This window comes from Mustela erminea, chromosome 19, assembly GCF_009829155.1.
Source record: "Mustela erminea isolate mMusErm1 chromosome 19, mMusErm1.Pri, whole genome shotgun sequence".
NCBI lineage: Eukaryota > Metazoa > Chordata > Mammalia > Carnivora > Mustelidae > Mustela > Mustela erminea.
The window spans coordinates 50,548,321-50,620,409 of NC_045632.1; the positions used below are offsets into that span (position 1 = coordinate 50,548,321).

The 72,089-nt window shown below is 40.6% G+C and overlaps 1 protein-coding gene across 6 annotated transcripts; it reads left to right on the forward strand.

The window, feature by feature from the left end:
* The first annotated feature begins 16,293 nt into the window (after nt 1-16,293).
* On the forward strand, nt 16,294-54,489 carry LOC116580180 (metalloproteinase inhibitor 1-like). Of its 6 annotated transcripts, XM_032326287.1 has the most exons (9): nt 21,779-21,790; nt 22,133-22,182; nt 24,039-24,162; nt 52,568-52,661; nt 52,865-52,986; nt 53,139-53,212; nt 53,361-53,475; nt 53,701-53,822; nt 54,110-54,489. In XM_032326287.1, the coding sequence occupies exons 5-9, from the start codon at nt 52,872-52,874 to the stop codon at nt 54,344-54,346; spliced, it is 663 nt and encodes a 220-aa protein (XP_032182178.1). In that variant the 5' UTR covers nt 21,779-21,790; nt 22,133-22,182; nt 24,039-24,162; nt 52,568-52,661; nt 52,865-52,871; the 3' UTR covers nt 54,347-54,489. The 6 variants fall into 6 exon arrangements, with proteins under 6 accessions (XP_032182176.1, XP_032182177.1, XP_032182180.1 ...); XM_032326285.1 differs by lacking the exons at nt 21,779-21,790; nt 22,133-22,182 and adding an exon at nt 16,294-16,596; XM_032326286.1 differs by lacking the exon at nt 22,133-22,182 and having other exon boundaries at nt 21,762-21,790.
* The last annotated feature ends 17,600 nt before the right edge of the window (nt 54,490-72,089 follow it).

Here is a 72,089-nt window from a genome sequence, read left to right on the forward strand (position 1 = left end):
TGAATGTCTAGTCCCCCATAGTTCTCAAAGAATTTCAAATTCTTACCCATTAAGATCCCAAGTTTTCTGCAACAGAAAAAAGTCATTGTGTATTACCTGGATGTTTCATGCAAAATCAACTGCTAATATATACCAAGCTCAGATTCACATATCAAGAAAATTACCCAAGTCCTCATGCACCAAGACCCATTATGGGAAAGCTTTGTTCTAAGACACAACGCCAATAACTATACTGCAAAGCACTCCCTGATTAAACCTTTTTTATTCCTGAAGCTTTTGTCCTGCTACAGCAGCATTTCCGGGAAGGAGACTGAAACATGCCCTTGCTTAGTGTTAATGGTTAAGTGGGAAGATGGTAAGGAGCCCATTTGTGTCTGCATCCGAGGCTCAAGCAGTGCTAAGGGAAACTAAATCTCTGATACTTCCGAAGCTTTCACACGTACGTAAAAGCTGGAAAATTTAGTTAATATGATACTTCAGATCCTCTTCAGTTATAACTGAAAATTTTCTCTGGGCACAAAATTTCAGGGTATTCACACTATCCTTCCTGATTTTCTATTTCTAGTGGGTTGAGTAATTTTCAGTCCAAATTACAAGTTATCAAAGACCAAGCAATTGTTCATCCATTTATATATTCAACCTATAGCTAAAGACCAGATACCGATTGTCAGGCATTCTCTTGAAGAAATATGAAAGTGGAAGATACATAATGGATAGTTCTTACTCTTATCTAAATGCCCAGAAGGATGATCTCTTATCTGCCATGAGCTATGTTAGCTGCCTATCCACTATGATCCCTGCTCTCTACAGAATGAATTCACAGAAACCGAGAGCAGAATGGTGGTTGCCAGGATCTCTGGGAGCAGCAGAAGTGGGAGGATGTTGGTTAAAAGATACAAACTTTCAGTTATAAGATGAATTAGTTCTGGAAATGAAACATACAGCAGGGTGGCAATAGTTAATAAAGATGTATGGCATATCTGAAATTTGCTAAAAGCATAGATCTTAAGTCTTCCCAACACATGCTCAGAACACCAGTAGCTAGATAAGGTGATGGATTTGTTAATGAGCTTGATTGTGATGATGATTTTAAAACATATACATATAACAAATTATCACACTGTACACCTTAAATATATACAATTTCTATCTGTCAATCACACCTCAATACAGCTAGAGGGGGGGAAATGGGCAGAAGACTTAACAGGTATCTCAGCAGAGAAGATAGCCAGATGGCAAATAAGCATACAAAAAGATGGTCCTCCACACATCATTTGTCATCAGAGAAATGGAAATGAAAAAAAGATACCACTACAGATCTATCAGGATGGCCAAAATCCAGAACACAAAACCCAGTATTTGTGAGCATGGGAAGCAAAAGGAACTTTCATCTGCTGCTAGCAGGAATTCAAAATGGTACAGACACTTTGAAAGACAGTTTGACAGTTTCCTACAAAACTAAACATACTTTCACCCTACAATCTAGAGATCACACTCCTTGGTGTTTACCCAGAGGAGCTGAAAACGTTTGTTCACACAAAACTCTGTACATGGATGCTTAAGGCAGTTTTATTCATTAATGCCAAAACCTGGAAGCAACCAAGATATCCTTCAGTTAGATGAAGGAGTAAATAAATTGTGGTACATCCAGACAATGGAATGTTATTCAATGTCAAAAGGAAATGAGCTATCAAGCCATAAAAAGACATAGAGGGGGCTCCTGAGTGGCTCAGTCGGATAAGCATCTGCCTTCAGCTCAGGTCATGATCCTGGAGTACTGGGATTGAGTCCTACATCAGGCTCCCTGCTTGGTGGGGAGTCTGCTTCTCCTTCCCCTGCTTGTGCGCGCGCTCTCTCTCTCTCTCTCACTGTCGTTCTATCTCAAATAAATGAAATATTTTTTAAAAAAAATTTTTAAAAGCAAAAGTACTTAAAAAAATAAATACTCGGAAGAAACAAATGCATTTTATTACGTGAAAGAAGACAATGTGAAAAGGATACACACGGTACGAAGCCAACACTGTGACTCTGTCAGGAGTTACAGGGGAGGAAGAGATGAGCAGGTAGGACACAGGAGACCTCCATGGCAGTGAAACTATTCCATATGACACTACCGTGGTAGATACGTGCCATTCCACATATGCCCAAGCCCACAGAATACGTAACACCAGGAGCGAAGCCTAATGTAAACTAGGGACCTCGGGTGACAATGATATGCCAATGCAGGCTCACTCTGGTACAAGGTGTTGAGATTCGGGATGGCTGCAGGGATACATGTAGGGCAACTCTTCATACTTTCTGCTAAATTTTTCCTTGAACCTAAAACTGCTCTTAAAAATAAGACTTATTATTTATAAAACCAGAGTCAAGGACAAATGTTACTAATCATCCTCTCCAGGCAATGAAAACATGGTCAGTTTCTCTTTCCTTTTTCAGACTTTTCTATATTGTCCAAATTAGAATGTCTATATTTAAATGTTTTGATTGTATTTTCCAGTCACAAAAAAAAAAAAAGAATGTATATTTACTGATGATGTGTGAAGAGCCTCCCCTTTCTCTTACTTCCCACTATTGGTACTCTCATTTCCATAACCTCCGGCCCCAACTGCTCCAAGAGTGCCCCTCCCTCCCTCACATCTATGCTCAGCTTCAGTCTATATGTTATTCTTCCTTAAGTACCATTTCACCGTGCAACTACTTCCTCCAGAATCTGAGGTGTCCCACTGTCCTCTTCGGTAATCCCTCCCGTCTCCGCAGGACTGGTGCACCCTCTCTCCCCACATACACACGCTTCTCCATTCACCTTCTTCAAGTGTTCCAATCCGCACTGATTGTTTTTGTTCTGCTACTTTCTATAAAAAGCACAGGCCAAGGCTTTGGGAAACTGACTGTAAGCCAGTATACACAATGTACTGGTTTCATGGTCTGGAGTACACAGTAGTATCTCCAAAACCAGGTTTCAAACCCTGTCCTCTCAGGGACCATGCATTACCTTTGCTTTCCATATTATCCACTCCATTTTAACATGATATATGGAACCCATTTTAAAATACTTCAGTTAAAAAACAAAAAAAACAAACCAAACAAACTTCAGTAAAACTACATGGGGGGTGGGGATAGATTTTTTTTAAAAAGATGAATACAAGGTTAATCTTTGCTAAATACAGACAGTGATTATGTGGAGATTTTTTAAAAATACTGTTTTCCTAGTTGGTGTGATTTTCCATAATGAGTTCTTTTTTGTGATCCGAAGGGGCACGTGCACCCGAATGTTTATAGCAGCAATGTCTACAACAGTCAAACTATGGAAAGAACTTAGATGTCCATCAACAGATGAATGGATAAAGAAGATGTGGTATATATACACAATGGAATACTATGCTGCCATCAAAAGAAATGAAATCTTGCCATTTGCGACGACATGGATGGAACTAGAGGGTATCATGCTTAGCGAAATAAGTCAATCGGAGAAAGACAACTATCATATGATCTCCCTGATATGAGGAAGTGGAGATGGAACATTGGGGGGGGTTAAGGGGGTAGGAGAAGAATAAATGAAACAAGATGGGATTGGGAGGGAGACAAACCATAAGTGACTCTTAATCTCACAAAACAAACTGAGGGTTGCTGGGGGGAGGGGGTTTGGGAGAGGGGGGTGGGGTTACGGACATTGGGGAGGGTATGTGCTACGGTGAGTGCTGTGAAGTGTGTAAACCTGGAGATTCACAGACCTGTACCCCTGGGGATAAAAATACATTATATGTTTATAAAAAATAAATAAAAATTAAAAAAATAAATAAAAATATTAAAATTAAGAACTGTTCATTTTTATCTATGTCTGTCTGGACTACTATTATAATATAGCCCAGACTGGGTGGCTTTAAAAAAAAAAAAAAAGAGTTCTTTTTTATTTTTAAGATATGTAATTATTTATTTATTTGTCAGAAAAAGAGTGTGTGGGAGAGAAAGAGCCAGGCAGAGGGAGATGCAGGCTCCCCGCTGAGCAAGGGGCTGGATGCAGGACTTGATCCCAGGACTCTGGGCCAAAGGCAGACATTAACCAACTGAGCCACCCAGGTGTCCCCATAATAAGAGTTCTGAAAAAGGAACTGTAAAGAGTTAAGACTATTAAATGCCACTTCTGAACTTAAAATTATCAATCAATCCATGTCATGTCTTGAAGTCTCCCAAACTATTTATACAATCAAATCCATTTCTTTTGCACATACATGCCTTCATTTTTAATATAAACCATTTAACTTACAGAAAAATTCTTATTGGTTCTACATCATAAAATATGTTTTCATCTATATCAATAAATTATGCAAAGATTAAATAATCGAAAATTTAATTTGGAAAATGAAGTATCTGACTTGTGACACCATTTTCCCTGTCCAAAGAAAAGGTGAAACTCCCCCTCTTAATTTTGCATCATTTACATATACCAACCTCAATCTGGGTCACAAAAAGGTAATTATTATTGCAGCTAGTATGATTAATTCACTTATTTGTTTATTTAATTTGTAAATCATTTTAATTAAATAGAAATGTCAAGGGACTTGAGCCTTCATATTTAGAGTTTTTAAAAAATGATATAAGGCAGAAAGATCCTTTTAATCATGACAAAAACATGCTAGTTTTGGAAAGCACTTTTTCATATTAAAATCACAATTAAAAAACCCTAACCCCTTCCCCCAAGAAGCCTTCTTCGGTGGCAATAAATGGAAGCTTGCGAAAGTGCCACTGTCCCTATTTAGCAACTAGAAAAATCTAGGTTCATAAGACTCAGCAGAGGCCTCCATGTCTCTGCATTCATCAACCCACAGCAGAGGTTCAAGTAGAAAAATAGCATGCCGGCCCTCACCTAACGAGCCTGCGTGTGCCTTTCAATAGATGGGAATGCCCACCGCCCCCCTGACTTGTCATAACCTCTGTTCCTGTCATGCTTTCCAAACACCTAATAATGTGGTCTCTAGCCTGGACACTGTGCACAAGGGCTTATCTTTCCAAACCTCATTTTCCTCACTTATTATGTTGAGATAATAACGGTATGTACCCCATAGAGCTGTGGTTATTAAGTGAGATAATGTATGGGAAATACTCACAGCGCCTGGCATGAAAAAAGTCTCAGGATGTGAAAATAATAAAACTTCAACGAGTAGTTATGGAACTATTTTTTCTCCTATTTATTTTCAACCCTCAAGGTTTGGGGGATAGTTATAGAAAGAAGACACCATCCCCCAGGTAGAATTCTTGCCTCACATGGCCCCAAACCACTTCTTCTAGTCTGGGCTCCCTCTCCCCGCAGACTTGCTTGAATGAGAATCTGGTAAGAGGCAACTCTAGGAACCAATTGTGGTATCCAATTTAAGAGAAAGAATATAAAATGACAAATACAGAATAATGCCCAAGTGCGTGTGCTTGTTTAGAATGAGAAATCACCAAGAAATTATCGACAAAAATCTGAAAATACTGCTGTTATTACAAAATCCCGACACATAACATTTTTTTATTAACTAGGTGCCTAGTAGGCATCCAAAAAATATTTTTCTGCCTTTTTTTTTTGTAACCTGTATACTCTGATTGCTTTCTTACATGGCAACAATTTTATAATCTCATTTTCTCTAGAAAGAATAGAATGTTAATTTAGTCTTTCCTCTAGCGTGGTTGACTCAATTTTTTTTTCCGTTTTGATAGTCTATACTCATAAAACATGCAACTTCACTTATAGATGTACCTTCTGTTTGCCGTACTACTATCGAAGAGTGCCTTAGAAACACAGACATTCTGATAAATTCTATTTCACAGTTCCCATAAAAAATGTAGAGTACATTTATAATTTTATATGCTGCATTATATTCCTGAGAAAAATGAGAGATTAGAGAAACATGCCTGAGGTTACACAGATGCCAGATTGCTGAGCTGGGATTCCATTTCTGACAGCTGGCATTCGTTATTCCTCACATTTTACCCACCCCTCCACACTAAGCCTTCCAAACTAATACCCTCACCTCTGACATCTTGATCGACTGTGAAGAGGGGAAGGGAGAGGAAGGGAGACAAACTAGCATTTACTCAGTCTTTGCCATGCATCAGCCTCTTGGGTTTGGCACTTTCCTTATCTCATTCACTCCTCAAAGTAACTCTGAAAGGTCAGTGTCATTTCCCCCAAGTCACAAATGAAGAATCTGATCTTGAGAAGTTCAAGGTTACAACACGAATACAGAGGCGACTTTAGGGATCCTAAATCCACACTCTTTCCACCATACGCATCTGATTCCTTTAAGATGTAAGAGGAAAATGTGGAGTGTCTGGGGGAAAACTATAAAATTCAACTCCAAACTAACTTATTTTAGCAAATACTCTTGTTGCTTCCCTGGCCTTTCCTGAGCTGTAAATGGGATAGATCAGGGAAAAGCGCTCAGTGTGTCACTCTAAACATTCCTTGATGATGGCTAACCTCATGCAGACCCATGTTTGCTACTGGATGTGTTGTAAATCCATGTTGGTGAGGAAGGGAAAGAAAGCACTGGAAATACGTAGTTGCAGATTCCAGTATTTACAGTACACACATATTTTGGTTGCATCTGTACAAAGTTTGGTGCCTAAAAAGCACTTCCAGATCCCTCAAAATCATCTGGCTACTTTTTTTTTTTTTCCATTTGGCTACTTTTTAATCCCTAAAAACACTACTACACTATTCTCCATTTGTCCACAATACTAATAAAACCGACTATCCTCTTGTGATTACTTTCTTGTTTTTTGAGGGGCGTTTTGGCTTTTGGAGCAATTGATTATGTCGGGAGAAAGGACTGCCTTCTTTTTATTTCTTAGGTTTTTTTTTTTTAATTGTGGCAAAATATATATAAAATTTACCACTCTAACCATTTTTAAGCATACACCTCAGTAGCATTAAGTACCTTCACGATGTTCTGCAAACATCATCACCTTCCACCTCCACATCGCCTTCATGTTCCCACACTGCAACTGGGTAACCATTCAACAGTAACTCCCCATGTCCCCGACCCCAGCCTCTGGCAACCACCACTCCACTTTCTGTTTCTGGGTCTGACAACTCGCAGTACCTCCTGTAAGCGGAATCATACAATATTTGTCCTTTTGTATCTGGATAATTTCACTCAGCATCATGTTCTCAAGGTTCATCTATGTTACCGCACGTGTCAAACTCTGTTCTCTTTTAAGGCTTAAACAGTATCCCATCATATGTACATACCACATTCTGCTTATCGAGCGGTCTGTCAACAGTCATTACAGGAAAGTTTTCACCTTTTGTGAAGCTCGTTGATGTGAACACTGATGTATAAATACCTGTTCTCTAATTCAAGATGAGGAAGCTGGCACTATAAAAACGGAATTTGAAATCGGCATCACTGGTGACCCTGCGGTCCTCCCCTCTAGCAGCTGGGTCTTAGTGGGGAGCTGGGAGGGAACATCTCTGCCCTGGGTTACTCAGGGTTACCCCACCAGAACCATCAGAGACTTTTATGAATAATTATAAAAGTCTTTGTGTTGAGACACCTGGGTGGCTCAATGGGTTAAAGCCTCTGCCTTAGGCTCAGGTCATGATCTCGGGGTCCTGGGATCCAGCCCTGCATTGGGCTCTCTGCTCAGTAGGGAGCCTGCTTCCCGCTCTTGGCCTGCCTTTCGGCCTACTTGTGATCTCTGTCTGTCAAATAAATAAATAAAAATTAAAAAAAAAAAAGAAGTCTTCGTGTCAACACACATCTTCTCTAGGGTAGATTCCTAGGAGGGGAATGACTGGACCATATTGTAACTCTACGTGCCAAATTTTAAGAGACTGTCAAATGTTTACTAAGTACGTGTAAAGTTAAATTTTTCCATCAAAGGTGGGAAGACACCAGGCATTGTTTATTCAGATGTTTCTGACTCCTTTCTATCCTCTTCTCCTTCTGGAATCCCCATTACGCCTACGGCAGTTGCCTGAGGGTACCTCCCAGGTCTCTGAGGATTTGCTCATTTTTCTTTATTTTTTTCCTTCCTTTATTCAAATTAGAGAAATCTGATTGACTTATCCTCATGTTCTCTTGTTCTTTCTTCTGCCATCTTGTGTCTACTGCTAAGCACCTGTAGGGAATTTTTCCTTTTACTGTCTTCTGCAATTCCAGAATTTCCATTTGATTCTTAAAACTTCTATCTTTTCATTCGGATCACTTATTAGATCAATCAGTGTCCTCATACCTTCCTTTAAGGATTCAGACATGTTTTCTGTTAGCCCTATGAGCTTATTTATAATAGCTACTTTGAAGTCTGTCTTCTAAGTCCAAAATCTGGGATCCCTCAGAAAAAGAGTCTGATTAATTTTTTTCCTTATGAATGGGTTACAGTTTCCTGTTTATTTGTATATGCCATAAATTTTGTTGAGAGCTGTACCTTTCAGATAATATTTTGTAACAAACCTGGGTTATGATGTCTCTGATATGGATTTTTTTTATTTTTCCTCTTTATTTAGTGATATGCTCATATTAACATTACAGAGTGTGTCTGACCTGCACTGTGTGGACAATGAAGTCTCTGCTCACTTTTCTTGTTTTTTTAAGATTTCCATTTATCTGACAGAGAGAGAGAGGGACGGAGCACAAGTAGGGGGAGTGGCAGGCAGAGGGAGAGGGGGAAGGAGGGTTGAGCAGGAGCCCGATGTGGGACTCAATCCCAGGATCCTGAGATGGGGACCTGAGCCGAAGGCGGACACTTAACTGACTGAGTCACCCTGGCACCCCTCTGCTCACTTTTTAAAAATATTGTTTTTAGTTTTTAAGTCTGGCTTCCTCATGTCTCTTCAGGGTTAGCACAGCTTAGGGGTCAGCCGATGATTCATCATAGATTGTGCACAAATACCTCGAGCCCATAAGGCTTCTAAATTTTGCCAATGAATCTGCGAGTGGGATGAGACACGTATTAATAATTCAAGTAATTTATAAGTCGGCTGAGCATAATGATATCACCTCTGCCCATGTGCAAGGCATAAGCTGCAGCCAGACACATGTAAAATGCCAGGGCCCTCTCACCAGCACATGTAGCCTTCTGCAGGTGCACAACTGTATGACTTGCAGGGACACGTGGAACTTATCATTACCTCTGTGGCTCTTTCATTCCTACGTTTCCCACATTTCCCTCTTAAATTCCTGACTGGTCCGCCTTTCATCGCCTTCCCCGTCCAGGATTCCAACATCAGGCTAGCCATTACATTTGTGTTCCTTGTTCATTTGCTACCATTTCCAACAATGCCCAAGGTCACTCCCTTTCTCCTTGCTGCCCTAGGCCAACCAACCTCTCTGATAGCAAGTCCTCTTCAGCTGCCCATAGAATATGACCCCTACCCAGAGAAGTTCACCTTTCCTTCAAAGCAGTTGTTAGCGCTCTCAATTCTGGATTGGTTAGAGAAAAACCGGATTCATTCTTCATGTCTGCTCCATCTTTATAAACTGAAGAACTGCATAACAGAGCAGGCATCTGTTGCCATAGTTCATTAAGTGCTCTCTCTGTGAGCAGCCACTTACAGGCTGGAAAGGAAGGAAGAGCGAAACGCCAGAGAAACATCAATCAAATTTTTTTTCACTCCCCTGCATTTTATTCCTTCACCAGATTTTACCTCAGAACCAAAACAAAACCAAAAATAAGCAAACAAAGAAAAAAAACCTTCCCGCCCCATTACCGTCTTACTGTTTTCTCCAGTTTGGATGCAAATGCGAGATGATCCCTTTGTGGGCCAAAGGCCGAAGGCCTTCAAGAGCAGCACTCTGTTTCACTCATCTCTCTCATTTCCTCTAGCTGCTCAAACATCGTATTAGGAGAGGAAAATAATAGGCGGTTTTTCTTCCAATACCAGATACTCAATCCCCACTAGTCTCCTAGGCTAGTCACTGAACTCTTGAGCGGACGTTCAGAGACTGTTTTCTACAGTGACACCTCCATTCCCAGTCACCTTCTAATTAAAAACTGCAGGGATGCTCAATGATGTTGCTCTCTGAAATGTCTTTGATGTCGCCACTGGGTTTTTATCAATCTCAAGGGTAGACCTTCTCACTGGGAGGTGAGTCTCACTAACCCTCATTTTATAAACAGAAAAAAGGAAGTCCAGAACAAAGAAAATATGTAGGCTCCTCTCCTGAAAATCATGCATCAGCTCAATCAGTTCCCGATTCTTAATTGAAGTCTGTTTCCCCTTTGAATCCGGAAAAAGCTAAGGACAGCTCTTTCTTGTATCTTTCCTTCATACATACCCATGTTGGGCTTCTAAGTGAAGTTGGACGACAAAGGAGTATGGGCCATCAGATAGAGGTACAGAGGAAAGAAAGGGAGAAAAAACAAACTTTAAAGAGGAAAGAGGAGTGTGTGAGGGGAAAAGACCCAGAAACATCTAAATAGTTGTCTAAAACTGTCAGTTTCTCTCCAACAACAGTTTTCTTGAAGGGACCGGGTTCAGGCAGGCATGAATCAAAACCCTAGCTTGGTCAATCACCAGATGTACTTCTTCGTTAATTTCTTTAAATCTTTTAAACTCCAGTTTATAATTCTGTAAAATATAGACATGAATAGTGCCATTCCTCCTTCTCTACCCAGCACCTGGAATGAAATCTGAACATATTTTCCATTATATATATATATATATATTTTTTTTTTTTTAAGATTTTTATTTATTTATTTGACAGACAGAGATCACAAGTAGTCAGAGAGGCAGGCAGAGAGAGAGAGGAGGAAGCAGGCTCCCTGCTAAGCAGAGAGCCCGATGTGGTAGTCGATCCCAGGACCCTGAGATCATGACCTGAGCCGAAGGCAGAGGCTTACCCCCCTGAGCCACCCAGGGCGCCCCGTGATATTTTTGTAGAGAAGGAGGACGGGAGGAACCAAGCGCTCAGCTGCTACTTAATAAATTTGGGTGCATCTCAGTTCGCTTTCTTTAAGTCTTTTCCAGACATTTCTAACCACAGAATCTCTACAAACTGTGCTAAGAATCTTCAACTAAATCGAGTGGAGTGTTTGCGGGTTCTGGTTTTAAAAAGCAGACTGGGAGGAGTGACATCAGCAGGATGGCGGAACAGGATGGCCCACACCCTCCTTCCCCCAGAAACACAGATTTAACAACAAACCGACAAAATACCTTGGTGAGAAATGCAGAAGCTAATTAAAAGGTTCCTGCACCACAGGTGAGCATGAAGCCAACCACATCGAAAACCACCAGGTAATTCACGACACTCTCCTTCTACTCTCTCATTAGGGTCTTACACAAATAAATATACAGACAAATATAGAAGCCTGTGGTATTATAAGGTAGATGAGTAAATCCCTTATCAATATGTACAGAATATTGCTAAAACACAAAAAGTAATTATAAATCTATGCTAATAGATATGCAATATAAAAAGAAATAATTTGTGTCATCAATAACGTAATACACAAAACTACTTCAAAATGGATGAAAGACCCATACGTAAGACCTAAAACTATCAAATTCCTAAAATAAAACATAAGGAAAGAGCCTCAGAACTCTGAATTGGGCAATGACTTCTTGGATATGACACCAAAAGCACAAGCAACAAAGTAAAAACCAGACAAATGGCACTGCACCAAATTCAGAAACTTCTTCACATCAAAAATAACAATAATAATAATAACCAGAGTGAAAAGTGAACCTACAGTATGAGAAAATAAATACAAGTCATATATTGGATAGGGGTTAATATCCTGAATGTGGAAGAAACTTGTACAACTCAACAATAACAGAAGTTAATAACCTGATTAAACAATGTGCAAGGAACTTGAATCGATCTTTCTCCAAAGATACACAAGTGACCAATAAGCATGTGAAAAGATGCCCAATGTCACTAACAGGGAATGTAAATCAAAACCACGAGATGTCACCTTACATCCATCAGGAAGGCCATTATCAAAAGAACCATGAATAAGTATTGGCAGGGATGTGAAGTCGGAACCCTGGCGCACCGTGCGTGGGAATGTGAGATGGTGCGCCATTATGAAAAACAGTATGGAGGTGCCTCAGAAAATTAAAACTACAATGACCATGACCCAGCAATTCCCCCACCCCGGGTATATTCCCAAATGAACTCCAAGCAGGATCTTGAAGAGATATTGCACATCCATGTTCATGAAGGCATTATTCCCAATAGCCAAGAGGTAGAAGTAACCCAAATATTCACTGAGAGATAAACAGATAAAGAACACGTGGTTTTTACATACACTCGGATACTATGCAGGCTTTAAAAAGAAGGAAATCCTATCAGGCTTCAGCATGGATTAACCTTGAAAACATTTATGCTAAGTGTAGTCAGGTGCAAAAGGACAAATACTGTACATTCTGCTCATATGAAGTACATAAAATAGTCAAAATCACAGAAGCAGAAAACAGAAAGGTGGCTATCAAGGGCTGAGGAAAGAGGGAAGGGGAGGTAACGTCCAGTGTACACAGAGTTTCGATATAGAAAAATGAAAAAGTTCTACAGATTGGCTGTGAATATGCAAATATACACAAATATACTTAACATTACGAAACCATACACTTAAAAATGGTTACGATGGTATTAATGTTATGTCTTCACACAATACAAAAAATTTAAAAATTTTTGAAGTTAGATTTGTTAAATTTTCATTTGAAGTAGTTTGTTAGGTTGCTTTCCATTGGGTAATATTTTGGGGGGAAAATACTTCAGTTCAATTAAAAAAAGTACTTAGATTCAATTTACCGTTCAGCAAAATAAACCATTCTAATTCAGGCTCTATTCCTAACTGGGGTCACTCTGACTTGGATGGAAGATAGTCAATCTAACTTAAGCCCGCCTGTGGCTATTCTATGGGTTTATTCTGCTGACTTCCAGCACAATGGGGCTAAAAACACTATTGATCACAGCCCTGATTTCCTAAAAATGTCAGGCACATTTTACACTTTTTCTCTGAGGTATTAAATATCAGGCCTGCCATTAACCAGATTGTGATAACAGACACAATAAAGCCAACCGCAAAGTTAACATTAAAGAAAATTTCTCCAAAGGTCATGCTGCAGCTATAGGATATCATAACGACCCTCTTCTTTGAGGGCTACTGATTTTTTCACAAAAGATGTGCCCAGCCCAGCTCTGCAACTTCCACCTCACCATGACAGCCAACAGGCCAGAGATGATTCCTACCTCCTCTAACCCAACCGGAAAATCACAGAACGCAAGCACAAGTCTCGTTTTAAAAAAATAATTAAATAAATAAAATTCTCACTGCTCTTTCTTAGGGAGAGATCCTTCGGGGCTCTACCTCGCACACGCTCCCTCACTGTGTTGTCAATAGACCTGCTTTGCTGGACAAAAGTTTGCCCCTGGGGGTCACTGTGCTGTTGGTACTGTTTACCTTGCTTATGGGAGAAGAATGCTTCCAACAGATCTCAAACCAGTAGACTTAGGTAGAGGGGTTGGTTCCACCCCTCAAGTAAAGGTAAAATCTGAGATTTGCAAAGACCATTCTTATCTCCTGTTCTGGCTCACCACGGACCAGCGCACCAGAATGAGTAGAACAGGTGCAAGCTGGGAAAGCCAGTGTTTTCCAATCTTCCCCTGAAAATAGTTATGTGTCCTGAAGGTCCTTTAAAACTAACACCTCCATCTCTGACTCCACGAACCACTGGCCGGGAGGGTATCTTACAGCTTGGATCTGACACTTACCCTCTATCTCCCATCAAGACAGATCTAATCATTCAGGGTCTCGCTAAAAGTCTCGCTAAAAGATCTCTTCAGACACACCTTCTCTGATCACCTTTAAACTACATAGCCTCCTCAAGATAACCTCTAACGCGTCTGTTACTTGTTTTTCTTCTTAGCACTCCACGCTTGATGTATTTTGTTCACTACTTTATAAAATTCCTCATTTTCAGCTTATAGTAGAGTCTCATGGGGTTTTCTTAAATTTAACAATCATGTCTCTTTTCTTCAACATTCATTGTAAATAGTTCATTTCTTGTTCATATTGCATTAGCTGCTGCTCCACGAAAAAAAAAATCAAAATAAGAGTAATGATAGATTTGGACTCCAATTTTGGTTTTTGGGGTTTCCTTGGCAAGTTCAAATATAGTTGTAAAATCAAAGCATTTTAGTTCTTTAAGGAACTTGAGCAGTCAGAAAAACAGCTTCTCTTTATTTTGCAGAGACAAAACTGTGGGCTGGAGTGTGGAAGCAATTTGAAAATGCCCAGATTTACTGGTGACTGAATGCCAGTTAAGCTGACGGGAAAAGGGAAGAGGGTGATGAAGTATGTTTTAAGTAAAATTCAAGTTTAGATTTTGCCTTTTTAAATTAATACTTTATAAAATAAAAAATAAAAATAAATATAAAAAATATAAAAATTAAATTAAATTAAAAATAGATCATGTATATAGTTTAAACAAGCATAAGCTGAAGAACCGTGAAGAGGCTACTTACCTTAACAAATGGCAGGAACTGTTTAAGCTGTCACTGTCACACTTCCCGATCCCACTCTCTCTTATTTCATCTGGTGAAAAAATGGGTATGTAACTATTCCAAACTTTGTTTTCACCATTCCTTTGTTTTTTTAATTTATAATTCTACCATTTATGTGTTCTCAAATTTATATCAGTGATTTCTTACTGTAAGTACTGACTAACAACTTGCTTTTCTCAGCTTTTGAGATTCCTCACTTTCATTTTAATTCATAATGCTACTTAATTTTCACTGCTTTATAATATTCAAATGTGTAACACTGTTACACTTTATCCATTCTCCTACCCCTGGGTATTTTGTTAAACGGAGCTTTGGGCTGAGAAGAGAGAAGACGTGAATCAAAAACATGTTAACTATTTGCTCCCAGAGAGCACCGTGCAAAAATAGATGAATGCAACCTAATAAAGCTTCACTGTTATCTTCAGGAAGTTCTTGCAAATAGTTTGCACATCTGGAAAAACAACTTTTATAATGATAAGAATTTGTTCATCTGGAAACATGGTGAGCTTATTAGAACATTGGCATTAAAAAAAAAAATACTGTATTGGGTGCCTGGGTGGCTAAGTCAGTTAAACATCAACTCTTGATTTGGGCTCAGGTCATGATCTCAGGGTGGGAGCTAGAGACCCACCCCCCGCCCCCACCCCCACCCCCGTTTGCTGCTCGCCAGAGCCTGTTTAAGATTCTCTCACTCTCCCTCTTCCCCGCCTTTCCTGTCCTTCCCCCACTCCAGTGTGCACTCTCTCTTAAAAACAAACAAACAAAACAAACAAACAAACAAAAAACCAGAAAAACAAAAATTTTAACCCAGAAGAAGGCAGGAAAAGAGGGGAGAAGGATCCAAGAATAGATAGAACCAACAGAAAACACATAGCAAAATGGGAAATTTGAACCCATCCATACCAATACTAATATTAATTGTAAATTCTCTAAGCACCGCAAGTAAAAGACAGAGATGGTCAAACAGGATAAAAAGGAAGAAATATTTGTCATGCACAAAATACCAACTTTCACTTTAAAGAATAGACAGGTTAACAATAAAAGGATGGGAAAAGATACAACATGAAAATGCCAAACCAGAGAACTGACTAAATTAATATGACTAATTTATAACTAAATTAATTTTATGACTAAATTTCCTGGTGTCTCGCCATTGCAGGGGCACAGGTGAAAAAGCTAGGAAAAAACGCGGAGTCCCCTGTGAGGAGGATCCTGCCCAAGCTAAGCACGGCACTCCAGGCGCTGTCTACACTTACCATGAGAGGGACACAGCAGGCTCAGGTTACGGGACCCAGAACTTCCAACAGATCCGGAATGCCATCAAGAACTTCGACTGTGGCTGCACCTCTTTGGCCTCGCCACCACCTGGAGTACATTCCGCACGAGCAGTTGGAGATCGCTGGCAGCTGGAGGCCCAGGAGAGCAGCAGGAGGCTGGGCGGCAGCAGAAAGAGCTCCCGAGGCCCGTGGGACAGGAACAAATTCCGGCTTCCTGGATCAGAGGCAGCCATCGTGAGCCCTCCTGGAACCCTTTCATGCCTAAGCCTGCCCCGAGGAGCAGAGCGGCCAAGACGATGCTCAACCTGCAAGCAACAAAAATGACAAAGCGCTTCCCGGCTTCAGAATTCTGTCACTGACCCCTAACACCATGACTGCTACGCACACAGGGAACTGCCCCACGTGGGAAAAGCCACTGCGCATGTCAGACTTGACGCGCGTGCGCTTCCTGTCGCTTGACGCCTCCGTGCACCGCGTGAGGTTCACCTCGCTCCCAGAACCCTGCGCGTGCGCCATGGCCCGGCATCCCTTGAGCGAAGTCACGCAGAGTGAGGTGCTCTGGCCTGGGGCATGGCGTCCCCTTTGAGCGCGGGCGGAAGCTGATAGTGAAGGACGTCTGGACCCCGGAAACCGGGTGAAACTCGCAGACTACAGCTTCGGCCTCCTTGGGGCAGCGCTGACTTCAGGGGCTCAGGAGAGACGCCGCAGGCCAAGAATTTGCGGCCAGCCTGCTGGGGATGCGGGCCTGAGTGTGCAAGAGACCAAATAAACCGCTTGGATGTGGAAGGAGTCCGGAACCAGACCCCGGCTCACTGCTAGCTAGTGTGAGTAAGTTACCTTCATCGCTTTCTGCCTACTTTCTGTCTTTAAAATGGTGGTGGGTATTAAGGAGGGCACGGATTGCATGGAGCACTGGGGTGGTGCAAAAACAATGAAATCTGTTATGCTGAAAAGAAATAAAAAAGATAAAGTTAAAAAAATAATAAAGTGTGGAGATTCCTCAAGAAATTAAAAATAGAGCTTCCCTATGACCCTGCAATTGCACTACTGGATTTTTACCCCAAAGATACAGATGTAGTGAAAAGAAGGGCCATCAGTACCCCAATGTTTATAGCAGCAATGGCCACCGTCGCCAAACTGTGGAAAGAACCAAGATGCTCTTCAACGGATGAATGGGTAAGAAAGATGTGGTCCATATATACTATGGAGTATTATGCCTCCATCAGAAAGGATGAATACCGAACTTTTGTAGCAACATGGATGGGACTGGAAGAGATTATGCTGAGTGCAATAAGTCAAGCAGAGAGAGTCAATTATCATATGGTTTCACTTATTCGTGGAGCATAACAAATAGCATCGAGGACAAGGGGAGTTAGAGAGGAGAAGGGAGTTGGGGGAAATTGGAAGGGGAGGTGAACCATGAGAGACTACGGACTCTGAAAAACAATCTGAGGGTTTTGAAGGGGCGGGGGGGGGGGGGGGGGGGGGGGGGAGGTGGGGGAACCAGGCGGTGGGTATTGGAGAGGGCACGGATTGCATGGAGCACTGGGTGCGGTGCAAGAACAATGAATACTGTTGCACTGAAAATAAATTTTTTAAAAAGTAAGAAAAAATAAAAAAATTTAAAAAATAAAATGGGGGCATTCATAAGTTTCCTCAAAGGACCAACAGAAAGATTAAATGAGTAAATGTGAGAAAGGATTAGTACTGATTTCAGTTTTTAACAGTAAAGGGCTTTAATATTACAGCTTTTAGAATAGTGTTTGCTGTTTTCAGTAAATAGCATTTAAGTGGCTTCATTCTAACGCTAGTCTCCTTGTAGTTATTCAGTGCAGCTGAGAATTTATTGACTAGCTTTCAGCATCTATTGTTATCCTTTGGTTTGTTGTTGTGTAATGAAATAGGTTGATGAAGTTCCTATTTCTGAAGTCCTTGCATTACTGAAATTAATCCCATTTGTTTATATCATAATATTATAAATGAATAGCTGGATTCAGACCTCTAATAATTTATTTGAAATATTTGCTTCTATATTTGTAATTGGAATTCATCTTATTTTCTCTTGTGTGCTGTCTTTATATACATTATACTATGAATTCGGGAACTTTAGTTTTTCTCTGTGGACTAGAAGTATTTAAAATAACAGGAATTATACGATATGTGGATTTAGCTTCAACTCAGTAGAACCATCTGAATCTGCCACCAAATTTGGCTGTGGTTACTGGACTGTTCAAATTTTCTCTCTCTTTTTGGGTCAAATTAGGTTTTTTTTTTTTTAATTTTTAATTTTTTTATTAACATAATGTATTATTAGCCCCAGGGGTATAGGGCTGTGAATCGCCAGGTTTACACACTTCACAGCACTCACCATAGCACATACCCTCTCCAGTGTCCATTCAAATTAGGTATTTTATGTTTTGATAACAAGTTACCTGTTTCTCTCAGACTTCCCAAATTTATTATGGTAAGTTTGTACAAGTTGCTTTAATATAAATCTTTAAGCTTTTTTGTGTCTGAATATTATATTTCATTATTAATACTGTCTATTCATTTTCTGTGCTTATTAGGTTTGCCAGGGATTTCCCTTTTTTTTTTTTTTTAAGATCTTATTTATTTATTTGACAGACAGAGATCACAAGTAGGCAGAGAGGGAGGGAGAGAGAGGAGGGGAAGCAGGCTCCCTACTGAGCAGAGAGCACGATGCAGGACTTGATCCCAGGACCCTGTGATCATGACCTGAGCCAAAGGCAGAGGCTTTAACCCACTGAGCCACCCAGGCACCCTGGGATTTCCCTTTTTATTGAAGTCTTTTTAAAAAATAAAATGGTTATTTTGTATCATAGACCATAGAACTTGTAGCATATTACACTAAGTCAAGGAGCAGTATCTTAAGATGAAAGTTCATTTCCTTCTCATGTAAAAGAAGGCCAAAGGTGTGCAGCTTGGGACCGGTGTGTCAGCACGCTGCTATCATCAGGGACCCAGACTTATAATCATGCTCCAGAACTTAACATCTGGCTTCCATCCTTATGAACCTTATTATTCACAATGACTGTGGAGCTCTACTGATGAGATTTATGTTTCTGGCCAGCAGCAAGTAGAAGGACAAAATGAAAGATCAGTTTGCCAATGATTCAGCCCCCTCTCTTAGCCTTCCCAGAACTTCCTGACGGTAACTTCGTAAACACATCTGCCAGAACTTAGGCATAGATCCACAGCAAGATGCCGGGAAGCACTAGGAACACACCCTGAGTAGCTCTCCATCAGGGGTTAAAAAAAAAAAAAAAGTCAAAGTTCTCTTACAGTGCGAGAGGACAAGAATGAATATGGAGTAGAACTGGGAGCTCCTGTTCTAGTGTCGTGTATACTCTCAAACGTTTCTGCTTTCACTTCTACTTAAAATTTTCATAGCTTTCATCTGAGTTCATTTTTCTTCCTAAATGTTACTGGCTGATTTTGGTACTCATCTTTTAAGTCCTGAGCTCAAGTAGTTTGTGGGCTTTTTGTCTCTTCTTTTTTAATTACAAGAAAACATTTAAGAGTATACGTTTGAAATCCTGTGTTTATTGCCTCGTTTGCTAGATCTTAACCCCTTACCTGTGGGGTAAATGTTCATGGAATTACCCAAAGACGCTGGACTGAAGAGCATTGGATTTTAGGGTTTATGTTCTTTGAACATACATTCCCTGAGCTGGGTGGTTATGTGACATATTAAATCTCTCCTTTTTTTTTTTAAGATTTTATTTATTTATTTGATAGAGACACACAGTGAGAGAGGGAGAAGCAGGCCTCCTGCCTAGCAGAGAGCCCGATGCAGGGCTCAATCCCAGGACCCTGGGATCATGACCTGAGCTAAAGGCAGACACTCAACGACTGAGCCACCCAGGTGCGCCTTAAGTCTCTCTTCTTAAGCACACAGTCTTTCATATCATAATTCACTTAACAAATTGCGTGTTGCCAGATATTTAGTGGTCTCCAATTCAAGATTATAAGTATTGCTGTATCTGCCATCCTTATATATTTTTATCCACCTGTGTAATTATTTCTATAAGATTAATTTCTGAGAATGGAATTAGGTGTAAAAAATGTAAAATCTGATGCCTGTCAGAAGACAACCTACTGATTTGTCTTCTGCTTTCTAAAAAATTTTCCAGAGAACATAAAATTTGCTTTTCTCACACACTTTTGATGAGAGCAAAACCTGCTAAAGCTGAATTTAGATAGCCATCTGTTAATATCAGCCAAAATTAAAATAGGTATAGCCACTGATGCAGCAAGTCCTCTTCTAGGAGTCTTACTGAATTGCCTTTTTTATGTACATAAATATACAGTGTATGTGGTGAATCAGAAATACAACCTAAAGACATTAAGTGAAAAATCACTGTGAAGATACATATATATGCTGTGATTCCATTTTGTAAAATAAAAGTCTGTGTGTATTTGTAAGCCTCTTTTAGTACTCAAATGCAAAGTAAAACAATGAGAAGGATATCTAACAATGGCCAGTGGTTCAGGAAGTAAAGAGAGACTGGGCCCAGCAGTGGGAGACTGTGGTACAGAGAGAGGTCCATGTTGATGTTGATAAACTTGTATTACATTTATCTTTTTCACTAAGGATGCATTTTCATTCATTATTAAAGGAAACAAGATACTTACTAAAATTAGAGTGTGGGTACATAATCTATAACTTTCAAGTTATAGACACTGTCATCTCATGATTTATTTATATTGCTTAGATTTTTATATGACTGCTTAATTAGTATTACAGTGTCTTATCAGCAGCAGCAAGGAGCTATGTTATTTCTCTCTTGCTCCTGTGCTAGGACGTAGATTGGCTGCCACCATACCAGGTATCATAAAAAACAAATAAAACCCAATGGAAGAAGAAGCTCTACTTTCACAACATCCCCAACAATAACAACAACAAAAATCTTGGCAAACCACCCATCACTCTTCTCCTCCATACACATATACCTCCCTGTCAAAATTTTTCCCATGTCCATTCTTAGACTGGTCCTTGACAAGGGAAATTAATACTATGATAGGCTTAATGAAGATGCTCACCATAGCAAGAAAGGTAGGTACCTAAGAAAAACCTAGGGTCTTTTAAAAAGCAAATTGGAGGTAATGGCTATTGAATAAGCAACCAACAAGTTCTGGTATTATGGTAAAAGAGATCCCTCCTCCCCCATGAAAAGTACTTTCCCCCCTTTTGATCTTTTAAAATTAATTACTGTAAAGTTTGGACCTCAACTCTTAAAAGTGCACTTCCTCCAGAAAGACTAGTTGTCATGCTTCAGCCACTGTGATTTGTGATTTTGGGCAATTCATATTAAAAGTATATGTGTCTGTTAAGGATCTAGGAATATTCCTTTTTCTCTGCGTGTACCCACAGATTGTCAAGTTTCTTTAGGAATTTAATAGATTATCACACTTAGTTTTAAAGAATATAAGATTTGGTAAGTCAAAATAAACACATAGTTTTAGGAAAGTATCAATAGCTTGGACCCACAGCATTTTAATTCCCAAAAAAGGAATCATCCAAATGCAATAATTGCCCAGCTTTAGGGCTGGGTTCAGAGAGTGAGTTTAGACCAGCAGATCTAACACCATGGACAAGGATGGCCAAATATTCCTTTCTCCATCATAGGTTGGACTTCCCACAGTCCGAGAGAACTTGATGAAAGCACAATTATACTTTGAATAAGGAGATCATTCTAATTTCTTCACTAGGGCCACCCATATAAGCCAAACTTGCTGAAGACCAAGCATAGGCAAGTTTAAGAGTATAGAACCCCTGAGGTTTTCAGATGCAAAGGGAGTTTATACCAACTCACAGGTTATTCTTCATGGATATCACTGGGTACTTAAAAGAAAGACAGAGGATGGGGTGGTACAAAAGGCCTAAATCCCTACCCATGTCCTCCACCCCTATGAAACAAAAGGTAGCCATAGCAACAACAAAATCACACCTAGCTGTACTACTAAAGGTAACCAGGGCAATAACAAAATGTACAGGTAGTTCAACTACTCTTAAGGTTTTCTCTTTGTCTTTGGTGTTTGGCAGTTTAAATATAATGTACCTGAGTGTGGTATTCTCTATAGCTATTTGGCTGGGTGTTAATTGAGGATCTTGATCAATGGAGTAATGTCTGTTGTCAGATTTAGAAGTCTTGGCTCTTATTTCTTGAAATAAAATTTCAGCACATCTTTAGTCCTCTCTGGTTTTCCAGTGATACATACATTAGACTTATCAACAGTGTCCCACATTTCCTTTTTGTTCACTTCTGGGGTTTTTTTGGTTTTTCTTTGTTCTTCATGCTTCATGTATATTGACCTGTGCTTTGATATATATTCCAGTTTACTAATTCTGTCTTCTGTTGTGTTCATTCAGCCGTTAAACCCATTAGGTGAGTTCCTTATTTCAAATACTGTATTTTGTTATTTTCAGGATATTGTTTTGATTCTTTTTTTTTTATTTTAAAAGATTTTATTTATTTATTTGACAGAGAGAGATTACAAGTAGGCAGAGAGGCAGGCAGAGAGAGAGAGGAGGAAGCAGGCTCCCTGCTGAGCAGAGAGCCCGATGCGGGACTCGATCCCAGGACCCTGGGTTCATGACCTGAGCTGAAGGCAGCGGCTTAACCCACTGAGCCACCCAGGCGCCCCTGTTTTGATTCTTTTTATAGATCACAATTTTCCATTGAAATATTTAACTTTACATTCATTTTGTCTCCTGTTTTATATAGTACCCAGTTTTTTAAAGCCCTTGCCTGACAACTCTGGATCATCTCTATGTCTGCTTCTGTTGACTGTTTTATTTATAACTGGACACTTCTTATCATGTATGGTAACTTTTTTATTGCATCCTGGACATTATGGATGAGACTCCAAATTATTTTATCTTCCTCTAACGAGTGCTGGCTTTTATCCTGGGTGGAGTTAAAATACCAACGGATCTCTTTGCTCCTAGTGAGGCCCACTTTTAGGTTTTGTTAGGTTGGATTTGCTATACTTTTGTCCTAACATAGATCTTTACCCAAATGGCAATGACTTTATGGGATCTCAACCAAATGTCCTAGTTGATCATGTATTTTAAAAACAGTAACTTTTTTGAGGAAATGATAATGTTCTGTATCTGATACCTATAAACTATAAACAATTAAATTTTCTATTTTGAAAGTGAACTTGAAGCATACATGACTGGTGATGGGGAAGCAACACTATTTAATGCCACCATTACTAAGTTATACAAAGTTATACTTTCTCTGTGGTTCTGGGTGGAACAATGCCCAACTCTGTATTTTCTTTTCCAGACATGCAACAATAAAAAATAAGATATAGTCTTAGAAAATCTCAGGATTGAAGGGAAATGGAAGTTTATTAAAAACAAAAACATATATTCATCTATTGTGTTAATCCCCCTTTCTGTCTTTGTTCACAATGAGGTGAACCAAGTTGAACATGAACAAGGATGTAAGTGAAGCTCTATGGTCCAATCAAAAGTAATAGTTGCGTAAGAATAAAATAACACTTGACTTTAATGAACATCTCATGTGAGAATAAAACTCTGAGTTCTGAAGTTAAAGCTTTAAAATCAGAACTAGGGGCACTTGGGTGGCTCAGTGGGTTAAGTCTCAGCCTTCAGCTCAGGTCATGATCCCAGGGTCCTGGGATCAAGCCCTGCATTAGGGTTCCTGCTCAGCAGAGAGCCTACTTCTCCCTGTTGCACTGTCTGCCTCTCTGTCAAATAAATAAAATCTTTTTTTAAAAAATCAAAACTAATCATATATTGAATGGCACCTGAAGATATAGGGGCTAAAGATGTTCAAAAGTCCAAGCATTTCTTAGCTCCATGACTGAAAATATGCCCCTGGTCTTCGCTACAGGACAGGTCCTGGATTATCCCCATTATTATTCTCCACCCCAAGCCTGACTTCAGTGAAAGACCATGAGAATATAAAACTGGGCCCTCACTAGGATGGCAACATATAAATACAAGGAGTAATCAACTAAGAGCATGGGAATTAGAGCTCCAGGTTTTCCAGAAATATCTTGGGAAAAATTAAATATCTTGATTTCCTCTTTCCTGCTTTATTTTGATACTTCTGAAGAGTGCATTTCTAAAGCTTACTATCAATTTTGTTTCCCCAAGGAATCAGAGCCACTTAGGTAAACCTGATAAATGATGCTAAAAAAAAAAAATTACAACAAGAAAAGGAAAATACGTGCTCTGTCTAGAACTAAAATTCCTTTTACCTTATAGGTCTTATAAGTCTTGGCAATTATTCTTGAAGTTCAAGCTAGCCAGCAATTACTTAATTTGGGAAATAACACGAAGAAGAATGATACCAATTTTTAACTTACTAGCAACTGTCTATTTCAGTTGGGTAAGTACATATTTCATGTCTTAATCATGTTGGACATCACTTGATGAATGGGATATGTGAGACTTGCTCCTAATATATGCTAAGTGACATAAGGTTGAAATCCATCAGAAGCTTTCACCAAGTGCTTCTTTGTATGAGAATCTGATTTGGCCCTTGGCATTCAAAAGTTATAAGCTATTGCAGGCAACCTGCTTAGAATATTAAGTAAATGTTGATCATATGCAGAGTTGAGTAAAGAAGAAGTTAAGCATTTAATTTAATATGTAGAATAAAGAAAATATTTGTTTTTTGGTAGTGTCATTCTCAGCTACTCTTAGTTGACTGCCAGCCACATTCCAGACAGCAGACAATGAGTTATAATGAAAACAAGGACCAGGAAACACTGTGTCCTATGTAGCACATAAAACATTACTTAATTAATATTTGTTAAATTGGTAGCAACTTGCTTGCCTTTTCCTACACATTATCTTATTTTATCTGCAGAATTTCCCTGAAAGGTATTTTTTATGCCTGTTTCTTAAATGATGAAATTGAGGCTTAAAGCAGTTAATGGACTTCCTTGGCCTAGGTCCCAAAACCATGCATGGGCTGATCATGTGGTACCCTCCCTCCCTGTGCTGCGTTCACTCTTCCTTCTGGCTCAGCAGCATGTGGTCATTTGGGCTGAGGAAGGAGAAGGGAGCCACAAGTTGGAATTGGTAGGCAAGGTAGAAATAGAGTGAGGGAATGTAAAACTTGTGGGGAGTCCAGTAGTGGGAACCACAGGAAGATGGCTGAGCATGGCAGCCGTGTGCAGAGGATGCCACAAGGGGAAGAGGTGGAGGCAGAAAGGGGGCTCCCTGAGGAAGCCTGGATGTGAGATGTAGAGTATGATACCGTAATGGACGGTGAGAAATCTCTGTGTGGTCATCAGCCTGTTCCTGGCTCACAGCTCCTGAAACTCTTGGAATTTCCTGCACGAAGGGTGCCAGAGGTGTCTCTTATTATATTACAGAGGTGACTTTTGAAAAGCCCTTAGGTAACCTAAGGATGGGGGCTGGTTAGCAGGGGAGCCACATGATTTGAGGGTTGAAACTTTCAGTCACTGCCCCCCCAACCTCTGAGGCAAACAGAGGGACTAGGAGTTGAGTCAGTCACCAATGCCGACGATTTAATCATTCATACCTATGTAATGAAGCCTCCATAAAAAACCAGCAGACCTGGGTTCAGAGAACTTCCAGGGTGGTGACCACGTGGAGGTACTGGGAGAGGGACACCCCTGGAGAGAGGGCACGGGGGCTCCACGCCCACTCCCCACACCTTGTCCTCTGCATCTCTTCTGTCTGGCCGTTCCTGAGTTACATCTGTTTATACTAAACCGGTAATCTGGAAAATATTTCTCTAGAGTTCTGTGATCACTCTAGCAAAGTCATCAAACTGGAGCGGCTCTTGGGAACCTCCAGTTAATAGGCAGTCAGAAATACAGATTATAGTCTGAGCTTGCAGCTGTTGTCTGAAGGGGACTTAGTGGGGCAGTCTTATAAGACTTAGCGCCTAACCTGTGGAATCTGATGCCATCTCCAGGTAGATGGTGTAAGAATTGAGTTGAATTGTAGGACCCCCTGGTGGTACCCAGAGAATTGCTTGCTGGTATGGGAACCCGCCCCCCCGCACCAACACACACTGGTATCAGAACCTATTTAGAGAAAAAGCTAAATCTTCTAAGGTGTCTGGGGGAGAAGGCCTTGATGGAGAAAGTGGGCATCCTGAGAACTTGCTGTGAGGCTGTGTGAAAGAAAGTTATCAAGCCACAGTTATGGGGGGAAAATGCAGCTCTTGCAGACACATGTGGTTACGTTAATTTCACGGCTGCTCCTTGGTGAGCCAAGCCCCAAATCTGGCCCAAGTCATCCTTTTCCTTCATAATAATGAAATGTGATGCCCTTAGTTAGAGTCTATATTCTTAAAGGTGCCCACTACTCCCTCTTTCCTCTTTAAACTGCCTGTCTCTCCCCTTTACCACTCCAGGCTCAGTGAATCCCTTGGGCCCGCTCCACCTCCATGCAGGCCCCAAACCTCAGTTCCAAAGGGAACAAAAATTAGACCAGCGTGGAATGATTTTGTATTGGTGTGTTGGTGGATTTCTTGGGGCTCATCCTTGTTCTGTAGTAACTTCCTCAACCTGGCTTATAACTATGCGACTACCGTACCTGCTGGAATCAATCAGCCTTCCAAACCCAAACACGTTCATCTTTATCCAAATGTAATTTATCTGAAATGCCATGTTGGTGCGAGCATTATGCATTACTACACAGGCTTCTATTTTCTTCTTAAATAATGAAACACCCTAATGGAAAATATTCCCTCTAAATAAATTTTAATGAGCACTTATTTGCCCAAATTGTTCTTTCTCTGAATGGCAGAAATTTAATATGAACTTGAATTATCGGGGGCTTTTTGTTTTAATGGGCGTTGGGAATAAATCATGCAAAGATGACTTATTTTCCTGTATCTTCCAAGCAGCAAGTGCTGCCATAACAACTTCCTCTCAAATGCAAAGTGAGTATCTGTATCTTACCTTGCATCTCTACAGGAAAATGTCACATCAGAAATCATGTCAAGGTGTAAGATATTACTGGAGATCGAAGTGAACGAGTAAGAAACCTAATTGCTATAGAAGGGGATATATCCCAGACTTTGCTGCTACCAAAAAAAAAGCGTCTGCTACATGTTTAATTCCCTGCACTGAATGGTTTTTCTGAGGAAAGAAAGCAAGGGAACATACCAGCCTGTGTCCTGGCAGGCTGCAGAGCTTGGGCCTCATCGTGCTCCCCAAGAATCAGAGCAAGGCCAGATGTAGAACTTGGAGAAATGCCCTCCAAAAAAGAGCTCCAGCCTCAGCAAGAATTATGAGTCAGTGGAGTAGGGAGCCAGATTTGAGGGTGCCCCAATAGACTCCAGAATGCACACCGTTAATTGCTTCTCTAGACTTTCTCTCCATCTGAAATACTGCCAAGGGGAGCCAGTGCCATTTCGGAGTCATTTTTTATAATGGAAATGACATTGAGGGGGTCATTTAGTTCAGTTTAGATTTTTGTATTGAACACCTTCTAGAAGCTTCATAGTATGAAAAACCAATCACAAAAGGGAGTTTCCATTTTCAAGGAGCTCTGCACTAGGATGGGGAACTCATGGCTAAGTCAAAAACACCTTCAGTGAATGTCAGTTTACTTTTTTTAAAACCAGAGAAGTGCGAGCTCAGTTAGCACCTCCAGGGGGCAGAAGGGCAGCAAAGCTGGGAGGCTTCTGGGCCTGGCTGGAGAGCAGGGCTCCGGATGCTGGCGGCTGCACTACCCCTAGCTGAGCGGCCTGGACAGGTCAGTGAAAACCCTAAAAACTGCTTCCTTATCAGAAAGCAAGGGAAAGAACACCCATCTTGTAAAGCAGTTGTGAGACGCACACAGATAGTAGACATTCAAGGAATGTTCTCTTGAGCAATCTCCTGCCACCTCTGGCCCTCACTGCATATGACCCCTTACCCCCCACCCCCAACCTGCCTAGCAGTTTTGTCCAGGAACAGCTCTATTCACATCTATACAGTTGAATAGAATGTGACATCCTCAAAGAAGATTCAGGAAGTGGAATTATTTACTCTGTGTGTAGAGAAGGTAGAAAAATCTTAAATGTGATTATTTTATAATCAATAATGGTAATGTGCTTTTTCATAGTTTAGGTATCCCAATAATTATTCCTATTAAAAAGCATAAAAAGAAAATTTATAAGGAGCATGTGGGTGGCTCAGTCAGCTAAGTGTCTGACTCTTGATTTCATGACCTTAGGTCATGACCTCAGGTTCCTGAGATCCAACCCCATGTCAGGCTCTGCACTCAGCCATGAGTCTGCTCAGTACTTTCCCTGCCCTCTCCATCCCCCTCTGCTTCTCCCCGCACCCACCTCCCTGCTTGCCCTCTCTCTCTCAAAAAAAAAAAAAAAAAATTATTAGACCGTTAAAGGTTACAAAGCACTATATTTTATAATTTGACTCTCAGAACAATCTGGTGTTCTGAGTGGGACAAGAAATTCTCAGTACCAGTTTTAAAGATGAGGAAAGTGAGGCTCTGAGGATCCCCATGGCCCTGGTCTTGTGTCTGCACGGCCTTCTGTGCTTGTCTTACCTGCACACAGACCTCCTACAAATACTGATTTGGGATGTGGCGTTTACCGTGTCAGTTCTCCTGTTCAGAGTGTGGCACTCCTCACGCAGCCTGTTTTGGCCACCACTGAGTCCCCCAGCTTCTAGCACAGAACCTAGCCCAAGAAGGAATTCAGGGATTCAAATAAAAGGTTCCCAGATCATTCTTGTGGCAGAGGGAGAACCATATATTAGTAAAGTAATGAAAATAAACAGTCTGTTTCGGGAAGCAGGGGCTGCTGACTGGCGGCATGTGTTGATGAGGTAGAGAAGGACTATCTCCCAGGGCTACACTCTGAGTGGGCACGGGGCTAGACGCTGCTTGCCAGGGGTGATGCCACCTCACCTGAGTTCATAGAGCAAGGGACTGAGTGGTCAGATGCCTCTGAAGGGCCGAGGCTGCTCAGGGACCCAGCCCTCTGGCTTCCTCAGTTCTGAAAGGGAGCCAGCCACCAGGCCGAGGGGAGCCTAGAGCCATACGTGGTTTCCGCCCGCTCTGGAGTGCGGAGAGGAGGGAAGCAGCCAGTGTCTCCTTGTGGGCAAAGAGGAGTATTGTTGTGCATACTGTTTACTCATATTTTACTCCCGAGTAGTAAAATACACACAAACACACACGCACACAAACACACACGCACACTTGTTTGGGATCTATCAGACAGCAAGACCTCCCCGTAAGGAAGAATTCTGGTGCAGTGCTAGAGACGCTCCGGTCTGAAGCTTCACTCGTCGGACCTCACATTCTGGCTCTTTCATTTCTAATGAAAAGAATCCCTAAAATGAGTGTACGATGCTCGCTTCCTCGCATGGTTCTGATGTTCCAAGGATTAAATGAGAGCAAGCAGGTGGAATGCCTGGCGTCACATGCCCGGAAGTGATGGGGACCGTTACTGCCCTTCTGTTCTGGGGGAGGGGATGGCAGTAACACCGTTGCTTTTCTCTGCACTCGCAGTCAGGACTCCTTGTGTCCACACCACATCCCGAGGAGGTGGGCAGCCTTGTTCCCCATCTTGCAGGTGAGGAGTCTGGCTCCTGAAGGGGATGTGACTTGTCCAGAACCACGTGATGTATAAATGACAGAATGTTTGATCATTCTAGAGCCATAGTGGCCTCACTGAAGGGGGGCTTGGCTGTTCTTCTACTGAGGGAAAGAACAGTCAATACCTCTGCAGGAACACTGCTGGAGAGAATCCTGACGTGAGCACAAAGTTGCTGGGAAAAAGAAATTGGCAAGCCTCACTGTCAGCAGTCCGGAGGTGATCAACAGGAGAAAAGTACTCCAAGAAAGCATTGTTTTTTAATCTTCTTTGAAACAGAGCTGATTTCCCTAGACAAATGGAGAGCTAAATTCATATAATTATCTATGCATACACTCCTGTCATCTTCCTTATTTGTAGACAATACGTTTTATTTTTTAAGTAAAAGAAATGGAGATGCCATGATTCATGTGTTCGCAGTTGGAAAAATCTGCCCCCCCATCTCTCTTGCTGTTATTGGCACATGTTATGATGAATTTGGGGAGTAGGTCAGCAAGAGTATCCGTAAGAAAACTAGTAAAGGAAATGTTTACTGCTTCCTGGTGCTCGTGAGTGTGAAAAGATAATCATTTGCTTCTGGATTCTTAGAAGGAAACAAAAGATCTCTCCCTCAGCAGAAGGGGAACTCTTTGCTCTAGCCAATGTACCTAGTGAATGGGAACATTAACTTACAGGAGCAGACATGCATCACCATCACTGCCCCTTGTCCCCACATACACCACCGGGACAACCAACTCCTCCTCTCAAGTCCAGTCTAGGTTCTTACCCCTAAAGAGAGGGAAGCTAAGCCTCCCTTGGGCCTGCTGGGGTGGGCATTGAGGGTGGAGAGAACCAGGCATGAGCTGGTGAGGTGGCAGCATCCTACATTTCACATAAGCGTGTCTGCCCACCACAAACTGGGCTGAGAATTCACATCTATTCACATGTGTTAAGTTCGTTGTCCTCTTCCAACATACCCTCTCAAGCACCAGAGTGGTAAACATCCTTCTTCCAAACAGCCCTTTGACATCCTTCCAGCTGTATTTGGAGCTGTTCGGCAGGCCAGAGCAAGTTTGTGTATATTTTGAAAAATAAACCTATTAGAATACTCCATCCTATGGCTCCTTAGGGAATCCAGCAGGAGTTAGAATAGCTAATGGAGGCTTTCTGTCCATGCAGACGTAGGGCACTGGGTCCAACCTCAGCTAGATCACGAGGCCAGTGAGAAAGGACTTGTATAAAACAATCCTGGCAGCCCAGGAGAAAGACTGGAAACTACTGTCTACCCACAGGTCTCAATGAGACGAAGGACAAAAATAAGTAGGTTCTAAAACAAATTGTACCATGTAATCCCATTAAAACTGCAAACTAGATATGTCACATTCATATATTTTGAAAAAAATACCAGAAGGAAATATATAAAAATTCCAAAATTTGGGGCCTTTCTTTCCCAACTATTAGGAATACAGGTGATTTTCATTTGTGTTTGTGATGCAGACCTTTTTTTTTCCGAGATTTTCTCCATTAAGCATGTCATAGTAAGAAGAAAAAGCTACAGTTAAAAAAAATTGTGGATGATCCACTTCAGCCTGTGGTTGGAAGAGTATGACTAATGAGCCAAGAACAGAGTCATTCTCATAATCCAGTCAAGAAATGGGCAGAAGACATGAACAGACACTTCTCTAAAGAAGACATACAAATGGCTATCAGACGCATGAAAAAATGCTAAACATCACTCAGTATCAGGGATGTACAAATCAAAATCACAATGAGATACCATGTCACACCAGTAAAAATGGCTAAAATTCTAACAGCTCAGGAAACAACAAATGTTAGTAAGGATGCAGAGAAAGGGGTACCCTTCTACACTGTTGGTGGGAATGCAAGATGGTGCAGCCACTCTGGAAAACAGCATGGAGGTTCCTCAGAAAGTTGAAAATAGAGCTACCCTATGACCCAGCAATCGCACTACTGGATATTTATCTAAAGGATACAAACATAGTGATCCAGAGGGGTACGTGCACCCTAATGTTTATAGCAGCAATGTCCACAATAGCCAGACTATGGAAAGAGCCAGATGTCCATCAACAGAGGAATGGATAAAGAAGCTGTTGCATGTGCATGCACACACATGCAGGTGCATGCACACAGACATGCTGGAATACTACTCAGCCATCAAAAAGAATGTACTCTTGCCATTTGCAGTGATGTGGAGAACTAGAGGGTATTATGCTAAGTAAAATAAGTCAGAGAAAGATATCATACAATTTCATTTATAGGTAGAATTTAAGGGACAAAACATGAACCTAGGGGAAGAGAAGGAAAAATAAGACAAAATCAGAGAGGGAGAAAAACCATAAGAAACTCTAAACTATAGGAAACAAACTGAGGGTTGCTGGAAGGGAGGTAGGTGGGGGATGGTGTAATGGGGTGAACGGTGTTAAGGAAGGCACTGGATGTAATGAGCACTGGGTATTACACGCAACTGATGAATCACTAAACTCTACCTCTGAAACGAATAATACACTATATGTTAAGTAACTGATTTAAAAAAAAACAAACTCATTCTCCAAGCCCTCCTGTGCCCCTCAGATGGCTTCCCTATAACCAAGAGAATTAAGCTTTAAAAGTGCATCATCAGACACTTAGTCATTAGGCCACTGAATCTACCTTTGTAGAGAGTAGACTAATGTGGTTCTGAGCAGGAAAGACACGGGCAGCTTTCTCTTTCCCCAAGTCTCAAACAGGGCACCTGTCCTTTTGATCACCTCCATCCTCACCTGGAGATTCCGGGAGCAATAAGCTACACACCAAGGTCAATAGCAAGGGAATGGGGATTTGGTGAAATTGGCCGGTCAGACACGAACTGGTCTAATGCAAGGTGAAGCAAGCTCAGGGTTACTCTGCGGAAGAGGCAGATAAGACTCCTATCCCAGCTCTGCCACCACCCAGGCTTCCGGGCAAGTTAGTTAGCCTCATGTGGCCTCGTGTTCATCATCTGTGTAGGAGCCTTCTCTTTGGTCTCCAAGAAATCATTGTTGAAGTTTCACAGAACATTGACTTCTTCTCAGAACAGGACTAGAAAAAGTTGCAACTGAAAATCAGAACAAAAAACATCCTAGCTTGGGAAACATGCAATGGAAATAAAGTGTGTTTGCCTTTATTTCTGCTTTAAGTGAAAGAAAACCAAAACACCCCACCTTCACATACACCCCAGATACAACTGTAGAGTTGTACAATAGTCACTCAGTTACTGTGATGTTTGAAAGCAAAGCCAGAATACCAGTATCTTGTAAGCCTCCATTTTCCAGTATGGTAGCCACATGTGGCGTTGGCTGGTGGCTAGTCCCAACTGAGATGTGCTATCAGTGTGAAGTACACCCCAGATTTCAAAGATTCAGTGTGAAGGGAAGGTAACATAACTCATTCCTATTTTGCATTGATTCTGTGTTGACCTAATAATATTTTGGATGTAGTGAAATTAAATATGGTATTAAAAGTAATTATACCTGTTACTTTTTACTTTTAGTGTACCTCACTAAAAAAATTTAAAATTACTTACACAGTTGGCATTCTATTTCTACTAAGCAGTGCTGATCTAGAAGATAGATTTTCTTTCTGGGGATAGGCTCTACCTGCATTTTCTTCCGGGTGCCATGTGACAGGACAGCGGAACTGGGTAAAACACGTGCGCAGGGAAGATGCAAGGGCTGAAGATACTTATCCCACCCACCCCCTGGCCTTCACTGGCTCTGGTAGCTTTGATGTGAACCACTGGGTCTTTCTCCTTCCTCCCTTCCCTCCTTCCTCTTCTTTCTTGCTGTTTCCTCTTCTTGTAAATTCATCTGTGCCAAAGTGCCTGCTGTTCCTGAGCTCTAAGAGGAGTGAGGTGTCGGTCAGATAATTAGCTGCTGTTATACTTCACTCATCATTAGCAACTGATTTACTGGGAAAGCTTTACTCCAGGTAAAATCATTACCTGCCAGAATGATGTGACTTGCGGAGACGAGCTTTGCCTGCCCAGAATACTTCCCGTGTTCTTTAAGTAACATTGCTCTGGTTTTTCTTTGCAAAACTGCTGAACGTCTTTGGTCGTGTCAGTCGCGGTGCCCTATACTCTCCCCCTCCCCACTGGACATTCAGGATAATTCAGCTCCCTTTCCCAGGACTTGAGTCTTTCGAGGAATGACACACCAGGGGAGTGTGGCTCAGCCATTCATAGATCACTGATCACTCCTGCTCCTGGGTTCTTAGAGCTACTTTGATACTGTGTCTGATTGATTTTCAGTTCTTCCTTCAATCTGATGAGCTACCCAATAGTCTTGAAATAACTTCCCTTTGCTTTTGAGCTGTGCAGAGTCATTTTCCATTCTTTGCAGCCACAGCCCTCCTCTGTGTTGTTATCCTGATTCAGCAAAACAGGGAAATGATGTAAAAAGTATTTAAGAACCTTTATCCGTGAATATGAATACTACTGTCCCCAGGGATAGGTTGGAATAAAGAGATGAGCTGGTTGAAATGCCTCCTGTTCTCTGGGTTGCTCCACTGATCATGGAGCTCAGTGCCACCAGTTCTTGCAGACTTCGCCCCCTTGCCAGGGGTGGGGCTAAGCGCTGGGAAGTGGGAGTTTAAAGGAATGGGATGGCCCAGCCTCCGTAACCTTTCACTTTGTAAACACTAATACAGTGAGTTTTCACCAGAGCTGTCCCTTGTGAAACCGGTTTGATGTCGTGCCTAAAGCTACACATCTCTAGATTATCTTTAAAGTACTTGCTAAATTTTAACTGCCAGGAAGCACCTGTTTTCTCATGACCTGAATATGCAACTTCAGCTACTTTTGTTATTCAGGCAGAATATTGGTGGTTTCATCTGGTTCACTAAGCTAAGCGGGGAGGGCTTTCTTTCCTCCCAAAGGGTCCCCAGTTTTCCTCTTATTTGGTGGTTTTAAAGATATGGTCATGGACTCTTTTTAACTCTAATTGTTACTCAATATAAATTTTTGTAGTATTTTCTGATGGGAAGAGAAGAAACTTCATATAAGTTTTGCGTCCTGAGCAGTGGATTTGCTGTTAATAAAACAGCATTACCTTGCATTTACCAAATAAGTTAACAAGAAATTGTTTCTTCCTGAGCTCGGCACCCATATGTTCTGTTTTGGTTAGAAAGGTTGGTGCCAGCCAGGGAAGAAGAACTCGAGTAAATATAACTCCCTTGATTTGTAACCAGAAGACTGAAACCATATTCATTTACACGGAATTGTTTACTGATTGCATGCTGTTTCAGGAACTAAGCTAGGGTTTTGCATTTATTTTTTCATTTGTTTTTCACAACAGCCCTGAAAGTTAGATATCATTATCCCGGTTTCAAAAAGAAGAAGGCTGAAAACCAAAATAATTCGGTGCTCTGACTACAGTTACCCAGCTAACAAGTGGCGTATCAGGGTTTCAAAGCCCAGGAATATCTGATTTCAACAGTTAATTCCATTAGGTCTTTCTGTTTCTTTGGTATTATTTTTACCATTTAATAAAATTCATTTTAGTAAAAAAAAATAAAGCTCTTACATTTAACCAACATAACCTTATGTTAACCCTTCAATAACATGAAACAAGAGTTAAAGAGACAAACCCCTCCTCAAGTATAAGTACAGTAAACCAACAAGTGGTATGTTAGGTACTACTTTTCAAAACTTACTCCAGTTCCCACTCATAAAAGTTGTCTGGCAGTAGAAACCCTCCTCTGGCGCAGGCGCTATGACTTGACATATTCTGCCAGGTCCTGCTGCCTGAGGTTTCTGGGTCCAGAGATGACCATTATAATCGCATCTGGGCATTCTGTGACTTGTTGGTTGTTTACCTCCCAGGAAGGATCTGAGCATACTTTACCTCTAGACTTGTGCTGCCGTGTTTCCCCCTGAACCTTACCGATTCTGCAGATTACCACCAGCCCCCACGTTTCCAAACTTCTCATGACTAGATCCTATCCTTCTAAATAAGTATTTCAGCAACGGCATTACCTTATTATTCTTTGACTCTCCGTCTAGGATGAACCACTTCTCAGGGAAGCAGCACTAACTCGTGACTTTAACCAAACAGCTAAGTAATGTGAGATTCAAGATAAGGTTGTATGGTTATTTCCTAAAAATGTCGTGGATGGGTTTATCCTACTATTATGTGTGATTGTTTCCTAGTGGAGTCATGGGTGGGTCTATCCACTCCGAGGATGGGCATTTCTGGTTTCACCTGATGTTCCAGCATCTCTGGGTTGGTTTGTGATACTGCACCCGAGCCTGTCCCACAGAGATGTCCCACACGCTGGCCATGAGGTCCACTCTCAGTGCTGAAGTTCCTGGTTACAAGAGGGGAAAGGGACAGAATTCATTTCCTTCTCACAACTTTCACATGGCTCCCTCCATCTTCAAGCCAACAATACCAGGTCTACCATTTACATCTTAAGTCTTCAGTGCTTACTGTGGAGGATAGGGGTGGAGAGGCGGAGGTGGGGGAAGACTGAGTGAAAAACAGATTTCACAGAAAAATTTGTGTGTAATCTAGGAGAATTAGGGGAAGGTAAAAAACTATAAAGGTTTGAGTTAATGAGTTTGATGAATGGTCTTCATCAGTGATATTCTCTCTTCTTCTGAACCTTTTGTTTAAAAAAACTTTGGACAATAAAAAAATTCCTGAAAAACAAAACAAATATTATGCTATGCCCCATAGCATTTTCCATATATTTTTCCAATTCTGTGAATCTGATGAAAGTGAAAATTAAATTTTTTAAAGGAAGCATGGATCACTGCTCCAAAATACCAAGCATAGACCAGCCCTAGCCCTGTAGCTGGACATTCTGTTTAAAATCCTTAAGCAAAAATGTCCAAAAGCCAAGTGAATCTAGCCCCAAACATCTCTCAGTATAATTGGAAAATAATCATTTGACTGGCTTCTGAAAAGGAAGAATGTGGAAACCCTGTGTTTCCATGGAAAGAAAACTAAGATCATCCCATAGTGGAGGCCAACAGTGGGTAAGCATATGTTCTGAAAATTTTCTAAGCCAGATAACCCTTAATCGTTTCACTTCATGGGTCGTAAGTGAAGGTGACTATCTGGATCCAGTCCTGGCTCCTCAGATTTCTAGCTTTGTGACCTGGGGGAGGATGTTTTACTTCTCTCTCAATCAGTTCTATAGCTATAAAAATGGGCATAATTAATATTTGCCTCACAGGACTATTGTAAGGATTGAGCAGAATAAGGGTATAAATCTGGTTTAGTCTCTGACACACTAGGCACTTAATGAATATTCAATTTGTTTTCTCTTAATTTGGGATATTTTGAAAAGAACCCCGATTTTAACTAGCAATATCACTGGAGCCAGCTTGTGGGCTGAGAGGCGCACTGAGTTGAGCACTCCAAACAGACTTCCCGTCACATGCCCATCAAGTTTTCAAAGCTGGCAGCCATTCAGATGTGGGAAGTGGAGAGTTACTCTTACCTCCCAGAATTGTATGAGGAGTAGAATGTAAACTTGGTAAAACACCTGGCACTCTGTAGCACTGACACAGCTTGAGTGTGTCCGGTTGATGAGACTGTTGACAGCCATGGGGTCATGAGGACCTTCTCCTAAATTGTGTAAAGAAATCATCATTGTTTTAGTTCTCATGTTTAGATCTACAATCCACCTGAAACTGACTTTTGTTTTTTGGTGTAAGAAAGAATTCCTGATAACTATTGGGCTTAAGGTCAAGCCAACAAGGTTCTAGACCAGTTCATTCTTAGTGGACTCTTCTTGATCCATGGGACACTGTCATCTCCTTGACCACCCAAGATTACTGGGTTCCACTGCACTGTCTTCTGTCCTTCCTGCTGCCTGTGTCAGTTCTCTTTCCTGCTCTTGAAGCCAGTCTCCTGTATGAACAGATATACGTTGCCGGGGAAAGAGATTGCTTCTCTGTCTTCTGAAGCCTGCATCCTTCAGAAAGGACCGTCTTGGAGACTTTCTGAAAGGTGAGAGCACAGTGGGAAGAACCACAGCACACCCTGCCCCTCTTCCAAATCTTCTGTTTGAATAAGCTTGGCAGGAAAGGATGAGGGATGAGACGAAGGCAGCAGAGACAGCTTGGAGACTTCTGTGAGGATCTGGGACCTACCTCTAGTTGTTTGATCTACGATGCCTCTTTTCCCTCAGCTTTGGGTCCCATTTATCACTTCATAGGCAGCCAGACAAGTTCTGCAGACCGTCATCTCATCACACAAGGGCAGGCATTCAGGGGAGAAGGGGCAACCCAAGGAAGGGTCCAAACATACGTGGTGGGCACTTGGCAATTGTACCTGAGGCTTTACTTGTGTGCACACTTAGAGAGAGGATGGCTGCTGGCGCCTCTTGCAGCACAGAGTTCCTGGTACCCAGGAGAACATTAGTGACGCAGACTGCAAGCTCTCTGCCACCTCCCACAATTAAAAAAGAAAAAGAATTTAAAACAAAAGTTGCCACAGCTGAGCAGCTGGTGATAACGTTCATTAAAAACAGCTAAAGCAGTCTGTGTTTTGTCAGAGAGCCACATGGCACCTGGAAAAATAGCATTCTGATATTTTAGGGGGAAAAAAAATAAAACAAAAGTTAAAAGGAAAAAGAAAAGAACTCTTCTATCTCAAAAGACACAGATTTTCCCAATTCTGAGAATGTGAATTACAGCCAACTTACAAAGTCCTTTGAAATGAACAGGTTATATTAGCAGAGCTGATAGAGCCTTATCTGCAAGTGAGCAAGACCAGCCCCATCATGATGGGAAAGCAAAACAAAAAACTTCTAAAGCGTATTGTGGCCTGAGACAGAAAAATTAAGGTCTTTGCCCAATATGGCCTCAGTATGAGCCCATTGTATATTTTCGTGGGAAATTTGGAAGTCAGAATTTCTTGTTTAGTAGAACACATAACATGGGGATCTCAGAGCTGTAGGGGATGGCCAGGATTTTTACTGAGAAGCAAGAAGAGTTTGGGGCTAAGAATAAGAATGATCAAGATGTACAGAGAAATAAAAGTGGGCCCTGGAGGTGGACAGAGAGAGAGATCTCGGGATCTCTCCAGTTTCTAATTCCAAACCTCTTGACGTCCAGCTGCTTTCCATTCCATTCCATGCCATGAGGTGTGTTTAAATTGACTTGATAGCCACATTTTTTTAATGTCTTAATTTTATTTTTTTTCATGTTCCAAGATTCATCGTTTATGCACCACACCCAGTGCTCCGTGCAATCCATGCCCTCCGTAATACCCACCCCCAGGCTCACCCAACCCCTACCTCCCTCCCCTCCATAACCCTCAGTTTGTTTCTCAGAATCCACAGTTTCTCATCTTTCATTTCCCTCTCCAATTTACCCCAATTCTCTTTTCCTTTACTTCTTCTAATGTCCTCCATGTTATTCCTTATGCTCCAGAAGTAAGAGAAACCATATAACAATTGACTTTCTCTGCTTGACTTATTTCACTCAGCATAATCTCCTCTAGTCGTCCATGTTGATACAAAAGTTGGGTATTCATCCTTTCTGATGGCTGCATAATATTCCATTGATTAGCTGGCTAGATTTGGGTTCTCTTACTTTGTACTGAGAATCCTAAGAACTGTAATGAATGTTAGGACATGGCTGAATGAGTAGAGTGGCCATTCTCTAAACACAGGACACCACATCACCGACAAAGCTCACCCTATCCCAAGGGTACTGACTTGTTAAACAAAATTCCTGAACATTAAGATATACACCCAAGAAATATATCAGGCTGGATGTGTTTTACCTGTGGAGAAAATGGAAGAGAGACCTGAGCTGGGCTCTCAGAGAAGCCATGTTGTGTTTTTTAACTACTCCCTTGCACAGAGGACCACGCAACCTGAAGCCAGCAGAACAGCCCTCATCTCTAATCCACTGCTAAGAGGAGCCTAGATATTTCACATGCTCCCTTAGGAATTTATGCTCATCCTAACTCAGAGTAGCAGCTAAAACTGTTTTCCAAAACCACATTTTCCAGTGTTCCAATGATAAGATGTTTTTAATACGTGAGTCACAGGGCCAAAGGGGCAATTAATTTTCATCTGGATTCATAAAGCCCTAAATGATGCTAACATCAAGCACCATATTGTTAATTCTGTGCAGTCTAAGTACATTTTTTAAGTCACATTTTTCTAATTATATGACCTTGAGCAAATTAAACTCTCTGGACCTCTATATGCTTTTCTGTAAAACAGATTTAATAAGCATTGTTTCATGTTTGTTGTGAATATTAAATTTACCAATATAGAGTGCTTAGCACAGTGCCTGGCACATGGTAGATGCCAAACAATACAGACTTCTATTATAATTGCTAGAAGTTTCTGGCTGCCTCCATTGACCTGTTTCCGGAGGCCGATGAGCTCCCGCTTACCTAAAAATGTTTCAGATGCCACTCTAGCCATTAGAGATGCATCACTCTGGATTGTCAAATAATCTCTCCTATAATGCAGAAAATTCTAGTAAGCAATAGGAAATACTATCTAATGGTCATTCAAGCCTTTTCTAAAATAGTTTTCAAAGTATATCATTTCTGGGACGCCTGGGTGGCTCAGTGGGTTAAGTCTCTGCCTTCAGCTCAGGTCATGATCCCAGGGTCCTGGGATCAAGCCCCGCATCGGGCTCTCTGCTCAGCAAGGAGCCTGCTTCCTCCTCTTTCTCTGTCTGCCTCTCTGGCTACTTGTGATCTCTGTCTGTCAAATAAATAAATAAAATCTTTTTTTAAAAAGTATATCATTTCCCTCTAATATATTTTAATGAAAAGAAGGATGGTATTAACCAATAGACTTTTGAGAGAGGTACAGATTTACAGAATTGACACGGCAGTGAGCCGATCCCTAACTCTCCCGTACTCACCAAGCAGATGAGCTAGTCTCCTCAGAGATACTCAGAGCTCCAAAATCTTAAGAACAGGTGCCTCCATATTAGGTACATGGATTTTTTCTGCCATCTAGTGGTCAGCTTTTGAGGCCAACTGCCTTTTTGTCAGCAAAATAGGCGTTGTCCCATCCTGGATACCTGCATGAGAATCTCACTGGCTTCTCTGAGTTTGACTATTTTACATAGCTCTTGTAGGTGGAATCATGATTTCACATGTTTACATATCTATCCAAACTCATCAAATCTTATCGTTAAATATGTGTGGACTTTGGTGTCAGTTATATTTTAATAAAGCCATTTAAAGCAGCAGCAACTCCCAGGCATCTTCTTCAACTTACACCTTCTAGGGGCTCAGAACCTATGTGAGGTGGAAAGAAACACAAAGGCCTGGATGTGCAGGGAGGTTGGAGCCCCAGACTGGCTCTTCGAAGACCATTCTCTTAGCCACCTCTGCTTTAGGTGTCCTCAGGCCTGCCACTTCTTTCCCCCAACCCCACCTCTCATGTGTCAGATGGGTCACACTGTCCAGTCCCCACTAGCTCTAATAGTTTGGTGTTCTAGTGTCTCTCGAATTGCAAATATTTGTTTAAAATGTATCTGTTCTTCATTAATAAAACTAAATCAAGGAGAAAGTATAACATTTAGACAATTAACTAATTTACCATTCCTTAGGACAACTCAGTGATAAAGTGGGTAAGGATAATGCTTCTGACATCATCTTCCTCTTGGTGAAACTCGTTTTAATTGCTGTCTAAAGGCTGTTTACTGATTAATTTCCTCTAAAGGCCATAAGTAAAATGTAAAGAGCAATGAACAGGTGTCTTGTTTTTAATACTAGCATATTGATGGATGCTAGAACAGCTAATCACACCTATAATACACAGTCATTTATTCATGTGTTGGATTTACTTAGACTTCTCCATTTGCCAAGACACAGCACTGGCTTAATCCCTTCTGGAAGAACTACCATATATTTTTTAGCATTCTACCTGCTTCTAAAAACTTCATCGTTATCTTATTCGATGATTAAAGGAGAGGAAATCTGAAAATAATCAACTATCTGAAGGTCCCACTGACGTCCCATTGCTGCCATTGTTTTTTTTTTTTTAAAGATTTTTAGAAAATTTCTTTTTTTTTTTAAAGATTTTATTCATTTATTCGACAGAGAGATCACAAGTAGGCAGAGTGGCAGGCAGAGAGAAAGGGGGAAGCAGGCTCCCTGCTGAGCAGAGATCCCGATGTGGGGCTGGATCCCAGGACCCTGAGATCCTGACCTGAGCTGAAGGCAGAGGCCCAACCTACTGAGCCACCCAGGTGCCCCCCATTGCTGCCATTGTTAAGGCCAAACCTACATTCTGCCATCAAAACATTCTTTGGGCCCTAGAAGGAACATTTGTTTATTACTTCCTCTGCATTCTCACCCCCCACCAGCTGCAGCACCCTGAACTTTCTTTGGAAAAGTACTTGCTATGCCTTCAGTAGTCTTGACTTCACTTCCAAGGCCAGAGTGAATCTTTATTGACTTAGGCCACTCTAAATGACTCTTCTCCTGGCCACAGTTGTTGGCTCAGGGGTGGACACATGATCCAACTCAAGTCAATGAGATTTCCAGAGAGACTTCTGAGAAAGAGACTCTCTTCGACCCTTTTGGATCTAAACAGGACATGTATAGCCAAAGAAACTGCTAAAACCATCTTGGAATAAAAGGGAAGAAACTGCTGAAAATTTGTAAGCCCCAATAAAGAGAAAGAAATCGAATCCTAGTCAGGTCACTGGAGTCCTGGACCAAGTCTCACCTGAAGCTAGTCTTTCCTTTGCCTTCAGTTAGCAAAGCACATTTATTATTTAAGGCAGTTTAAATTGGGTTTTCTGGCTTTTGAAGCAATAGCAAGGACAATAGCAATAAGAATAATTCATAACTCGTATGATCCCCTGCAGACTTTCCATACATTTTGCACTAGTCCTCATGGACTCTTTCCTTCCAATTTTACCAGACTGAACGAGAATAAATATTCAGGCAGAAGGGACAGTGTGAGTGAAGGCCCAGAAGTGCTCATGGGGTTCTGGGGGTGCTGACTTGGTTGTTAAAGTTTGGGCCTGGTGTGAGGGAAAAGCTAGAGGAAAGTGTGACCCCCATAGAGACAGACCTGAGTCACTTTGTGACTGACTGCTATTGCCATTAACTAGAAGAAGAAATGGGAGAAAGGAGACAAAATTCAGTTTGGAACAATTTGGATTTGAGAATTACCCAACTGAGCCTCAGAGGTTGTTGACTGCTGTCTCAACATTGGTGTCTTCCATCACCAGGAACCTGGCAGGTCCTTGAGGGCATTGACTATGTGCCCTTCATCTTCCTTCTGTCCCCCAGAAGGCCCCAAAGATTGCTCAATTAATGAAGAAATAAATGAAAGCTAGTTATCCAAAAATAACTACAGTTCAGTCCCAGTGTCTTCTGTGGGCCTGATGATCATGTTTATCAAAAGTTCCAGGAAGTTCTATGATGTCTGCCAGTGAGAATGATAGATTGTCAGTGCGAGAGCTAGCACTAACGCTGTACCTTGAAGTTGTAGGTGGAAGAAAGGGAGTAGGGCCTTCTAGGCTGGGAGTGGAGCTTGAGGCAGGTGTTTGGACATCCCTGCCTAATTTGACAGTACTACTGTATTGTGTACATTATATCACTGTTTTCAAATCATTGGAGCATCAGAGTGACGCAATTAATAAGGGACCCCACCTCACCTGAAAACCCAAGACCCATCACAGTGACGAGAGAAGTAGAGAGTACCAGGAAGAGATTTTGTTCAGAGAAAGAGGTCAGAGAAAATTAAACAAACAAACAAACAAACAAACAAAGGGTCCCTAACTGCAACTTTCTACCTCCTTCAGCTGAGTCGGGAGACCATTTGGTGTGTCTATTGAAATCCAAGGAATAGGAAATGAAGGCAGCTGTGCTGATGTTGTGTGCCTCTTTTTCTGATTACATACAAGATGTAGAAAAAGGAGAGGGAACCCTGAACCGTTCTGATAAACAAATCCAGAAGCTAATTGCATTGTTTTGTTGCCTATACCTCTAAAGGAATCTCTTTCAGAGAAAAAAGTTACAAAGAAAATTTCTGTTTAAAAAAAGGAAGAGTCTAACTCCCATAATTGTTTCCAATTTAAGAAAAAAAAATCTTCAAAAGGAAAGTGTTACTTCCAAGCTAGTTGTTCCATATGCATTTTAAAAAGAAAAATATGGCACAACCTAAAGCAGCTTTCTGTCAGCTGTTGGGGATTTGCATGAAAATGATCAAAGGGGTCCTTTCCCTCTGTCTGAGATATATAAACTCTTATCAGTCTCCTCTTAAAAGGCTCTCTGGGTGTAGGCATTTACTCCTCTATCATAACTGTTTACTCTTATAGGCAATATAACTCTCATGGCTGGTTTTATGAATTTCTTAGCCGTCTGCAAGGAAGTACTTTGAAACATTAGAAAATCCATTCAAATCTTATTTAACTGGCAGCAGGTGACTTGGAAATGATTTTGTGCTCCTTCTTGTTTTCTAATTCTTTGACGAGTGATGATGCTGACTGGCTTCATTACTTCCACAGGGAAACAGATCTGGGATCCAGGGACCTATGAAAGTAGAGGCACCCACCCATCACCCTCGTGCAATTTACATCCTCTGAATTTTGGGTGACGAGATTGGGTTTATCCAAAGGAATAATAAGATGGATGTGGTCTTGCATTCTAGTCTGGCAGTTCTGAGAATTACTCATGTTTTTGCATTTTAATATGAGCACTAGAGTAGAGCAGAGCTGGTGTGGAATGGTAGATGAGGCTTGGAACTGGGTGCCATGAAATCTGGAGATGCAAATTCCAATTCATCTTGATTAAATGGTTTAACCTTTCTAAGCTTCTGTTTCGCTTCTCTCTAAAATAGGATAGTTACATCCATTCTAAAGGAGTGCTGAGGTTCAAGTGAGATAATATGTATCACCTATCTCTTGTATGTGATATACAATGTTGGTTCTATGAATTGCGCTTCTTGGGGGGAGAGCATGGGGGAGGTTGGGGTACTTCCAGTAGTGGTATTGTTATAGGGCTTTAAATATTCAACCAATGGAAGAAAACACTTTTATAAAATTTTTAAAGATATTTTTTATTTATTTGACACAGAGAGAGAGAGGACACAAGTAGGCAGAGGGGCAGGCAGAGAGAGGAGGAAGCAGGCTCCCTGCTGAGCAGAGAGCCCGATGCGGGGCTTGATCCCAGAACCCTGGGTTCATGACCTGAACCGAAGGTAGAGGCTTTAACCCACTGAGCCACCCAGGCGTCCCAGGAAGAAAACATTTAATCAGAATATTCCATTCCAATTTATCCATGATGATTGCAAAGGATTACAGTAGGAATAGTTAATATAAATAATATGAAATTGTCATTTTCCAATGTGTGATATTTTTATTGTTTTAATTATTTTATTAAAGCTGATAGATGCTCATTTTCAAATATTTAAATGATACAGTTGTATAAAGTGGGAAATGAAAGTCCTGTATCATTTTTTACCTTTCTGCTCTGAGATATATTAATGATCCCTTCAAATTTATCTGTGTAAAAATATAAAAATAGTGCTAGAACAAAATAATGGATTTTTCACTTAACAACAAGATTTGACATTGATGTGATGGTGGATCATTTTACCTCTAGGTCCTTACCTTTGGGGTGGAACCCACTGGGAACTTTAGATTTTTTTATTCAGTTTGTAAGCCAGTAGCAAATCAGGCTTTCAGTTTGCTCTAACAGGGACTCTGAGTTGTCTGTTATTAAATAATGTCTAACAGTATCAGTATATTCCTGCTGGACTTTTGTAGTAATGACTTTTGTTGAGGGATAATTTTTTAAAAGTTGAAAGCAGAACTTATATAAACATATGTTAAGGATGTGCCAAAAGTTTAATTCATTTTGTTACTAAATGAAGGAATCAATCAAATGATATGCCTGGATTAAAGCAGAATTCAAGGAACAGAAATTTAAAGAATCATTCAAGGAATGCTGAAATGAATTTGCTAATAGATGAAAAACTGGTTACTGCTTTTTGGGACCATAACCTAAAACCTTTGGAGTTTAGATTTCTGATTAGACAGAAATCTATAGCTGAACATATAAAATCATAGTATCAATGCTTCCATCAAATAATAAAGAACAAAGTCAAGACAGAATGCATTCTCTGAGATAATTAAACAGTCCTTGGATGAGCTCTTTTAATGATGACCTAGTGTTACTTTAAAAAGGATATTTTGTCATCTTTTCCTTTATTTCTAAGTTTTGGATGTTAATTATGATTAATAATTATTTAAACTTGTTCTTGGTTGTCATGGTCATGTGTCCCTGTTATCTTGACCTACAAAACCTTTCACCTTCCATGTCTTTGATTTCCTTTTTATGTTCTTCATCGTTTAAAAAAAATCTTTTATAAAGAAACAAGACCTTGATTTTTTTTTTTTACTTGCTGTTTTTATCTTATAGATACATAAAATAACAATCAGAAGACAAGTTCCTTATCACCAGCAAGGTCAATTTTATCTTCCATTTCAGCAAATGTAGTGATTAACTATTAAAACCCCTGTTCTCTTACTATTTTTTGCATGTTTCCCTGAATTTCAGGCTTAGAATAAATTCCTCCCATGCTCTGTCCTACCCCCAAGACCATACAAGGTATCTTTTCTATGTGACAAATGCACTGGGACATCTACCACTTGCCACCTACCACCAACCTACTAGAAGGCAACCAAGTTACCTTCTAGTAAATTGGAGTTCTTAAAGTCAAAGGATGTCTTTGTTTGTCCTCTGTTTCCTAAGTGACTGGCATGTATTAGGCACTCCATAAGTAACACCTGAATCAAGGAATGACGTATGGACACTATTATAGTCAATGAAGCAAATATAAAATTAAAAATTAATTCAAAGCATCTTTCATCCCTCCCTCATAGTTTTCCTTCAATCATTCTACCAAACTTTGTCATTCATTTTAAACATCTTAAACTCTCCACCTTTTAATGTATTAATTAGTACTTTTGCCTTTCCTTGAGACTAATTGTTCTTGTCTAGGTGAAATATTGCAAAATAGTCAAGTTCTGAGTTTCCCAACTCAAGGTTGAGCTTCGCTGTCCAAAACCAGCTTTACTGACTGTTAAAAGAGGTTTAATTTTGCTGTATATATATTGTTATATATCTAATAGCTATGAAACAGATATTTCCACTGTAGGAGCAAAAAACTTGTAGCACATCATTCTTAATTTTTTAGAAAAGAACTGAATCAAAGAGCTCCTTATCATAAAGCAATTTCATGGCAAAACTAAAACTAGTTCTAGATAACCAGACTGGAGGGTGAAACATTAGATGCTACAGTGACAAGTTCTCCTGCCCAGCCTATGTTCCTGTTCGTTTTTGATCCAAGATACTGGTAAATGGGAACAAGCAATGATAGACTTTGGTTAGATAATACTTGCTATGCCTATGAGGTGATCAAAGACCGATTATTAGGTGAGTCTAGAGTAATACTTAAAATATGGGGCAATCTCCAGGTGCCTGAGTATCTCAGTCGGTTAAGCATCTGATTCCCAGTTTGACTCAGGACCTGATCTCAGGGGTCCACACTCAGCAGGGAGTCTGCTTCTCTACCTCTCCCTCTGCCACTCCCCCTTGCTTGAGTGAATTCTCTCCCTCTCTTTCTCTCTCAAATAAATAAATCTTAAAAAACAAAAGAACAAAACCACTGGGCAATTTCACATTGCCATAATGAGAACTGAAAGATGCTATAAAGTTGAAGAAACAAAGTCAGCCTTCCTTTATTAATGTTCATATCACTGGGTAGCTAACATTGTGAGTGCACAGCAAATGTCTGTTAATGCTACTGCTCTCTTTTTTTTCTCTGAAAGACCTTCTCTATGTCCAAATCTGCCAGATCTAATACACAGACTGACCCAGCAAGAAGGAGCACTATTTCTAGGATAAGTTGGAAAGATCAGAAATAGGGTCTTTTCTTCCCCTCTTTCAGAAAATGAATGGGAATCAGTAGAAAAATTGAGAATATTGATTAAACCAGAAAGTTGTCTTTTGAAAAGTCAGTAGATTAACAACTCAGTGGATACATTATCAAGGTAAAAGGAGAAAATGTGCAAATCATTGTTATCTGGAATGAAAAAAGGACATCACTACATCTTACATATATAAAAATGAAATTATGGAATATTATAAAGAAATTTATGCTCATAAATTTGAAAGTTTGGATGAATTAGACAAATTTCCTGAAAGATAAAAATTTCCACAATATACACAAGAACAGATAAGTGTGCCTGGGTGGCTTGGTTTAAGTGTTTGCCTTCAGCTCAGGTCATGATCTCAGGGTCCTGGTATTGAGCCCCACATAGGGCTTCCTGCTAAATCTGGAAGAATCTGCTTGTCCCTCTGCCCCTCCCCCTGCTCATGTGCATGCTCTCTCTCAAATAAATATATAAAATCTTTTAAAAAAGAAAAAATAGAAGTTTTATACCAAAATTAGGAATAAAGGAATTGACATTGTTCACTGAATTTTTCTTCCAGTCCAAATAAACTTTGATTCCCTGGCTAACCTAACAAACTTTTAAGGCAAAAATAACACATTCATTTATAAAATCTTTAAGAAAGAGGAGAGAAATAAGTCTTTTCATAAATCGTTTTGTCAGTGAAAAATTATACCACTAAAATCAAAGACAACACACACACACACACACACACACACACACACACACACACACACACATACACACACTCTTTAACATCAGTATTTCTCAGGAACATATACACAAATTTCACCAGAAAATATTAGCAAACCAAATCCAGCAATGTGCCTTAAAGTTATGAAAACCAGGTGATGTGGTTTACTTCATTAACCAAATAAATGGTTAAAGAGAATCTAATTATATAAGTAGATACAGAAAAAAAATCCAGGAAAATTCAACAGTTCTTCTTGCTAATACCTCTCAGCAGCATACCAATAGAAGAGAACATTTGTTAACCTATTAAAGAAGGTATAATAACACTTTTCTTTTTATAAAATCTTTTTTTTTAATTTATTTATTTGAGAAAGAGACAGTGAGAAAGAGCATGAGTGAGGAGAAAGTCAGAGGGAGAAGCAGACTCCCCATGGAGCTGGGCGCCTGATGCGGGACTCCATCCCGGGATTCTGGGATCATGACCTGAACCAAAGGCAGTCATCCAACCAACTGAGCCACCCAGGCGTCCCTAATAACACTTTTCAACTAACATCATACTTAATGGTGAAAGACCGAATGATTTCACAAGATCAAAAACAGGATGGAGATTTCTATTCTTATCCCTACTATTCTTCACTGTAACACAAGTTTTAGTCATTGTATAAGACAATTCAAAGTAATAGAGGTCACAGTGATTAGAAAGGAACATAAACAATGAATTCTGTTATGCTGAAAAGAAATAACTAAAAAATAAAATAAATTTAAAAAAACAGAAAGGAATAAGGAAAACAGTCTTTAGTCATGGATGACATAACTTTGTATAAATATTTCTTAAAGAAATCTAAAGAAAAGCTTCTTTAACCAATAAGTGAATTTTAGCTAGGTTGCAGGGACAGAACAATGTACAAAATTCACTTGTACTGGTTTGTATATGACAGGAACAATACAGATTGAAATTAAAAACCAATACCCACTACAATAATAGAAAAATAAGAAATTTAACAAAATATGCGCCACACTCAAGACTACAAAACATTGTAGAGAGAAATTTAAAATGGTATAATAAGTAGAGATAAAATGCTTATGGTTTGAAAGGCTCAATATTGGTATCAGTTTTCTTTAAAAACATCTCTACATCCAAATCAGTTCCAGTCAAAAGCCTCACAGGCATTTTTGTAGATACCATCAAGAAGTATCTAAACTGTATATGTAGTGGGCTCTCTGTTCAGTGGAAATAGCCAATGTGGCTTAAAAAAAAAGAAAACATTTGAAAAAATTTCGGCCTGTGCTTGCTTCTAGGATTTTTATGGTCTCACGCTCAGGCTGTTAATCCATTTTGAATTTATTGTTGTGTTTGGTGTAAAAATGTAGCCTAGTTTCATTCTTTTGCATGCTGCTGTCCAATTTTCTCAACAGCATTCGTGAAGAGACTTTTCCCCACTGGATTTTTTTTTTCTTGCTTTGTAGAAGATTAAATGACTTTAACTGGATTTATTTCTGGATTTTCTATTCTGTTCTGTTGATCTATGTGTCTCTTTTTGTACCAGTACCATACTGTTTTGATTACTAAAGCTTTGTAACATGACCTGATATCCAGAATTGTGATGCCCCCAACTTTGCTTTTCTTTTTCAAGATTGCTTTGGCTCTTTGGGGTCATTTATGGCTCCCTAAAATTGTTAGGATGGTTTGTTTTACTTTAGTGAAAAATGCTGTTGGTATCTTAATAGGGATTGTATTAAATGTGTAGGTTGCTTTGTATAATACAGACATAAAAGTGTATCTTTATAAGTGATTTCTAGAAACAGGACTGCAGTAAGGGCCATTTGCAATTTTTTTCTGTGCTTTGTCTATATTGTCCTATTTTTCCTATGGGGTTATTGACTGTTTCTCTACTTTTAGAAACTGTGTATTAAGCATATTAACTCTTCATGTATAATTGCAATTATTTTTCTCATGTAACATTTTACTCCTCTTAAGTTAAAAAACACATAATTGGTTTAACAACATTTTGATTAACTGCATCTGGAATTTGAGTCACAGTTAGCAAAGGCTTCCACTAACAGGCATTAGATTTCACAATTCTTTCCATCATTTTGCTTTTTATATTTAGACCTCTAGCCCATTTGGGCTTTCTCTTAGTATCACTATGATGCATGAACACAATTTTATTTTTGTCCTGATGTATATCCAATTAACCCAATACCTCCGTTACAAAGATATCTTTTTCCATACTTAACTGAAATACCACCTTTATCACATGCTAAATTTGCACATGCATCTGAGACTATATATATTTTTTTCTATTCAGTTTGCCTATCTGTCCATTCCTTCATTGGTACCACATTACAGAAATGTTAATACATAATTGAATATATTCTAGATTTTTAAAAAAGATTTTATTTATTTGACAGAGAGAGATCACAAGTAAGCAGAGAGGCAGGCAAAGAGAGAGAGAGAGGAGGAAGCAGTCTCCTCACCGAGCAGAGAACCCGATGTGGGGCTCGATCCCAGGACCCTGAGATCATGACCCGAGCTGAAGGCAGAGGCTTTAACCCACTGAGCCACCCAGGCGCCCCTATTCCTTATATTTTAATATTTTTCTAGAGAAGAATTATTTTCTTTTTCATTTTTTACTTTTCCCAATGCTAGAGGATGCCCCCAGGTTTGATCTCATGGTGCCTTTCCAGCTTCCAAGCCAGCAATGGCAAGTCAAGTCTTCCTCATATCACAATGTCTGACACTGACTCTTCTAAAAAGCCTTTTTTTCCCACATTTAAAGGATCTTTGTGATTACACTGGCTCCACTCTGATAAGCCAGGATAATCTCTTTATTTTTAAGTGAGCTGATTAACAAACTTAATGCCATTTGTACCATTAATTCTCCTTTGCCATTTAGTGTGACATTTCCGGGTTGCAAGGATCCGGATGTGGTTATCTTTGTAGGGGCATTATTTTGACTACAGTTGGGGTCTCTCTCTCTCTCTCACACACATACACAGACACACACACACACACACACACACACACACACACACACGCATTTTCCTACCCATAGGAAATCAGAGCTCCACCAGACACTCCATCTTTTCGTGCGTTGTGCGGCCCTTCATGGGAGTATCATCTCCAGGCAAATGGAACCACGCTGCTATGTCAAGTTGTTTCATTTTTCAACTTTATTGCATAAAATATTCAGTATTTTTTCTTAGTCTGGTTTGTTTTTTTTTTCCTTACAGTATCTTCTGAATAACAAATATTTTGTTTTAATTAAGTAAGTTATTTTTTAAACCCTTCATGGGTTTTTGTTGTTGTTGTTGCTGTTGTTCTAGTACGGGAATTCTTTGTCTACGCCAAGTTTGCAAAAATGTTTTGTTTTACTCTAGAAGTTGTAGGCAGAAACTTTTACACTTAGGTCTATGATCCATTTCAAGGTAATGTTTGTATGTGGCCTGGGGAAAGAATAAAAGTTAATTATTTTCCATATAACATCAATTGTTTTGGCATAATTTCTTGAAAAGGCACATTTTCTCTACTGTATTACCCTGGCCTCTTTGTTGGAAATCAACTCACCCTCTTAAGTGTGAGTTTGTTTCTAGATATTTCTTCTAGTATCTGTATAAGTATTCTCATACTAAGACCATATTTTGTTACTGTAGCTTTAGAATATACCTGAAATTTTGTACTGTCATCATCAGGTATGCCCTAAAATAAAAATGGCAAGATGACAAAAGCTGTATGTAGTGTGCCACAGAGGATGTGCTGGGGTCTGTTCAGTGCTCATGCGTATTTCAGTTAAAAGAGCAACAGGAGGATAAGCCACAGCATAGAAATTGGAGGCATGGGGTTTGGGGGGTAAGCAGAGGATACAGCTGTGGGAAAGGAATAGAAGTTGAATGACTGAATGAATTTTGTTTGGTAGATTTGGTGTTGCAGGTTATTTTGTTTTCTCAAAATCCTAATGCAAATTTAAGTTGTATAGAGGCCCCAGATATATTTTTGAATAATAAAACAAAGGAGTCTGTTGGTTTTCTAGGGCTGCCATAACAGAGTATCCCAGATGGAGTAACTTGGACAACAGAAACTTATTTCTTCCCAGTTCTGGAGCATAGAATTCCAAGATCAGGGTGTCATCAGGGTTGTTTTATTCTAAGAGTTATCTCCTTAATTTATAGATGGCCACCTTCTGCTTTTCTTCCTTCTGTGTGTGACTGTGTCCTAATCTCCTGTTTTTAGGAAGGTACCCGTCATATCCAAGTAGGGTCCACCCAAATGACCTTTAGTTCCTCTTCAAGGACCCTATCTGCAAATACAATCACATTAATGGGGGCTGGGGTTAGGACTTAAATATGTGAATTTTAGGGGGACACAGCTCAGCCCAAAATACTGCTGCAGGACTGGGTCATTTTGGTGGATCTTTGTATAACCACCCAGGTAGAGATTCCAGTGACAGGTGTGCCCAGTAATCTGTACCAGCCTGGTGGGTATGCCTGGGGATGAAAGGAAATGCAGTTGAGAGAAAACTGATTCTAACTAACTAGTACACCCAGTAATCAAATTGTACCTCCCTGGTGGGTATGCCGCAGGGTGAAAAGGCAGTGCGGACAGATGACTATTTATCCTTCCTGGCGCTAGGTATGCTGCAGAAGTTGCGGTACCCCTTGGCTCGGACTGCCAGAGGTAAGGCATTTCAGATGCAGGGCAGAGACTTCATGCATCTGGTCCACAGGATCATGGGGACTAGACCCAAACTTTCTCTGGTCCTTCACCATGAAGGGATGCAGACAGCCATCCATGAGCATCTGAGTTTCTGTCTAGAGGTGGATGGGGTGGGGGTGGATTAGAAGAAGTTCATGCTGCAATTCATGCCCTATGTCCCCTAGGACGACCATGGATCCTTCATTCCTACTGGCCTTTCTTTTGCTCCTGGCCCTGTCAACACCTTGCAGTGCTTGTAATTGTAAAATTCAGCACCCTCAGACATATTACTGCACATCAGACGTTGGTGAGTCTGGGAGACACCAGAGAAGTCTCCGTCAAGGAGGTCTCACCCTCCGGGAGCTCTGGTGATCTGAGCAATGTCTCCATGAGACTTTGGATGGGGAAACCCAAATCAGTGAACCCGTGGGCCTCTGACCCATTTCTTCCTCCTCCCAGTCATAGTAGCTGATATACTAGGACCAGGAAAGAACACCAGGACAAAACGAGGTTTCAGAGTGAATGTCATTAAGGTAAACTCTGTACCTCCTTTCTTCTTACCTCCTTCCATCAAAATAAGCAAGACTGCCCAATCTTCTCTTGCTGAGTTGGGTGGTCTCTGGAGCCTTGCAGCTTCTATGAAAGCCTAAGGCTGTGGCTACTCTTTCTCTCCCATCACAGGTACTCAAGGCTCCCCGGGGCACCCCAAGAATCCATGAGATCTACACACCCATCAATTGGGTGGACTGTGGTTATGGTTTGAGAACCCGCCAGCAGTCATTGTTACTTATTGCAGGTGAGCGTCCCTGTCCACATACAGCCCTCAGCCTTGCTACCTCCCCCCGAAGGAACCTCCCGACTTCTGCAGCTAGCGTCACCAAAGACCACGGGCCCCTTCTCCATGGGGAAAGGCTGGACCCTCACTCATGGCTGACTCGGGTTTTAGACCCTCTGGGCTAATTTCACAGAGGACGTCCATACCTGCTGTGCTAACTCAGGCCATGCTCGCCCATCACTGCAGGCTTTCTGAGGGCAGGGACAGTGTTCTTCACAAGATGCCATCTGGTCTATTTCTGGTACCGGCTCACCAGAGAGCAGAAGCTAGGTTTCGAGGCAGCGTACAGAGCAGGATGCGAATGTGAAGTGAGTAGCCACCTAAGTGATCTTTCTCTGCAGCCCAGGCACTGCCATTGTCCCTTTCCCTGTTCTCAGATCTTTATCCCTTGCAGTCTCCCTTTCTGGATGATTCCTGCTCCTTCATCTTCCTTCCATGCCCTGGCCCAGCCTCTTCCCACCGTTGCCTTCCTGTCCTCGCCCCCATCCCTGTTTCCTTTAGATTCTCCTTGTGCCCAGAGCCTTGTTGTCCCTCTCTGCCCAGGATGGGGGTAGAGACAAGAGGTGGGCAGTCTGCTCTCTCCCTGCACCCTTAGATTCAGCCCTGTCTCATCTGCAAGCGTGACTGTCCTCAGCCTGACTTCAGAGAGTGTGTGTGGAAACAGAAGGACTGTGACTACAAAATATGGGAAGGAAACCATTCCCAGTACTCCATGTGTGTCCCCTCCATGACTGGCAATTGCGAATGGACCCCTATCCAGAAGAGCTATCAATACCAAACCCCAACTCCAGAGGATTCTCTACTCACTCAAAATGACATAGTAGGGTTTTAGTATTGTTTCCTCACCTGGCTGATGTTAACAGAATGGAGTTCGTTTTCTACACCTCCTTCGAATTGTACACTTCAGTTTTGTTTACTTTCTGTAAGTAGCGTATGCATCAATAAAATTAACAAAAATAAAGCCCAAGTTTATAAACCCCACCCTAGTGACAAATACCCTTTATCTTCTCAGTTCTTCAATCACGTTCTCTTTCTTACTCCTTCAGAAACTTCATGCCAGATCCACATCTTTCTCATTCTCCAGTTTCTGACATTTCCTTATCCTATCAAAGCAAGAGCCTGGGGCCCAAACAAAGGGCTAGATCCAGACTCCACTGATGTATCCTTAACCTTCCCCCAGATGATTTGCAGAGCCAAGAATCACAGGAGAAAGGATGTTCCTTGTTCCCTCAGAATCAGGACTCTCTTGCAAACATAAAAATCATTCCTTGTCATATTAAAGTTCTGAAAATAAAATGGAAAACTTTGAAACTTCCATAAGAACAGAAAGGGGAATATTTTTAGGACTTCAAATCATAAAAGGTACAAAATATGAAGGAAAATTGATAAATTCCACTACTTTAAAATAAAACATCTTCCCCTAAATAAAACAAAGTACCATAAACGCTCTAAAAATAGAAGATGCAGACATACATTGATAATATAGAGGATTTACAGCTTTATGGTAAAAATTAGGTCTGAGCAGGGGAGCCTAGATGGCTCAGTTGGTTAAGCATCTGTGTTCTACTCAGGTCTTGATTCCGGGGTCCTGGGATCAGACCCCGAGTTGGCTTCCTGCTTACTGGGGTGTCTACTTGTCCCTCTCCCTCTGCCTGTCCCCTAGCTCATGCTCTCTCTCTCTCTTTCAAAGAAATAAAGTCTTTAAAAAAAATAGGTCTGAACAATGAATGGGGGAATTGGTTGAAGTTTTCCTTTGAACATAATTTATTAATTATAAGTTACTCAGAGTCCTCCCAGAAAGAGTGTCTTCTCTGTTTTATTTTTTAATTTAATTATGTAATTTTATTTTATTTTACTTACTTGTTTTAAACTTTGGAACCATTTTGGATTTACCAAAAAAAAACGAAAAAACAAAAAAACCCAAAATGGTACAAAGTATTCACATACACCCTTTACCTAGTTTGCTCTTATGATGACATCTCAGGCAACACTGGTACATTTGTTAATGCTAAGAAATTTTAATGTGAGTACAATAATATTAACTAAATGACACTCATTCAGATTTCTACAACTTTTCCCCTTTTTTTCTGCCAGAATCTAATCCAGGATATTGCAGAAATTGCTCTGGTCTGTGACATCTTTTTTTTTTTTTTTTAAGATTTATTTATTTGTTTCAGAGATAGAGCACAGAGGAAGGGGCAGAGGAAGTGGTATAGGGAATCTCAAGCCGACTCTGTGTGGAGCAAGAGCGTGATGGAGAGCTCAGTCCTAGGACCCTCAGTCTTAGACCCTTCAGTCTAGGACCTGAGACAAAACCAAGATTTGGATGCCCAACTGACTGCACCACCCAGGTGTTCCTGGTCTGCGACAGCTGTTTTTATTTTTTAAGGATTTTATTAATTCATTTGAGAGAGAGAGCATAAGCAGGGGGAGAGGCAGAGGGAGAGAAAGAAGCAGACTCCCCGGGGAGCTGGGAGCCCAGCATGGGGCTTGATCCCAGGACCTGGAGATCATGACTTGAGCCAAAGGCAGGCGCTTAACCATCTGAGCAACCCAGGTGCTCCTGTGACGACTTCTTAATTTAACCTCGTTTTTGATGACCTGGCAATTTTACAGGGTACTGGCTTTCTGGAAACTATCCCTCAGTTTGGATTTGTCTGATGTATTTTCCCGATTAGACTGGGGCTGTCAATACTGGAGAAGAATACTACAAAGAGGAGATACTTTTCTAATGGATCTGCCTCACAGGTGTATAGCATTGACATTGTATCATTGGTAGTGCTTACAACGGTCAGTTGGTTAAGGTGGTGTCTGTCACGTTTCTCAACTAAAAAGGCACTGTTTTCCCTTTGTATACTCAGTTGGCCATGTCCCCGTTGTTTCTCAGTTGGACAATGTAACTTAGAAAACCATGTCTGGGTTCTGGTTTACTCATTGCCACTGGGGTGTCGCTACTTCCAGGCCTTCTCGGTAGACAGAGCCAGGAAATATATATATGCATCCTAATTTACGTATATCCACATGGTTGTAACTTTTACCCTATTTCAATGAACAAGAGTTTCATTCTAATAACAACTGCAGAGTAACACAGGGCTCATTATAGCCCTCAACTCTTGATTATTTGTATGTTTTTTCTCTTGACAGTAGACTCTCATTTTATATTATTTATTTATTTGTCCAACCCTAGTTTACATGTAAAGTAGTTTCAGAATTACTAACATTGTACAGGGGTACACCCTGTAAAGTAAAATTATAAACTAGAGTACCAGTTTATGGAGTTTTTACTTAACCCACTCATTCAAACTCAAATGCACTTATTTTCTATCCTAAGACGACCCCCAAAGTTTCCCAAGCACACCTGGGTACATCCTGGGAGAGAAAGCCTTAAAAAAGAGATGGTGCTTGTGGCACAGATTTGGAAATCAGAATGAGCTTGCATGCAGTGTCAGGAATAAATGCACTGCCTGATATTTATACATCTACATTCCCAACCTAATCCAGACCCCCAATTTCAACCTCCCAATGAGCAGGTATTCCCATTTAAAACTCTCAGAAGAACATAGAACTCCTGGTAGAGAATCAAGAATCTAAGCAAACATAGTTGTGCTTAGTAGGTATAGAGGAGACTGCAGAATCCATGCACCAATTGTGTGTGATCTCACCTTCCCTGGAATCCAGCCATTGACCTTGGAATCAGAAGAGAATTATGGAAAAAGAACACTGTAGAACAGATGGTGTACCTGGCGCAGACTTAGGGATCCAAATGGATACAGGAATGTTTTGTGGCTGTAAGACCACACACACACATACACAATTACAAACATGTTTATACACAATTGTGTATACATAGGTAACATACGTGTCCTAGCTTTATGCTCTGAGAACCTAAATGAAATGAAATTTATCAGTTGCATGGGCAATAGTTTCTTACGTAGGGCACCAAAAGCAAAAACTATAGAAAACAATCTGATAAATTGTGCCTCATTAAAATTTAAAACCTTTAATTCTTCAAAAGCTGCAATTCCAAAAAAAAAAAAAAAAAAAAAAGAGAGAGAGAATAAGTAAGCCCCAGCAAAGGGAGTTAAATGCAAAACATATATATCTGAAAAACTATCTATATCCAGAATATAATAAAAGGGGGGAAAAAATCTCTTACTATTCAAAAGGAAAATTAACTACAAATGAGCAAAATATCTGAATAGACACTGCATAAAACATGATACATGAATGGCCAAAAGTCCTTAAAAGTACTAATTATTTGGAAAACACGAGTAGAACCTCTATAAAACCATTTCATATTCATTACAATGGCTAAAATTGAAAAAACTGACAATACCAAGTGTTGACAGGAATTTGAAGTAACTGGAAGTCTTCCAATTTGCTCTTGAGAGTACAAGATATTGCAACCAATTTGGAAAATGTACAATAATTTCTTATGAAGTTAATGACACAATTATTATATCAACAGATTACAGTTTTAGTATTTATATAAATTTCTTTAAAGATTTTATTTATTAATTTATTTATTTGACAGACAGAGATCACAAGTAGGCAGAGACAGAGGGGGAAACAGGCTCCCCGCTGAGCAGAGAGCCTGATGCAGGGCTCAGTCCCAGCACCCTGAGATCATGACTTGAGCCGAAGGTAGAGGCTTCACCCTCTGGGCCACCCAGGTGCCCCATTATTTATATAAAAAATGAAAACATAGCCTGTTTAGAAACAAAGAGACTTGTAATGAGTGTATATAACAGCTTTATTCATAATGGCCAAAATCCTGGGGAATAAACATTTTCCATCATTAATTGAATAATAAATTTTAGTTCATTCATACAATGTAATAGTAACCACCAAGAAAGAGAAAGAACTGCTATTATAGGCAACAACATGGATGAATTTTATGTGTTGTCCTGAGGGGAAGAAACCATTTGTCACAGATATTACTCTGTAGTACTCTATTTATATTAAATTCTAAAATATACAAAATTGATCTATAGTTACAGATATTAGGTCGAGAGAGAGAGATATTAGGTCAATGTTTGAAGCTGGCATAAGAGATTGATTAGCTCCAAAGGGGTATGAGAGATTTGGAGTATTTAATGCTGTTTTTCTATATCTTGATTGAGGTATTATTACATAGTGTATTTACTCATAAAAATTCTTTAGACCATATGATTGAAATGTGCAAGTTGCACTGTGTATCCATATCCCTTAAAAGTTTGATTAAATTGGTAGCCATCATTTTATTACTTGTGATTCCATGAGTTCGCTAGGTGGAGCTTCCCCTCCATGTGACACAATCTGGGGACTGTGATTAACTGCTGTCATTAGGGGGGGCCCTAATCCAGTATGACTGGCATCCTTATAAAAAGATATTGGGACACTGACACACACAGAGGAAAGGCCATGTAAAGACACAGGAGAAGACAGCCATCTACAAGCCTCAGAAGAAATTAGCAGTAGTCACAGCTTGATCTTGAACTTTTAGCCTCCGTAGTTGTGAGAAAATTTGTGTTGTTTAAACCATCCAGACTGTGGTACTTTGTTATGGTAGTCCTAGAAAACTAATACAGGAATCTTTTAGCTTCTGGTCATTTGTCTTTCCACAAAAACAATATGACCAGAACAATTCCTGTATTCCTTATATTGGGAGAATTTTTTCCTCACCTCTTTCTTTCAAAATCACCCTTGAGCTGTCATATCATATGGTAGCCACGCATTTTCACCTTGTTCCAACATACCAAGCCAAACCATCTAATAACTAATTTGGGTTTGTCTCTGTCCACCAGGAGGTCAGGAGTTGTAAATGAAGAAAAAGGCTTGGTGCAAGTAGAGCTGATAGGGAAAAGGAAAGTTGAAGAGGCTCATCAAATAGAAAAAAAGGGGGGGGGCAAAAACAAAGAAAATAAGGGACAAGGGAAAGACAATGAGGATAGAAAAAAGGAGAAGAATAAAATGAAGAGGAAGAGGGGGCAAGATACAGTGAGAGAGAGGAAGCAATACTTCCTGAAAGAACAGCTGGTGGGGAGGGGCGGGGCGCCTGGGTGGCTCATTGGGTTAAGCCTCTGCCTTTGGCTCAGGTCATGATCTCAGGGTCCTGGGATCGAGCCCTGCATCTGGCTTTCTGCTCAGTGGGGAGTCTGTTTCCCCTTCCCTCTCTGCCTGCCTTTCTGCCTATTTGTGATCTCTGTCAAATAAATAAATAAAATCTTTAAAAAAAAAAAAAACAACTGGTGGGTCACTCATGGTAGAATTGGTAGAATTACCTTCTTCGTGGTTGATATCAAAGATGCCTTCTTTCTTCTGGTAATACATACCCATATTTCATGCTACATCTATTCAATTTTAATTTATTGTTGTTCAGAACTGCTCATGAAGAGACAAGTCAACCTTGGAGGGTCAGCATACTGTGTTCCCTCTGTAGTTTGAGTGAATCCAGCCCTAGGCCTTCAGGATACCTTGGGAAAGGAAGCAAATCAGCCATGGATGGGCAGTTCTGGGAGCACAGCGTCCTAAGTTAATAAGGAGAAACAATGACTGTGTTTCTGGTCTATTGGCCAAAATTAAGGGTTCCATGCAGAGGGGTCAAAGAAGACAAAGGGTTCATGTGTGTGAGCTCACCCTAGATAGAGTATTTTTGTCTGGAAAATACCCACTCACGAATGTAACCGTGTTTTTTTTTTTTTTTCCTCAACAGATGTGCAGGTAAATTGAAATTTCTCCTCAGGAGACTTGATCATCTTCAGAGGAAAGAGGGAAAATGATATGGCACTGAGGACTAGGTGTAGGTGGGTGGCTGCACTGTTGATGTTTGGGACCTGTCAGACCCAAACACATTCAGTCAGAGTAGGATGGAAAATCTTCTGTTGCTACGGGGAGCTATGTATGGAGAGGAGTTGGTAGGGTTAACCTGGTAAATATGATTTCATAGAGCCGCGTTTTCCTGATGAAATGGCTCTAGAATAAAGGAATATTGATTGGTTGCAAAGAGTATGCATAGCACCCCTCATGTTTAGGTATAACATTTCACTTGTGTGTGTCTCCAGCCAAGTCTCAAAAAGACAGAAAGTGCAGTCCACTGCACCATGTCCACGATCCCATCCTTGACAGCACAGCAGGGAGAATTCTCACCCCTTAAGACCAGATGGTGAAATACCATAGCAAGGGACTCTGCCTTCTTAACAGATTCATCAACTTCCAAATAAACAATCCAATGGTATAATAGTGCCTAAGAGCAGACTCATCCAGTCATGGCCTGATATTCAGGAGGATACAGAAACCACCAGGAAGGTGGGAGCCAGGTAGGAGCCTGGAGGACAATGAAGGAGTTAGGCCAAGACCTTCATACAGTTCTTCTGTTTTTACTGATATTACATTATAATATTAACAGAATGTGGATAAATAATATTAGAGGCTTGTGATAAGTATCCCTTTAATCATCATGAGAAACATAAAGGTTAACTTAATGGTACCTGGACTCAAGGTACTTGGGTTAAAATCCAAACTGCATTAATTTTTGGCTGTAGGACCTCAGAACAGCTCATTCAACAACTCTTCTCATTCAACAGCTCTTTTCCTCAGATTCCTCAACTGTGAAATATGAATAATTACAGAACTTCTCTTACAGGATAATACATGCTCCTATATCCTCACCCCACACTTCTCACCAGAGAGGCCATGATCATTAGGACATGACCTAATCTTCCGCACCCCCCCATCTTCTGCAAATTCCCAAGTCCAAACAGATAATGCAGCAGCTAGACCTTACTTGCAGATCAGGGGCCTATAGCCATGCCTCTAATATACAACATACGTTCTTTTTCAGGCCATGATTTTAACCAATGCCCAGGCTTTTTTGCCTCAGGAGAAGGTCACAAATAGGTCAAGGATCAGTTGCTTGTCCCCATGCACTAATAGGGTCTCTCAGTGTCATCCATGAACTCATCCAATCTCCCTGCAAAGCAAGAGGGAGAAAGACCCATTGTATCCTGTGGCAAAGCTTAGAGATATGAGTACAGTATGAATTCATGTTTATTTTACTATATATTCAGATACACAGATGCGTAAATTTTATAGACATGCTTATATACAAAGATTAGTATATATATGTACATATATTTACATATATGTATATATTGATATTATTTATAAAATTTGCTTGTTTATTTTCTGACTCTGTCTCCTGAGCAGACCTAGAAGCACTGACACCCTGTTACTCATGAGCACCCCTAGTGCCCAGATCTTGGTTTCTAAACACCATTGTGCAATAAAAGAAATCAGAACTCTTTGGAAAAGGACTGACTACAGAGCTGGGGCAGTTAAAATACAAGATGATCCCATGTGTGTTAAAAGGACACATGGCTCAATATGAAAGAACTCCCAATAGTCATAGCTGGAACAATTTTCCAAGCAAAATATGTAATAATTGGAACAATTAAAATATGGGAAAATTTTCCTAGCAAAATAAATATATAGTATTAAATTATAACTCAAAGAATAAAATAAATACCTATCATTCTATACCAGTATTAATAAAATATTGAATAAATAAATGGAGGAAAGGGGCAAATCTTCCTTACAGAAGAATTCTAAACAGCATGTATAGATATCAGCCTTCTAGAAGGTGGGAAATTAATTTCCTTTCTCTTAAGTATGGGGAGGACTTATTATGTCTCAGAGAACAGAATATGGAAATAGTGATTTTATAATAGAGAAATACTAAAGAAATCATCTTAACCAAGTGTTCAAAGCTAATACCAGCAGAGATCGTTTATAGCAGTATCATACACCCCTGATATGATGCAATGAAAAACATACTTCACCTCTGAGTATGTTTTAAAATACCCCTTTTCAAAGTGAAAGCTACTTAAATATATAACATGATGCATTGTATTTAAATTATAATTTATTTATAAACCTCTGTCATATTAAATTTGTATGACTGAATCTGTAACCACTAACTTTAAAATAATGCAACAAAATTAAATGCTGACCATTATGGTTTTGTCCTCGTTTTTGGTTGGATTTTGTCAACCAAGACCCACTAACACAATGCAAGCAATCTCAGAATGTGATTACTGGCTTATAGGGCTCTTGCCTTTAGGTCCTTCAGGGAGTCTGGTGAGAATGTACTCAGATGGGCGACCTCCCTATGAGACAGCCACCTCATACTGTTCATGATGGAAGCTGGAGATGTCCCAGCCTTCGTGATGTTTAGCACATGTATGTTGAAAAATAGTATACTTGGTAATTTCCAGATCTTGTTATAAGCACATTTCAAACCTCTCTTTCACATACTCATTGCTTGTCAAGGAAGTGAGCTGGCAAACAAATGGAAGGGATCAGACCATTTGCACTAATTTAAATAAGTGATCTGTGTGTGATTTAGCTCTTGAGACCAAGTTTTTGTGTGGACATAACTATCCCTTGCTTCCACGTATGATTCCGTATTTAGGTTTTAGGAATGCCTGATATTAAAGTTGAACATTTTTAGTGGATTTTCTCCTCAAGTTCAGCAGTTTGCCTTATAAAAATTACTTCATGACCTTTACCCTGAATTTTTCCCCTAAGAGAAAACAGATAATAACAAGATAACCTCCCTAAGCCTATGAATTCATTTATGATGCAACACCAGATGATACCAAGTCCAGCACCAGATTTCGAGTCTAGTTTGAAGGGTTATGAATGGTGACTTTCTAGGGCTGTGTTGCTGATTAGTTTGATGCTCTCCTTTAAACATCTTTACAAATAAAATAATCATCCATTAAGGAAAGGATTAAATAGGGGCTGAGGGGCCCCTCAGAGCCTGTTGTGGAATGAGGCATACAAGCCAGTACATTAGGTTATAAGTGACAGAAAACTAACTCAAAGTCACTTAAGCATAAGAGGTGGGATTTTTGAGCTCTCATATTTGGGAAATACAGAACTGCCCCTGGCTTCGGGCCTGGCTTGCTGCAAAGACTCGGTACCTTTATGACTCTTGGTCTGTCTCCACCTCACAGCTCTGCTTGACTCTTCTGGCATCCTTGCTCCCCTCTGCCAGCTCAGCCACCTAACCAGAAATAACCAGATATTTCTCTTCTTGGGCATCAGAATTTCCAAGGAGAACTCTCTCTGGGTCATGCGCCCTTCACTGACCAGTCTGTATGGTCTGGGCTGGGGTACCCTAATTGGACTGACTTGGCTCAAGCCTTCCACTCTGGTGTCCGGGGAAGGATGGTCATGACCAAAAGAGCCATGTGGGTGACAGAGAAGTTCCTGAAAGACAAAGAGAAGCAACACTTTCTTAACTCTCTTTTTAATAAGCGCCTTAGAGTTGGTTTCTCTTACCTTTAACCCAGACTCCTAACTACCAAAGTGAGTTGTAGGAAATAGGACGATGAGGCAGGAGATTGTTTTCTAGACAGAGGACTGTGACCCTACACATCACATCACCCCGTGGGTCCTGGTGCAGGGCTGTTGCTCAAAGTTCTTGAGCGTCAAGCTATACCGCCAGAGAAACATATCAAATTGAAGAATAATGAGTGCTGTTTTACCTGCCAGAGAAGAAGAAAATGGGCTTGAATTGGTCCCTGGCTGTAGCTGGGGTGTGTAATTGAAACACTCCTCTGCCCTAAAGAGAGTCATGTAACCTGGAGCCAGTGGGTCAGTCCAAGTTTAAAATAGTCCACTAACATTGGCCTAGGTATTGTCACAGCGCCCCCTGAAGAACTAATTAATGGTCATACTTACCCAAGGTAGCACAGCTAAAACTGTTTCCCTGATCCAGTAAAGAGAAGATTCCAACATGTGTGTTGCAGGGTCAAAAGAACGGTAACTTCATGTGAATCTATAAAGCCCCAACATGCTAACACCATACTGCTCATGGCATGTAGAATGAGTAGGTGAAAAGATAGAGTCCTGAGCATTTTTCTAATTGTAGGACCTCGAACACCGTACTTGAATCTTCTGGGCATCGGTGCACTTCTTAGTAAAGAATGTTTCATAGCAATCACTCCGTAGAGTTAATGAGAAGATTCAATTTGCCTATGTAAAGTGGTTAGTACAGTGCCTAGCACATAGTAAGTGCTAAACAAGTGTCAGCTCTTATTGTTATTTCTTAAAGTATAAGGCTGCCTCCACCAACCTAATTTTTTTTTATTTTATTTGTTTGACAGACAGAGATCACAAGTAGACAGAGAGGCAGGCAGAGAGAGAGGAGGAAGCAGGCTCCCCGCTGAGCAGAGAGCCCGATGTGGGGCTTGGTCCCAGGACCCTGAGATCATGACCTGAGCTGAAGGTAGAGGCTTAACCCACTGAGCCACTCAGGCACCCCCACCAACCTAATTTAAGAGGCAGATGGACTCTTCCGTTACCCAAAAAATGTTCTACACACCACTCTGGCCGTTCATCACTTTGGGTTAACAAATGATCTCTGTGGCAGTGCAAAAAAATTCTAGTAGGAAACATAAAATACCACATGAAAGATTTTCATAAATAGTTTTCCAAGTATTTCTCTCCTCCTAATGGGTGTTAATGAAGAGAAGGGTGAGAGGAGCACCAGACTCTTCAGAGAGGTACTGGTTTGGATTTGTGACACGGGAATGGGATGGGCTGTATTATTAGTGGTGAGCTGAGAAAAAAATGTTTTAGATGGAAAATTTTCTGATACCACAATGATCTCTAATTCCCACTATTCACCAGGCAGATGATCTGGTCTCAAAAAACTCTCTCGAATCCCCATAATCTCTGGAGCCGGTGTCTACATGTCAAAAACATGGATTTTTCTGCCATCTACTGGTCGTTTTTGAGAAGGACAACAATCTTTATGTGAGCAAAAATGGGGTCTTTGATGCCTCTCTTCTTTCTTGACCCACCTGGAGACTTGCCGAAAATGTTACCAGAATTGTGGGTTGGGGAACTCGGTTTAGTGAAATGGGTGATGGGGCTCTTAGGGTTAATGATGGTGGTGTATGGAAACATTGATGGGCATATGTGGGGTCAATGATTAGTGCCTGTAGGTTCAGTAGCAAATGACTGTGGATCAGTGAATGGGGCTGAGGGCTGAGTCATTGAAAGGCTGTGGAACCAGAAAAAGGATTTTTTTTTCCTGGAGTTAGCCATGGAGTCTCTAGAAATAATGTCTAGAATTGGAGATTGAAATATCTGAGACGTGGAATCTATTTTGTCTGTGGTACACAGTGTGTAGGATAATGATGGTTAGACAGGGGGTCTGTGATGTGGAATCTGGAGGCCCAGAAATGTGGAAACTCGTGTTAGTTGAATGATTAAAAAGTTTGAAAATTGAGTATATATTAGGTAAGCTTGTTGAATTGATGTGAGTTTCTTGGCTATGTATAAAAATATCCTAGTTGTTAGGAAATACGTGTATTCAGGGGTGAAATATCTTGATGTCTACAATCTATCATCAATGTGGTTTTAAAATAAAATGTGCATGTATTTTCAAAAAGAATAAAAACCATCAACAAGTAAGTTCCAAAGTATATATGAACTATAAACATTCTCAGAAGACACAAAATTAACTTGAATGAATGGAAGGATGCATTGTGTCTGAGGTTCTCCAAGACCAGATGCCCCACTCCATCCAAAGCAAAACAAAGCCTACGGACAGGAATAGATCCAGAGAAGCCTGGGTTCACACTCCAGCTGACATATCCTGAAACCTCCCTACGTGATTTGCTGAACCAAGAATCGTGAGGTTAGAAGAGGGAGAATATTCTAGTTCCCATAGCACAAAACTTTTAACCTTTTATAAAAACACAAAGCAGACTATCTTTAGGACTCCAACACACCAAAGGCACAAAATATGAAGGCGGTTATTCATCAGTCTGACTACTTTAAAATAAAACATGCTTCCTAAAATAAAATCAAATACCATAAACACTGTAAGATGAAAACACTGGGAGATGCAGACCCAGGTTGAAATTGTAGAGAATTTACAGAATAATTGAGGCCTCAACAATGAATGCTTTAGGGAATCGATGGAACTCCTCCTTTTGACGTAATTCATCAATTTCAAACTTGCCCAGAGCCCTTCCACAACAGTGTCTTCTCTATTTTTTTCTCATTTTTAAAATTTTAGAATAAATTTGGATTTGCATAAAAGGTTCAAGACAGTACCTAGAATTTTTTTCCTACTCTTCACCTAGCTCTTGCCCTAATGAGAACACCTTACGTCATGAGGGGACATTCATCAGAACTGAAAAATCAACACAGGCACAATACTATTAACTCAGTGACAGACTCTATCCAGATTTCATCAGTTTCCCCACTAAGTCGTTTTTCTTTGCCAGAATTTCATCCAGAAAACCGCAGGCCTCGGTCACTGCATCTCTGCAGTCTGACCCATGACACTTTCTCAGTCCTTCTTTGTTTTCCATTAACTTAGGAAACTTAAAAGAGTCTTCAGCACCTGTCTTGTACAGTGTCCCTTGATTATTGTTAGTCCCCCACCTTCTCGTTACTAAACTGGGATTGTGGTTCTTATGGCGAGAACTACCACAAAGAAGCAGCATCCTTCTCATCAAATCATATCAGGCGTCCATTATCTGCACATGATTATTTCTGGTGACATTAACCTTATCGCTTGGATAAAGTGGCTGCTACCAGGTCTTTCCACAATAAAGCCACTTCTTATGTTCCACTTTTCACTTGGAAGTGAGGCAGGTGTGTGCAGCCCACACACCTGGGGAGGGAAGGTAATTGGAATTAATTAAAATATTTCTGTAAGGAGATGTGTCCCCTTCCTCCCTTCTATTTATTTATTCAATTATCCATCGATATTATTATGGACTCATGGATATTTATTTTGTTTGGGGGGTTATAATTCAGTCATAATATTACTTATGTATTTGCTCAAATTGTTCCAGTTTTGCCCATTGGGAGCAATTTCAGGTTGGCTTCTGTGCCCATTAGCAAAGCCCATATTTTTAAAATCCAAGAATGGTATTTAAAAACCAATATCTAGAGGAGTAATGTCGTCAGAATGGCAGAGTCAGCAGCTGCAAGCTCTCCCCCACTCAGAGACACATCGCAACACAAGCGGAAAATGTCAGAACCAATTTTATCAGAACTCCGCAAAACAGTCAACAGCTGACAGCAACTGAGCAAATGCTGAATCCAGAAAAAAAAAAAATGTGACTTCAAAACAGTAGAAAAGTTCTATGGTGATCTTATTTGACTTTAGTCCACCTACCTCCAGCTATGCGGTGGTTTCAAAGCACTAGCAACCCACATTGCCAGAGAGGTGCCTTCCTCCGTGAACCAGGAAGGATCAGAGTAGACCTTAGAAGCAAGCAAGCGTGTGTGTGTGTGTTTGTGGTGAGAACACCTAATCTCTACTCTCTTAGCAAATTTCAAGTACCCAACACAGTATTGTCAACCATAGTCACCATGTTGTACATTTGATCCCTAGAGCTTGTTCATCTCATTGAAAGTTTGTACCCTTTAGCCCACCTTTCCCATTTTCCCCACCCCTCACTGCCATATAGTTTTTAAGTAAGTAAGTAAAAGTTACAGATAGACCAAAAGGACACAGGAGTCAATCTAAAGGAGCTCACAAGGGCTAAAACTGGAGTGATTTGTCCAAAATATGTGTTGGTAGTATAGGCTTCTACCACCAAAAGAATAAAGTAACTCTCTGTGACCATGTGGTTGGCAATAAAAGGTTGAATAAAGCCAGAAGTGAAGAGAAAAGGCAAACCTTTCCTACAAAAGAATCCCAAATAACATACGTAGGAAACCCTACAGAACTTCACGTCCTCTTCTTTGAGTGCAGGCTGCAATTAGGGACTCACTCACTTCCAAATAAAGTAGGAAATGGTAAAATTAGTGACTTTACAGTGGAGAAACCTGGCAGACACCTTCTTAACCAGGGGATCAAGGTGAATATAATCAGGGATGATTCATACTGGTATCACGTATCACCTGATAGGATGCGGTGAGAAGGGCAGTCCATTTCCATGGTATGTTCTATTCAAAAACCCATAATCCAAACCTAACCAAGAGAAAACGTCATACAAATCATGATGAAGGACATTTTACAAAATAGCTGACTCCGTACACTTCAAAATGTTCAAGATATGAAGGAAAGATGGAAAGTTGTCACATATTGTAGAAGATTCAATATGTGAAGATACCTGGATCTGATCAAGGAATCAAAAAAGGACATGGGTGGCAAGACCGCTTAAATGGGAATCAGGTTTACAGCTTAGTGCATAGGATCATTCCAGTGTTGATTTCATTGCTTTGACAGATGCACTGTGCTTATGTAAGATGTTAGGAGAAACTGGATAAAAGGCATACAGGAAGTCTCCAAACTGAGTTTCTAGCTTTTCTCTAAGTCTAAAATTATTCCAAACTAAAAGTTCATTCATTTTTTTTTAAAGATTTTATTGACCAGAGTCAACATAGCAAAAGATTTGAGTAACTACAGTGTAGACTACTGAACAGATTTCACAGGTGGCCTCAGAGTAGCACACAAGTAAAACCATAATCTCACCGCAAAGGCTCTGAAAGCTAAATTCTGAGCTGAGTGACAGCCTGTAGCTTACTAAAATGGAAGATTTTAGGGGCGCCTGGGTGGTTCACTGGGTTAAAGCCTCTGCCTTCAGCTCAGGTCGTGGTCTCAGGTTCCTGGGATGGAGCCCTGCATCGGGCTCTGCTCAGTGGGGAGCCTGCTTCCCGCCTCTCCCTCTGCCTGCCTTTCTGTCTACTTGTGATATCTCTCTCTCTCTCTCTCTCTCTCTGACAAATAAATAAATAAAATCTTTAAAGAAAAATAAAAAAACCTATTTTAAATGGAAGATTTTAAAAGGAACCATGTCAGATAATACGCAGAATGTTCAAGATACAGTCTAAAGTAGCTGCATTCTTTCTTGTAGATCCATGGTTTGCCTTGTTACTGCTCCAAGCTAGAACTCTCCCCAGTGATTCCTGCTGCTTGTCTTAAGTTTTAATTTCTTATGATGCAGAAAGACTCATGGGAACAAAAGCCATTGCCTAGAGGTGACCTTGGTGCATGCAGATGTCTACAGAAAAGAACACTCTGTTGTCTGCAAATAATCTCTTCCAGAGGCTCAGGGGACACTGAGGCAGTTGGAGAATGGGGTCTGGTTCACCAGTCCTGGGAGTGTAGTGCCCTGGATGCCTTGTGGAGAATAATGTGCAGAGAGGGTCACCTCTTGTCCTGGGAAGATGAGTGGGGCCCACTTTTGAGGAACACATGCCAAGGGTTAGGGGTAGGAGTCTGGAGATTGATCAGTTTATCCTAGATGAGGACTTTCTCCCAAGATTCTCACTTTTAAAATGTAAACACTGTTATCCTTAGAAGTCATATAAATGAACTCAAATACCCCTTCAGTTGATCACTTGTAACAAAAGGTGGGAGTGTGGTATGAGAGTTTAGAGGTGTTTTAGTCAGCTCAAGCTTGTGTAATAAAATAGCATAGACTTGGGCAGTTAAGCAACAGACATTTCTTATAGTTCTGCAGGCTCGGAAGTCTAAAAATCAAGGTGATGGCAGACTTGGTATCTGGTGAGAACCCACTTTCTGGTTTGCAGACCGCTGCCTTCTTGCTGTATCCTCACATGGTGGACAGAGAGAGAAAGCAAGCTCTCTGGTCTCTTCTCTGTAGGCCATTAATCCCATCGGAGGACCTTCTCTCATGACCCTCTAAACCTACTTACCTCCCAAAGGTCCCATATCCAAATAGCATCATGTTGGGAGCATTCAGGCTTCAACATATGAATTGTTGGGGGGCGGGCATAATTCAATCCATAAAAGGTAGGCAGAATAACAGTCCCCCAAATATGTTCAAGTCCTAATCCTAAGAACTTGTGAATATGTTACCTTACATAGTAAAAGGAATTTTGCTGGTGTGGTTAAATTTAAGGACACTGAGTTGGGGTGATTAATCTAGTTTATCTGGAGTGTGCTCAGTTTAGTTGCATGAATCTTAAAAAGTAAAGAACCTTTTCTGATTCTCAGAAAAGTAAGTATGACTACAGAAGAATAGTTAGAGATACAGCATAGCTCCCAGGTCCTAGACTGGGCCAATCACATGCTCTACTCTAAGAGCCTCCCTCTACTCTAAGAATGTCCAAAACACCTGTCGGGCCCCTACTGGAAGGTTACACGCAGGTCATTGATCAACTCTTATGACTCTCATCCCAAAATACAGGATTGGCTATGCCCAAGCCATTACTAAGGACAGTCCAATGGACAGAGAAGCAGGCTTCCTCTTATTCAAGCCTTCAAGGCTTCAGCCAGTTCAGCTATGCTACAGCTTGCTGAATCCCTATGGTCTTATGTCTCCTTGATCACTGGAGACCCTATGTGAGGAGGTCACAGGAGAGCACAAGTCAAGCAAGGAAGTGTCCCTTTGAGCCAAAGACTTAATGAGTGGGCAATTATAGGTCAGAAAGCAGTCACCACACCTTCATAAATGGTGGATACGTATCAATTTGTAGCTGGATCTTCAGCTTTTTCCCACTTCTGGGAAGGCCCAAAGACAAGCAGGCACTTGGCTAGAGGACATAGGCAGGTCAGGCACCAATGGCCCTGTTGCCCTCCAGACCACTACACTTCGATTGTAACCCCAGGCCCTAAACATTGACCCGTGGCCTTCTGTGCACACAGCAGGAAATCATGCATATCAGAAATAAATACCCAAGTAGGTGCAACCTTGGGCCTCTTAAAGTCCCAGGGTATTTTAGAGGAGGTAGGTTTGATTGTCTGGGCCTTAATGAGTTCATCTAGTCTGCCATGATAACGCCTGAGCACCCAAGAGAGGTGCTTCCTGCCTCGAGCAGTGTACTTCCACAAAGGCTCCCTGAGAACAGAAGACCAGGAAGAGGGATATTAGACCATTAGGATTCTGGGGAAAATCAAGTTCTAGAAAGGAGGAAGTCATAGGCAACCTCGGAAGCTTTCCCTGTGCATCATGCCTCTTCCACAGGTCTACCCATTACCCCATGAACTGTCGCCCTGTCCCTGCTTTAGACTAGGAGGCAGGCTTACAGGCTCATCAGAGATAAAGGGTCAAGCTGCCAGTGGCATCCATGAGGCATGGCCCTACTCCTTAAACTAAACTCACATCTGAAGTCTATCTCCCATGTTTGACCGAGACCTTTTGGGGATCAGGAGTCAGCCCTAGCACTCAACCCTCTAAACAGTCTAAGTATCCTTCCTGTCTCCCTACTGGAGATGATTCATGGCTTCCACAGTCTTTAAGGAAGATTCACAAGATACAAGAACTTTTCTTAACCTAGAGCACTCTGGATCTGGCACCTTCTCTTATCTCTAGGTTTTATCCCTTCAGTGGGGAAAGGACACAGAGTGTACCTGAGATTGAGAAAAAACAGGGTCAGGAGTGCAATTTGTACAGGCAAGAGAACACAAAGTGACGAAATGAAATGGAAGGTAGAAGTAGAGAGGAGGTTTGTCAATTTTTTATTTATTACATTATATTGATACATAAACTATACATTATATCGATGCATAAACTGTAAGACAAAATGCATGAACATCATATGAGTACAGCTGTGTGAGTTGTAACAAATCCTACACAGCCGTCTCA

Excerpts from the sequence above, each read along its gene's own strand:
- LOC116580180 (XM_032326285.1), top strand. The coding sequence starts at position 52,872 with ATGGATCCTTCATTCCTACTGGCCTTTCTTTTGCTCCTGGCCCTGTCA. Across the intron at positions 53,213-53,360 it reads TCAGAGTGAATGTCATTAAG|GTACTCAAGGCTCCCCGGGG; the intron begins GTAAACTCTGTA and ends CTCCCATCACAG. Across the intron at positions 53,823-54,109 it reads GAGCAGGATGCGAATGTGAA|ATTCAGCCCTGTCTCATCTG; the intron begins GTGAGTAGCCAC and ends CTGCACCCTTAG.